Source organism: Alnus glutinosa, chromosome 3 (assembly GCF_958979055.1).
Source record: "Alnus glutinosa chromosome 3, dhAlnGlut1.1, whole genome shotgun sequence".
Lineage (NCBI taxonomy): Eukaryota > Viridiplantae > Streptophyta > Magnoliopsida > Fagales > Betulaceae > Alnus > Alnus glutinosa.
Genome location: NC_084888.1, coordinates 32,177,361 through 32,238,308, shown reverse-complemented (window position 1 = coordinate 32,238,308; position 60,948 = coordinate 32,177,361). Strand labels below are relative to the sequence as shown.

The 60,948-nt window shown below is 35.1% G+C and overlaps 6 protein-coding genes across 13 annotated transcripts; 2 read left to right on the top strand and 4 right to left on the bottom strand.

Moving 5' to 3' along the window:
• The first annotated feature begins 1,898 nt into the window (after positions 1–1,898).
• On the top strand, positions 1,899–5,674 carry LOC133863832 (serine/threonine-protein kinase PCRK1-like). Of its 3 annotated transcripts, none has more exons than XM_062299945.1 (6): positions 1,899–2,135; positions 2,930–3,334; positions 3,752–4,012; positions 4,156–4,278; positions 4,699–5,199; positions 5,345–5,674. In XM_062299945.1, exons 2-6 carry the CDS (start codon positions 2,954–2,956, stop codon positions 5,348–5,350), a joined length of 1,272 nt encoding a protein of 423 aa, XP_062155929.1. In that variant the 5' UTR covers positions 1,899–2,135; positions 2,930–2,953; the 3' UTR covers positions 5,351–5,674. The 3 variants fall into 3 exon arrangements, with proteins under 3 accessions (XP_062155929.1, XP_062155928.1, XP_062155927.1); XM_062299944.1 differs by having other exon boundaries at positions 1,900–2,135; positions 4,699–5,228; XM_062299943.1 differs by having other exon boundaries at positions 1,901–2,135; positions 4,699–5,674.
• A 1,484-nt stretch (positions 5,675–7,158) lies between these two features.
• Positions 7,159–16,156, top strand: LOC133864623 (OVARIAN TUMOR DOMAIN-containing deubiquitinating enzyme 9). 2 transcript variants are annotated; one of them, XM_062301011.1, is made up of 11 exons: positions 7,159–7,400; positions 8,270–8,679; positions 8,774–9,039; positions 10,292–10,365; positions 11,351–11,405; positions 12,750–12,824; positions 12,912–12,985; positions 13,087–13,135; positions 13,845–13,929; positions 14,765–14,821; positions 15,870–16,156. In XM_062301011.1, exons 2-11 carry the CDS (start codon positions 8,352–8,354, stop codon positions 15,935–15,937), a joined length of 1,131 nt encoding a protein of 376 aa, XP_062156995.1. In that variant the 5' UTR covers positions 7,159–7,400; positions 8,270–8,351; the 3' UTR covers positions 15,938–16,156. The 2 variants fall into 2 exon arrangements, with proteins under 2 accessions (XP_062156995.1, XP_062156996.1); XM_062301012.1 differs by lacking the exon at positions 7,159–7,400 and adding an exon at positions 7,634–7,712.
• Positions 16,157–18,860: 2,704 nt separating this feature from the next.
• LOC133863925 (uncharacterized) lies at positions 18,861–20,064 on the bottom strand. Its single transcript, XM_062300075.1, has one exon. It carries the CDS (start codon positions 19,839–19,841, stop codon positions 19,314–19,316), a length of 528 nt encoding a protein of 175 aa, XP_062156059.1. The 5' UTR covers positions 19,842–20,064; the 3' UTR covers positions 18,861–19,313.
• A 3,823-nt stretch (positions 20,065–23,887) lies between these two features.
• On the bottom strand, positions 23,888–30,942 carry LOC133863466 (pumilio homolog 4). 2 transcript variants are annotated; one of them, XM_062299401.1, is made up of 11 exons: positions 30,728–30,942; positions 29,281–29,965; positions 28,191–29,052; positions 27,502–28,084; positions 27,269–27,410; positions 27,073–27,180; positions 26,358–26,570; positions 26,161–26,271; positions 25,151–25,345; positions 24,481–24,655; positions 23,888–24,375 (listed from the first exon to the last, which is right to left on the bottom strand). In XM_062299401.1, exons 2-11 carry the CDS (start codon positions 29,944–29,946, stop codon positions 24,338–24,340), a joined length of 3,093 nt encoding a protein of 1,030 aa, XP_062155385.1. In that variant the 5' UTR covers positions 29,947–29,965; positions 30,728–30,942; the 3' UTR covers positions 23,888–24,337. The 2 variants fall into 2 exon arrangements, with proteins under 2 accessions (XP_062155385.1, XP_062155384.1); XM_062299400.1 differs by having other exon boundaries at positions 30,753–30,942.
• A 2,192-nt stretch (positions 30,943–33,134) lies between these two features.
• LOC133862257 (thioredoxin-like 3-2, chloroplastic) lies at positions 33,135–36,865 on the bottom strand. Of its 2 annotated transcripts, none has more exons than XM_062298030.1 (5): positions 36,325–36,865; positions 35,581–35,655; positions 34,134–34,200; positions 33,505–33,519; positions 33,135–33,420 (listed from the first exon to the last, which is right to left on the bottom strand). In XM_062298030.1, the coding sequence occupies exons 1-5, from the start codon at positions 36,660–36,662 to the stop codon at positions 33,316–33,318; spliced, it is 600 nt and encodes a 199-aa protein (XP_062154014.1). In that variant the 5' UTR covers positions 36,663–36,865; the 3' UTR covers positions 33,135–33,315. The 2 variants fall into 2 exon arrangements, with proteins under 2 accessions (XP_062154014.1, XP_062154013.1); XM_062298029.1 differs by having other exon boundaries at positions 33,505–33,522; positions 36,325–36,862.
• A 1,115-nt stretch (positions 36,866–37,980) lies between these two features.
• Positions 37,981–47,557, bottom strand: LOC133863001 (amino acid transporter AVT1C-like). 3 transcript variants are annotated; one of them, XM_062298965.1, is made up of 13 exons: positions 47,540–47,557; positions 46,513–46,735; positions 45,302–45,612; positions 42,995–43,209; positions 42,780–42,803; positions 41,142–41,322; positions 40,807–41,026; positions 40,578–40,713; positions 39,718–39,737; positions 38,892–39,037; positions 38,565–38,608; positions 38,373–38,435; positions 37,981–38,266 (listed from the first exon to the last, which is right to left on the bottom strand). In XM_062298965.1, the coding sequence occupies exons 2-13, from the start codon at positions 46,704–46,706 to the stop codon at positions 38,168–38,170; spliced, it is 1,653 nt and encodes a 550-aa protein (XP_062154949.1). In that variant the 5' UTR covers positions 46,707–46,735; positions 47,540–47,557; the 3' UTR covers positions 37,981–38,167. The 3 variants fall into 3 exon arrangements, with proteins under 3 accessions (XP_062154949.1, XP_062154948.1, XP_062154947.1); XM_062298964.1 differs by lacking the exon at positions 47,540–47,557 and adding an exon at positions 47,345–47,533; XM_062298963.1 differs by lacking the exon at positions 47,540–47,557 and adding an exon at positions 47,379–47,533.
• Positions 47,558–60,948: the final 13,391 nt, after the last annotated feature.

Sequence of the window (60,948 nt, the reverse complement as noted above, 5' to 3'; positions counted from 1 at the left end):
AAGCTATTTCATACAGAACTGGATAAGCTTCCTTGAGGGACATTTCCCCACACCATACATCATCCAAAAAACGGATCCTGAACCCATTACCCAAGATAAGTCTGGTAAAGCTACAAAACAAGCTTCACCCTTTCCTAATGTTCTTCCAGATCCCCACACCGTGAGACCCAGGGGGTCTAAGGAACACCAACCAACCCTAGTAGAACCATACTTTGCATCCACCATAGATTTCCACAAAGCCTCTCTCTCAAGAGACAATTTACACTCCGTAAGTTTAAAACCTGAGCTAATTCCGTGGGTTTTTAATACTTATATAAAAAAATATGAAAAATATTATGAATTTAATCATTTAATTAATATTTTAATATTTTTAACGTGTACATTGAAATCTTTTTTAATATATAAAATATTTAATTAAAATAAATAAATTATAAAATTATGATTTAAATTCAGGTTCTTGACTTTTATTCCACAAAAAATGATTATTTATCTCTTTTTATATAGCCACCTAAATTGAACCCTGTTGTGTGTTGATTGATGCCTCTTGTTAGACAGACCCCACAAATTAATGTATGAATAAAACTCCTGAAGAGTCAAACGCTCGTTTAAAAAGCAAAATTAGTTAAACATAAGGCAATTTCTTGGTGACTTTGTCTTCTTCTAGACCTACCTTGGATTTAACCAAATTTATTCCATGTCTCGTACTTAGTCAAGGTAGTACTTATGCTCACGGGTTTGAGGGCCAATACGCAATAATAATATTAAGGATTTTTTTTTTTTTAAAAAAAGTTAATATAATTTTTAAAATCGCCAATAAATTTGATATAGATCACTATAAAATTTTAATTTAATGATAATTTTAAAAGTCATTAACTTTAAAAGAATTTAAAACAAAAATAGAAGATAAAAAGATGATCCATAAGATTAATCTAAGATTAATTTGCAAGCAATGTAATCCTTATTTTTATTACATTAGATTATGTCTATTATAATTGTTCCAATTTTTCATCCTGGACAGCAATTCCTAACATGGTGTTTGGTTGGTAAAATCTAACATTTTCTTAACATTCTTGAGAATGTGATGTCTGAAATCTGAATTTTCAGAAATATAACTAAGCCCACGTTTGGAAATGATTGAAAATTTGATTAGATTCTCAAGAATATGAAATTCTCGTGCTTGATTTATCATCAGATAAGAATAATTTATTCTTCCAGAATATATTTTTTATCTTTGTCTCTCCAATTGCAATTGGGTTGTACTTGTACACAATCTTTCTTGCCAGTAGTTCTTTTTGTTTCAAAGGGGACCCGGCAAGGTGTCCTTGCGGACACGACAAGTACTTCATGCAGCATCGAGATCTCGGGGTTGTTTGTTAAGGGACAGTACAGTACCGAATAGTGGAGGTACTGTGTATATAATTATTTTTTTACTTTTTTATATTTTTTAATACCAATCGATATCAAAACATTCCTACTTTTTCACTTTTTATATCACATCAATAATTTTTTATTCACTACAATCCAAAACTTTTTCACTTTTCTATAAATTTTTTTAAACTTTTATATCTCATCATCACTTTTTACTAATTCCAAAATTAACAACCCACTATTCTGTTATGTTCTGTTCTGTACAGGTCTTTGTCAAACAAGCCCCTCTTTACCGAATGAGACAACCTTGCCAGTGGTTTTCAACTTCCAACCGCCTTTTAAAAATCACCGGTCCGAAAAATACATATGATAACTCGGTCTCCGTCGCATACAATATTGTGTCTGCTTTTCTTTTGGTGAAAGCCATCGATATTCTCACTCGGATTTCGCTTTCCACTGTAAATCCCTTTCACACCACATCACCACTTTGTGATCACAGTTCACACGCTCTCTTCCTTTTGTTTTTTTCTTTATTCTTTTTGGGAGTTTACTATTTCTTTTTTAATCTAATGGGGTTCTTAGTTGGTAAGCTGAATTCCAGCTGCCTCCTGTTGACTTCCCACAGATCATGGAGAGCTCGTCCTGTCCTTGGACACACACAAACCTCTTTCCCCGGTTCTGGGTTTCTCTTAAGAATTCCGGAAATGAAGTTCTGTGAGTGTTATCAAATTGGTCATTCAGTTCTATCTATTGGACTTATATGAGAGGTACGTCTTCTTCTTCTTCTTCTTCTTCTTGTTATAAGTTTACTTTTGTGTTTTCTGTGTAAATTTCTTAAATTGAACCTTTTTTTTTTTTTTTTTTTTATCGTTGAATTTCACGGATTGTGAGAATTCAAGGGAGTTCAATGGAAATGGAATTTTGGGTTTTCAAAATCTTGATTGTTCCCCCAGATAATTTCCTCTTACTTTTTATGTGTTCTTGCACCTCAAGTATTCTGCATAATTGATCAAAGTTGGAACATGGGTTCCGTAAAATCACCACTGGAAGGAAGTTCTAGAGTATAGCATATGAAATATGAAGTTGTTAGTTGTTCTAGGAATCCAATTTGAATATTTGGCCGTTTTGATAAGGTTGGAGTTTGCAATAGAAATGGGGGATCATTTTTCTAAGCTCAGCCCTGATCCTACGTGAAAAGATTTTCTCGAGGAACGGGAAATTCAAAAGAGAGAGCTATATATGCAAAGTGTTTTACAAAATCTCATAATTATTCATGCTCTTTGGGAAGAGAGTTAGGACCTGTATGGCAGGTTTGACTTCTTAATTTGTTTTCATCAAAAGATGATAGCTTTCCTGGGAACATTTAAGCCAAATATATAACCATCATCTAACTGAGTATATCAAAGGGAAATTTCATACATACAGTTTTGAATTTCACAAACATACTTCGGCTTTATGAATCCAAGTCAAATTCAGAGTAGTGGTGTCAATAAACTAATCAGTACCTTCGCTCTTGGGTTGGCCTTGTTTTCCCACCATAATACAGTTGTTGGATGTGCAGTGAAGCAATCAATTTTGAGGGGCTATGAAGTGTTTTCTTTTGTCCAACAAAGCGAAAAATGAGGAACCGGGGACTATAAAGTCCATTTCTGTTCGGTCCACTTCCACAACCATGTCGATGGACCAGGATCCAAGGAGATCTGGATCTGAGTTTAATTCTCAGAATGTCTCAGAATTCAGCACAGCATCCTCTGCTAAGTCATTTGCAATCTTGTCTCAAAGACAAAGTAATCTCAGAGAATTCACATTCTCAGAGTTGAAGACGGCCACTAAGAATTTCAGCCGCTCCCTCATGCTTGGAGAGGGTGGGTTTGGTGGTGTATATAGGGCTGTTATCAAAAGCACAGACGATCCGCACAAAAAGATAGATGTTGCCGTTAAACAACTAAGTAGAAGAGGGTTGCAGGCAAGTTTTCTCCATCTTCTTTCTGTATTTGAGTGGAAATGTACTTCTTTCAAATCTGATTATGCAATAATCACTAGTAGAATGTTGGCTGCAGAAAAATTAGAAAATTTTCATACATATATTTGTATGTTTGTCATGGTAATGAAATAAACTTTTGTGTGAACATGTAAGCTTTATGTAGGGAGTGCCAAAAACGCAACAGATATGCTTTTGTCATGTATCATCTCACCCTCTTATTGGATGCTTTTGTCATGTATCATCTCACCCTCTTATTGGTGAAGTTTAAAAAGAAAAAGTAAGAGGAAAACTTCTTGCTATTGTTTTCTTCTTTTATATGTCTGTCTTTGTAGCATTTAAAAATGCTCGACTGCCTCTTTTAGAGATATTATTTTGTTGATGTCATATCTTGTCTGACAGGGACATAAAGAGTGGGTGACAGAAGTAAATGTTTTAGGGGTTGTTGAACATCCAAATCTTGTTAAATTATTGGGCTACTGTGCTGAGGATGATGAAAGAGGGATCCAGAGGCTGCTGATATATGAATACATGCCCAACAGGAGTGTGCAGGATCACTTATCAAGCCGGTTTCGGGCACCTCTTCCGTGGACCACAAGAATGAGAATAGCCCAGGATGCTGCTCGTGGCTTAGCATACCTCCACGAAGGAATGGATTTTCAGGTCTTTTATGTTCTTTTGAGTCTGGATATGAGATTTTCTGAAATTTAGGAGAACTATTTAGAAAAATATAAGTTATTATACATTGAAGCTTCTGGATTTTAAAAAAAAAATATTGTTCTTATATAAAAAATTTGTTGGCACAGATTATTTTTAGGGATTTCAAGTCTTCAAACATACTTTTGGATGAGCAATGGAATGCAAAGTTGTCAGACTTTGGATTGGCTAGGCTGGGGCCTTCAGATGGATTAAGTCATGTCTCGACTGCGGTATATCTACCACACTTGCACAAGTTTGTTCTCACATGTCTTACAAATTATTCTTGAATTAGCATTAATTAGTGATGCAGGCCATATGCAGAAGATGGTTCATTTCTGATCACATTTATTCAAGTTTGCAAGTAAATATCCTAGCATTTGTAATTATAATGATCTTTTCATTAAAAGTATCTAGCTTCTCTCTAACTTTGAAAATCCCTGCTGTTTTGATCATCTCACTAAATGCACTTCAAAGGATAATCTATTGTTGCATGTGTTAGATTGTTGACTTTCTATTTACACTTTTTTCTGCATATCTTATTCTTTGTGTTGCTGGAACCATTATGGAAATAAACCACGATTCATACACTCTCTGTACGTTGATGTTAGTTCACTGAAATAGAGGAACCAATTTTCCTAATTTTTATATAGGTTGTAGGAACAATTGGATATGCGGCTCCTGAATACATTCAAACTGGGCATCTTACATCAAAAAGTGATATCTGGAGCTATGGAGTTTTCCTTTATGAACTCATCACTGGCAGGCGCCCTTTTGATCGGAACCGTCCCAAAAATGAGCAAAATATGTTGGAATGGGTCAAGCCGCACCTCTCGAACGCGAGGAAGTTTGAGCTGATTTTGGACCCGAGGCTAGAAGGAAAGTATTCGCTCAAGTCGGCCCAAAAGTTAGCTGCTGTAGCCAACCGGTGCTTGGTGCGGCAGCTTAAATCACGTGCCAAAATGAGTGAAGTCTTGGAGATGGTGAATCAAATTATGGAGACAGCAGATGTTGGAAGCCCCCAACCCCCCATGAGGAGTTTTGCTTCAGAAGATGATTCCATAGAATCCAAAAGAGAACGTTTACAGAGATGGGTTTTGGATCCATTTATTGGAGAAAAAAGTTGTTTGCATTGGGGAGCATGGAGACCTAAGGTTGTCAGGACATTTTAAACATAGTTGGGGTAAAATGAAGGAACTGAGAAGTAATTTTGTTAGGCCATAAGGCAACTGGCAAGGCTGCCTTTGGTTTTTTGATTTTGATTTTGAAAATTTACTCTGTTCTCTTTGTATTGTGCAGTATTAGTGTAAATCTCTATCAACATGGACGAGTGCGTGTACAACATTTCACAAGGCTACCTTTTACGGGTTGAGTGAGAATTACTCCCACGATGAATTGTAGAAATGATATCTCTATGTAATTTGTACTACATGGGAGTTATGGGGGCGGATGTAGCCAAGTGGATCAAGGGTGGATTGTGAATCCACCATGGGCGGGTTCAACTCCCCCTGGGTTTCTCTGAATTTGAACGTTATCACTTGGTAGGTTTCCATACCAAGGCTCAATCCAATTAAGTCTGTAGCTTCTATTAATTCCGCCATGAGAAATAATATTTTTACATCTCTTATACATTTTATGTACATCATCGCAAGCTAAACACAACCTAATTTCAGCTCTCAGAATATGCATATTCATGTGTATCGTAGATTCCATCAACAGAAAGGGGATGTTTTAATTGAAAGATGTTGGCCATATAAACCTTGTGGTGGTCGTCATGCAGACAGAATAATGTGTTTATTATCACAGGCAGGAGGCATTATTTGGTGTAGCTCAGGTTAAAGGTCAGGGAATTCCACATAAATCTGTGTTTCAATCTTTGTTGTTTCAAGTTTTTCCTCTAGTGGCTGTACATTATCATGAGTAACTTTTTTCCCTAAAAATGGTAATCAACGAAGAGAAATGTTTGTTTCCATTCTGACGTTCATCTCATGTCTATCTCCGCTGAGTTGGCACGCTTCGTCCACTCTTAATTTTTATTTTTTTTTAAAAAAAAAAACAATAATAGTGGATGGAACATGATAACTCTACAAAAAAACATTTCTCATCACTTAATAATAGAAAATCCTTTAGAATTAATTTATGGGTTCTCAGTAGCTAAAAACATAAATTTGCTTATACTAGATATTTGGAGAGGCATTCTGGGAACTTTTTCATATTTTTCTTTGTTAAATCATCGGTTATCTAAAAAATTGAAAATAATAAAATGGGATGAATTTATTCATTTAATTAATATTCTAACACTCCCTCTCACATATGGGGTCAAGCTCTCCTAACACGTAAAATATTTAATTGAAATTAAAGTTCAATGACAAAAACAATGTTCGAACTCAAAATTTTGTCTCCGATACCATCTTAAATCAACAATTGTCCAAACTAAAATTCAACTAAATATATAAGTTAACATGAAGCTACATCCCATTTCCTTTTTTCTTTTTTCTTGTTTCTTTTTAATAGAAAATATAATTTTTTAATAATTTTTTCGTCTACGTGGCAATAAAAACATGGGTATCACATGTGATACAACGCCACATAGGATTCGAAACAGGTGTCAGAATTTTAAGCGCGGTAACGTGGACTGCCGTTAAAAAATAAAGAGAATTTAGAAGAAAGTATCAACTGAATTTTTTCATTAAAGACAGATACTATCCGGGACACCTTTTAAAACCGAAGCGGCTACTTAATATTGGACGTAACGCATTTGACCTTTATATTATATTAAAACATTTTTTCAAACCAAAATTAAAAATATGCTTTTTTTAAAAAAAGTACCCTTATTTATGGTGCTAGCACGCCACGTAGCCCTTAATAGTTGCGATTTTACACAGGAATAAGTACAAAACAATAAACTATATAGGATTAACGACCTTTTACTATTCTTAAAGTATTAATTTTTAATTAAATATTTTAATATTTTGCATGTAAGTATTTATTACTTTAATAGATATTACATTTATTTTCTCAATATTGTATGTTCAACCTCAATACGATATACTTTAAAACTATATGTGCCACGTCAGCCCGCTAGCTGTGGGATAAGCGCGCACGGCACAGTTGAAAATGTACGAAAAGAAACCGATTTCAAGAAAAGCAGGCCTAAACTGACGGCGATTTTCACCGACTTCGCGGGTATCCGGCCCACCTATATTCTTTCCGTTGCGAGTCCGTATCCATAGCTGCTCGACATTTAACCCCCCCTGGCGCGTGCGTTCCACGCCCACTATGTTTTTCTTTCTGAAAAGGTTTCTTAAACCTCGATCGCCTTCACAAACCACAATCAATCTTTGGGCTCTCGGAGGTACCTTTCTGTTTTTCCAAGCAAAATTTAATTGCTTTGTCGCTTTCTTGTTGTAGGTTTTGGTGTTGTTTGAACTTGAACAGTTGGGAAAAAAAATTGAAACGGTGAAATTTTTAGGCTTAGGGTTTTGCGGTTTGTGCCGTTTAAGGGTGAAATTTGAGTTTTCGTAATTGTTCTGGCTTGGAATGAGTTTCGTTTTTTTTTTTTGTTTGAGATATTGAATTTAGAGGTCATAGAGATGCTTGCGATTTGAATTTGGTGCAGAACAGATTCGATTATTCCTCCTACGATGTGAATCCAATATGTACCAATGTGCTCCTCGTTCTTCTCTAACTTAAAGATATTATTTTTCTTATAGTCTTGCAATTTTGATTAATTAATCTACCAATGTGCTCCTTGTTCTTCTCTTACCTTGTTTTGACTTGGTGTAGAAGTTTTATGAGTTTATATTGCAAAAAAGATCTAAATAGTATGATTGGAAGTTGTCCGCATGTTTTTTTGGCCGTGGTTGAAACATAAAAATTGATTAAAAAAAATATTTTAATATTTAATAAATGGATCAACCTTCGGTGTCTTTCAGGTCGAAGACATGCTTTGTAATTAGGTGTATAAAAAACTTTTGAATTGAACTTGGAAATTTTTTTGGTAGTTATTTGTGCTTTTTCGCCAACTAACACCTCCTCTTATAAGAATGGGGTGGAGGTGAGGTTCTTGGTTCTAGACCGTTGGGTGCAAGTGTAATTTTTCAATAATAAGAAAATTGGAAATTTTATTGGTAGTTATCTGCGATTCTTTTAAGTGAGTTATGCATATATGTTTTTTAGGTGGGATGTTTGGTTTAATGTGACTAATTTACTTGACTTGGCCAGTTACCGAAATCTTTTGGGGAATAGAGATAAAGCAAGCAACATAGTTGTAGGAGTAGACGGCACGCACCTTTTGGGTATTGACATGCGCATGGCAACTTATGATCTAGATCCTGATGTTACTCGGTGGGGTCTCCATCTAATAGATGTTTGCACTCTTACAAATAATGGTTGTTGTAATTCCATTACTCGATATGACCAAGATTTGAGTCAAGTTGAGTATGTCAGCGAAGGTTATTGTGAGAAAGCTATTGTGGAGAATGATGAGGCTGTAGCACGTGCTCTTCAAGAAGAATTTACGCGAATCGATTCTTTAGAAGCTTCTGGATTATCTAATGTTGGGGAAGAGAATACGCAAGCATCCGTTCTTGCACAGGACTGGCTTGGTCCTTCAAAGAGACACTACAGTATTGGTAATGAAACTTTGGCTGCTACCATTGTGATTATTGTCCATTTTGGTGTTATTTCCTGTTTTTCTTATTGCGATAGATTGCCAACAATATGTAGGGATTGACAAAGATAAGAAAGCAGCAAGTAATCCTGGCAGAAATATGGAAGATGCAGATCCCAGCAAAAACATAATGGAGGAGGCTGATGATCATAGCAAAATGGAAAATGATTGGGTGGCTGAAATTGGAATTTTCCATTCATGCTTTAGCCCAGGAGAAAAATCATCATATGTGGAAGACTTTTCAAATACATTGGACATAACAGATGAGTCTGCTCTTGATGGTGAAGTAGGCAAAAGATTGAATCAGATGGTTCCTGTTCCTGTAAGTTTCTTTTTTCCCCTTCCTTGAAAGTATAGTATCTGAAGTTCTTTGGTTGGAAACGTATATTTTTACGTTATTGATTATCATTGTCAACCTCATTATCCTCCTATCATTATATCATTATTTGTGGGTGGATTCTGCAGTATAGTACAGCTCATAGGAGGATTGAAGAGCTAAAGTGGAATTGATTTATATTCGTTATGTGTAGTGGTGTGTTCTTTTGAAAAGTATGAGAGAGAGAGCATTTTCAGCGATATGAAAGTTTTGTATGTAGGACTTTTAGCTGAAGCTCATATCTTCTTGTGACATTGCAAATTTTTTTTTTAGTGAGAATGGCTGTGTACTTATTCTATGATGGGTGTTTTAGGTGCATTTTGATTTCAAACTTCTCCTAAGCATATTGTGATACCTTGCCTGTCAATTTGCACCTAGGTTGAAGATAGTGCCATTGTAAAGCAGATTCCACAGCTGATTTAGGATAACTTTTATTATTGCAAAATCAGGAGACTGACAGGTCTGCTTAAAGTGGAGGAGCAGCATCCTCTACTTTTTTCTAGGGATGCTGTTGGGAATCCTCTACTTTTTTTCAGGGGGCTGTTGGGAATAGAATGGGTATAAACTTATCATAAATCTCTTACGAAGCAAATTATTTAGTTAATACTATAATTGGCCTTTAATTCGTCTGAAACATATTTGAAGAGAGAGGAACATGCGGAATTTTGAGGGTTGTTAATTACCCTTGCTGAAGCTGAAGTTTCTGTTCTTGCATCCTCTCTATGATTGGACGGCGGGTACGAGTTGTTTATCCTTCTCAAATTAGTGGGGCTTTATTGATCTTTTAAACTTGAGAAATTTTGTATATTGCCCAAGTATCCATTTTTCATCCACCAAATCTGATGTAACGTGATTCCCCCAAAGCTTTTGGTGGATGGAAATGGGTTTTTTGGTTGGGGAGACCACGCGACATCAGATTTGGTGGATGAAAGGTGGATACTTGGGGTAGTATATAGCATTTCTCTATAAAATTGAGATATTAGCTTTTCCGTTTGGGTTTCCTCTTGTGTTCTTCCAAGTACTAGGGTTGTGCTTCTTTTTGAGCATTTATTTTTAATGAAATTATCCAAAAAAAATGTCTGAAACAAATATAGCTTATATTTGAGCAGAGAGATGTACTTTCTTAATTTGTTGTCTAGGCTGTGGCTGTTGACAGTTATTATGGACTGCAATTGATACTTCCCTCATTTTTTTGCAGCATGTTCCTAAAACTAATGAGAAAATACCCTCGGCTGATGAGGAAATAACAGATCATCAAAGGCTACTAGAGAGGTCTTGTGTCATTTCCCTTTTTCTATTCCTATGCTTTAGTACATTTGAATAATGAGTGGTCTAGGTTGTTATACGTTTATAATGGTGTTTTTTTAAAAAAGATAAATTACTGAAAATATCAAAACTATTAAAGCAGCCGGTACTTGGTAATTTATCAAGAACATAGGATTGATCCTGGAGCTGCTTGACCGAATGTGTTAGATTTCTTTACCGATAGATATACAAGTGACTGAAATTCTTTGCTTTGCACAGAACTTGAATCATGAACAAAGAGTGTAAATAAGGCACTAGAAGTTGAAATTATTCTATTGGTATTGATATTGTAATGTTAATTTTTAGGTTTATTTCTTGGTATTGATGGGGACAGGATTTTGAAGTTCATGTTGAGATTTTTATGGAGAAAGTGATTATTATATTAACTATATATTAAAGAAAGTGGTTACTATATTTGTTTGACATATGGGGTGGTGTTGGAATTTATAAGAGGGGGAGGGGGGAATGCTTGGAGGGAAAGTATCTGAGTAAAGCTTTTGTTGAATCACTTGGGGTGCTACATTTGAATTCACCTATCAGTTTAACTTAATAAGTAGTAGTTTTTATAGAGCATTAATAATTAAGTGCTCTGATTTATGGTGTCTCCTGTTATCTGCAGCACATTATGAACAATTGATTATGGTAATGTTTACACAATTTAATAATATTTAATGAAAAAGTTTAGATTCATCTATGTTGTCAACAAATTGAAGATCTACATATTATACGTGTTTCATATATGTGGAGACTATCTGCATGGCTATGCGCAAGGGTCTATACCGGCCCTTATGACATTGTAAATGCATTTTGCTTGTCAATTTGTTCTTGCATTTTTATAAGTTATTAAAACTTTAGTGCATTATCTTTCTTTTTACGTAGTTTCTAGAATTAGAAATGTGTTCAAATTACTGTACGTCTGTTGTTAATATATTTGCCTATTTGGTCTTTTCAGGCTGGAGTTATATGGTTTGGTTGAGCTTAAGGTTCAAGGAGATGGTAACTGTCAGGTTGGTTCCACCACTCTTTCTCTTCTCTTCTCTTCTCTTTCTGCGTAGATGCTTGTGCTTGGGAATGTAAATGATAGGTTGTGTGTTGTCTGTAAAGTTGGGGGGGGGACTGGGGGTTGAAGACAAAGAAGTGTAATTGGTAATGCCTGCACATATATTTTTGGTAGCAGTGTGTTCTTGGATGTTAATTGTTGCATATTATGTCTTTTATTCTCTTCTGAGTCCATGATATAAGAAGCAGTGCATTGGAAAAATAAATCAGCTTTATTTTTCGTGAAAATGAGTAGTTCGACTTAAATTTCTTCAATTTTAAAGAAGAAAATAAAAATCCCAAATAACTTGGAACTTAATTTACCTAGTGAATCATGTACATCAGAACACTTGAGTAGTGATTTGCTAATATTCCGGGTCTGCTGATATTGAAATCTCATACTTTATTTAGTGAGTGTTAATTCACCAATTATCTGAAAGACTTAAGTTGATTGAAAATGATAAATTTAATTATTTTAAACTAATTTTAACACTTCCTCACGTGTAAAACTAGACAACACTTGGAGTATTTAATTGAAATAGGAGATGAATTATGGAGTCAAGGTTTGAACTCAGGACTTCGGCATTGATACCATGTTAAATCAACACTTATCCCAAAAGCTTAAGCTGATAGAAAATGATTAATTTCATTATTTTAATTAATATTTCAACAATTGCATCTGATGAAAAGCGACAAACCTTAATTTGGAATCTTCTTCTATAATTTGCAGAAAGGGTAGTCCTGCCCTTTAAATGTTTCATTTGAATATGTGAGGTTCAGAACCAAGAAAGAAAAAAAGACTATACTTTATATGTTATGTTTGGTTACAGTTTGTTTCCAAGTCACTTGCAAATATACTCTATATACATTTATTTTCTTCTAATTGTTATCAACTACAGGTATCAACACATGGTCTTTTGCTATATCTCAATTTTGTGTGAGTTGACAAATGAAGTCATCCAGTCATGCTGATTACTGTTTCTATTATCAACTGACTTCAATGATTTGATAATTAATCTTGGATTTGACAGTCTTTGTTTCTTGTCAAACCCTTGTGTTAAATTCATTATTTATGATATAATTGAAAGGGCCCAGGCTTGCTGATTCTGTTTTCTATAACACAAGTGAAATCGCTTGAAATCATACAAAACTAGTACACTATCACTAGGACTGTTATGCATTAATTTCTGTGATGTTTGTTATTAGATTGGTGTTAGTTGTAAAATTATTTGCTTCTCAATTTTATTGCTAGTAATATTGTGTTGTAAATTATTATGGACTTGAGAGACATCTTATTAGTTCATATTTTCCAGTTTCGTGCTTTATCCGATCAACTGTATCGTTCTCCTGAGCACCACGCTGTTGTAAGAGAACAGATTATCCAACAGGTTGGTTGCATTTGAATGTTTACTTATTTGTGATGCAAATATTTCAATATTAGGAGAGCGATAATTTTTTTGTGTTGATGTCATCAGCTGAAGTCTCACCCGGAAATGTACGAGGGTTATGTACCCATGGCTTACAATGACTATTTGAAGAAAATAAGCAAGTATTGTGCTATTCCCTGTTTTCATGGTATTTCATTCGTTAAAAGCTTTATTAAAATATTTTTCATGCTTATGTGCCTTCTTTGTTGGGTTCATGAAATAGGAATGGCGAATGGGGTGATCATGTGACATTGCAGGCTGCTGCAGATTGGGTAAGGAATTATAGTATTTCTTTTTTCTCCTCCCTTTACTTTCCGCTAACTGTCTTTTGGTGATTTTGAGAACAATATTAAGAGTTAAACGTTGGCCATTGACTTTTCTACCTGATCACCTAAACTTGACTCGAATCAATTTTCCTGTAAAAGGAAGTTTAGCTCTTGAGAGTGTCTGTAATACTGTCTGTCTGAAAATATTTGAAGAATTTGGTGAGCCAAAATTTTAAACTTTATTACATTTTGTACTATAATTGATAAATGGGCCTGCATACAGATTGAAGAAAATTTTGAAATGCTTGGAAGTGACGGGAAACATGAAACAACACTTAATAGGTGCAAATTAGTAAATTATGTCACATTTTTAGCTTATGGTTAAATATGCCAAAGTTTTAAAAATTAACGAGAGTGAGATGTCATTGTGTAGCATACTTTAGAATTCTCTGTCGAAAGGTGGTTAAGCAAACAGCCATTCCTTATAAACCAAATCTGCAATATGGTTATTTCCATAAGTTGCCATGTGTTATTTTCTACCACCCCCACGGTACCACCCAGTTCATGTAATTTGTCCTGAAAGAGTCTTTAGTGCCTGAATTTGTTGACCTCCTACATGGATATAATTGATGCATGTTTTGTGAGTGCCTCTTAAAACTCTTATTCATTAAAAAAAAAAAAAAAAATTGATGCATGTTTTACCATATGTTTGCAGTATGGTGTCAAGATGTTTGTGTTAACTTCATTCAAGGACACATGTTACATTGAGATCCTTCCAGATAGGCAGAAGTCCAAACGAAGTAAGTATAGAATTGTTCATTTTCATTGTGGAAACTTTTGTTTTATATCCAATGCAGATCACGTTTGTAGTTGTTCTGATCTATAATATGTTGAGATGCCAAAATAGAATAATCTGTTCATATTGATACCAATTTCGAATTTAAGATGCGAGTATATTTATGCATGCTGGTTATGTTTGCTGAAGTTGTAAGGAAACTCAAAATGCTTTGCTATAAATTTATTTGACACCAAAAGTAACTTCTTTTTGCAAACGGCACCCACAATTTTGAATATTTAAATCTTGCTGTCATAATAATTCAATCCCTCCTTAAGCATCGTCCAAAATAATGGTAGTGTAAAAGATAACATTAGTGAATTTGAACTTTGCCATCTGATCCACCACTCTCTTGGTTGCAGGTAGGCTTTTAAATAATTCGAACCCTTTGAAACTTTTGTAGATCTTGGGATGGCTTGCTTGACTTTTGTATTTGTTCTATACAGCCATTATGATTTTTCTTATTTGGCTTGATCATCATAACTCTCTGAACGATTTTATACAGTTATAGGCTTGATACAATGCCTATTTTTCATCTTTTTTTTCTTTTTTTTTTCTTGGTTAGATGTTTCTCTTGTATACATTTCCCGTATTCTTGGGTGCACCCTTTAGTTTTAATGAAATTTGATTGCTTAAAAAAAAAAATCTTTAAACCAAATCATGTGTAAGATTAAAACACTCTTACTAACTATGATCATCTGAGTGGATAACCTTTAATGCCCCTTTCTTTAGACTCGTCATATTTTGATTTGTTTGCTAAGATTGAGTGTAAAACACCATTTTTTTTTTGGCTTGTGCAGTTATTTTCCTGAGCTTTTGGGCTGAGGTGCATTACAATTCAATTTATCCAGAAGGAGGTAAACATTTATTTCTTCATAATATACATACTGGAAATCTTGAATATAGATAAATTTTGGATAAGTTAAATGTATTAAATCAGAAACCTCAAAGAATGAAGCCCTTTGTTGCCTAAATTGTTGACAAGTGGCATTTTAGGGTGGTTAAAAATGGCGATAAGTGGCAAGCTCAAGTGGCTAAATTATAAATATTTATGGTATAATAATGCCAGGGATTAAATGATAAAAGAATATCAAATCATTAAAATGATTTAATTTATACCATATACATTGATTATTGCGATTTGAAAATGTGCAATTTGAAAAAATGATTTTTAAAAACGCAATTAGTGTTTGGTAAAATCGTAGTTTGACCTTTAGAATCGCAAGTTAGTCTTTAAAATTCTGTGTTTTTAAAAAAACACCTCTTTGCATTTGCTACCTTTTCAAATTGCAATTTTTTAAAAACGCAATTTCCAAACGATTTATTTTTTACGATTTGGTTTAACATCGCACTTTTTGCTTACAAAATCACAATTTCAAATGCACCTTAATAATCATACAAAAACAATTATAATGAAAATCTTAACATGCCAATAGTATAATTAGTTAAAATAATACGCATGCGATAATTATATATTATTCAAAAAAATAATTTGTATTTGAATGTTAACATAGCTCTTTTATAAAGGCATAGGCTAAAGTAAGCAGTATTCTGATAATAATATTTTATTATTATAGTTAATCATAATAATCATACAAAAACAATTATAATAAAAATATTAAGATTAAATGATAAATATGTAATGCTAGTTTTTCTATTAAGCAAGCGTTCAATCTCTTATCATTACTATACTGATAGTGATAGGAGTATGATACAATTCCTCTTAACAGTGTTTTAACTCTCTGAGTCCTTTTGAATTTCTAATTATCCAGAGAGCTATTGAAAAAGGTTTTCAGTGATTTTTAACATTTTTGAAGATACAACATAGCTTAGTTAAGGTTCTACATCTCAAATTATTGTTTGCATTAAAGATGATTTTAATTACATTTCTCCTTTCATCTCTAGATATGCCTGCATCCGACACAAAGAAAAAGAAGAAATGGTGGAATTTTTCAGGCTTGATTGGCACATGATATGATGGTTTGGTTTGCAGTAATTTTAGAAGCTTTAGATATATATGGTGGATCGGAATGTGTACATGGTTCCTTTTGGGTGACGACTGCTGCTGCTGCTGATTCTTTTGTACATATATATAGTATTTATATTCTTTTGACTTTAAAGGTCATTTTAGCTCATCATGTAAATATGTTTTCCATCATTTTTTTATATTTGATTTTCTATCCGTTTACTAATTATAATTATAATTATTGTAATTATTGAGATGACGACAAAGATTAAATTAAGAGAATACCTTTAATAAGGATGGGCTGTAAAACATTACTTTTACGGCCTTCAATAAAAATTGAACGCGTCATTTAAAACACAATAAATACAGTAGAGCTTAATATACCGGATCATCTTTTTTTCTTATTTCCTTCTCACCGTAGTGAAGACAAAAGAACATGCAAACCACCCCACCTCTCCCATCCTAGCGCCGCCGTTGGGAACCACGGAGTCACCGCTGGAAAATGCTGAAGTCAACAGCCGTCCTCCCACTACCACAGTCCGGTCGCCCGTCAAATCTCGTTGACCGTGACAGGTGCTGTTTTGTGCTGCTCGTTGATTTGGCCGTGTGGTGTGCGATTGGTGGTTTTCGGTATTTTTCCGGTGGTTTGCTATGAACGGGTATTTTGGTGAGTTCGGCAGTGATCAGATCTGGTCTGGGGCCTTGAAAATATTCTGGGATTTTTTTCTTGTGCAGGTTTGGAGATTTTGGTGATTGTCGGCAATTTTCGAGTTGTGATTTTTCCGGTGGTCTGGTATGATTGGGTGATTTTGGTGAGTCCTCAGTGATCAGATCTGGTCTAATGCCTTGAAAAGATTCTGGGATTTTTTTTTTTGTGCAGGTCTGGAGATTTTGGTGATTGTCGGCAATTTTCGGGTGGTGATTTTTCCGGTGGTTTGGTATGATTGGGTAATTTTTTCGGTGGTATTTTTTGTTTTCGGTGCTTTGGTGTTGGTTGTGTTATTCTTTCCGATGATTTGGTATTGTCGGCATTCTGGTTCAACCGGAGATGGTTAAGGGCGAGGTGGTTGGGGTTGGGGTCAGGTCTGCTTCGTGGTGGCGCGGCTTCCACCGGCGCAGATCTGGCAGCTCCAGGTTCCGGCGCAGATTTGTTGGTGGTTGTTGGCAGAATCCGGCGGCAGCGTGAGGCTAAGGAGGTGGTGGACCTGGTGGTTTTTTTAAGACCAGTTGAGCTCTTGAAAGGATAAACATTCCGTGTTTTCATGCTTAACGTATTTTACTCTTTTAGATGATATGTCATCTTTTTGTTGGAAGTTGTAAAACATTACTTTTACAGCCTATCCTTATAGAAGGGGTTTTCTTAAATTAAACTATATGATGGGGGTTGGGGTTGGTGGTAAATTTGTATCATTTAAATAGACCATCTATGCGCTTTTAGTATAGATTATTTATTGCTTAAATAACCTCAAATGATATCTGATTAAGTATGGATTATCCTTTCCTCCCCACAAAATATTTTAGTAAGGTCTTATCAACATAAGTCAAAAGTGCACCAATTCAATTATAATTCTAAATCTCTAGATGCCTTTACTAAATGTCAACGACATCATCCTTTTAATTAATCCTATAAAAAATGGTGTAAGAAAATAATCATCTTCTACAGTCTCTTTTAATGGATTGTTCCTTTAATCCATTCACATCTCTTTTATGACGCGGTGTTGTGTGTGTATATATATATTGGCATTTTCAGCATTTTATAGGATATAGGATGCATTTTTCTAAATCAATATATTTTGACATGACGGAACGAAAAAACTAAGGGACAAATTGGAGTAACTCAAAATTTGTGAATATGTTGACTATAAATTGTTCTTCTAGGGTGTAAAATTTGATTCTTATGCTCCGTTTGTTTCGACGTAAAATGATTTTAGGGAAGTTATTTTTTTGAAAAATATTTTGATGTTGTCGCCAGATTCCGGCGACATTAACTGATGTTGTCGGATTCTGATACCGGCAATATTTTGATAGTGGTTGGCTGCTTGAACGTGAAGATCGACTGTGTCGTTTAAAATAGATCGACCGCGTCTGGTGTTTTCGGAAAACGATTTACGCTTTTAAAAAGCGTAAATCATTTTCTAAAATTTACTAAGCATTTTTAGTCAAACATAAATCATTTTCCGGTTTGACTATTATTTTCGCCCCTACCAAACACCGAAAAATGCCGAAATCATTTTCTAAAAATCATTTTACGCCAAAACAAATAAAGCATTAATTTTCATAACTAGTAAGGGTTTAGAAAGACGATTGCATAGCAATAACTTCATAGCATGAAGAACTTTGTTCTCTATTGAATATAAACAGCTAACATTTATTGTTTATTTTTAGCACTAAACACTTGCAATATAGTGTACGGAATTTAATATTCTAATGTAAACAAATGAAACAAAGAAAAAGAAAGAACATTTGTACGAAGGAGTAGACACGGTACCGAATGAGAAAACTAAGGGGATATATGATATATATCAAGTCTGCTTTGCAGTTGGGGGATATATGTCATTCTGTCCATATTGCCAAAACATTTAGCTGAGAAGAGATTAAGGGTCCATTGAAGTTTACGATTTCAAAACGTACAATTTTAAAAGTACTGATTTCAAAACGTGCGATTTTTTAAAACACGGTTAAGTGTTTTGCACATCTTTGCTTGCAATTTGAAAGCGTAAATTTTTCCGCCGTTGTTTTTTCTAAACACATTACCAAACAAGACACTTTTCATGATTTTGCTTTTTGGCGTACGAAATCACATGGCCAAATGGCCTCTAACATAGAAATGAAAACCTGAAAAGCAACTGTACTATAACACACTTGCAACCACATTATATGGTTCAATTTTGTAATTCTTTCATTGTTATAAGCCTACCACAACCCAAATATAATGTGATCTACTGCATTGCCTTGTTTGATAATTGAATATTCAAATTACAACTTGCAGACAGCAGCACATTGCAAGAATGAGCAATGAAAAACAATGGCAAGTTTTAAAATGGGTGACAACTTATGTACGAGATGAACTTCATAAAACCATAATAAAGTTACATTTTAGGATCTTACATATGAGGTTACAAAAGAGTGACATGAATCAAAACCTTCCATCAAGACATAAACTCGCATTGATCCTGGCCTTACACCCCCCCCCATTTTCTCCATTGGTTTTTGGACCAAGAACACAAGAACATTTTAGATGATTTGCTTGTTGATAGTACAACAAGGTTATGCTAATTCCTATTGAAACCAATTAACATATCCCACAATTTTCTCATAATTAAATAAGGCCCCCGGAACTAAAACAAACAACCTTTATAACCATGGGATGACAGTAATTTCTCTCAAATAAAACCCTCAGTTAAAGTTGGCTTCTTTTTTTTACCTTCTTTCTCATCATCCTCGCCGCCATCATTCTGCGCCTCCTCTCCAATCTCCAAACCCTGCAATCCTTGCACACAAGCTCTCCCACCGTCTCTCACATCCGTTCCCACCACCACATCATCCCCTCTGTCCTTCGCGTCAGCCTCGCCACCGACGACGACGTCATCGATACCAACCCCGGGCACTCCGCTTCCCTTCTCGGCGGCACAGGGTCCCGGATCGTCGTGCTCCGGATACGATCCGGCCACCGCGTCCGAGGCCCCCTTGGCGGTGGGCCACGGGTCCTGGACGCACTCGCCTTCGGTTTCTTCGTCATCGGAGGCGGTGAATATGGAGGCGGCGCGTGACTTCACGGCCGTGGCGGCCTTGAGGAATGCCTCCTTGATGGAGTCCGGCGGGAGGGCACAGTCCTCGAGGCCGGCGTCTTCGAGGCGCGGAGGGAGGATCTGGTGAAGCAGTCCGGCTTCTCCTTCCTTGAAGGTTTCCATGAGTGAGGCTTCAGATTGAAAACCCTAACCCTCGTCCCAATTCTAGAAGAAGAAGAATAGCGATTAGCGAGAGGCGGTTAAACGATACCGTCGTATTTTCCAGTCAAGGATCCAGAAAGTTGGAGCGCTATGGGACCATAAGCAGGCATTTTAGTTAGTCTTGTTTCCCACTTTAGCCCTGTTAATAATGATGTTGTTTAAAGAAAGTTGGGCTGGTTTCTGAGGGACAGGACTGTCCAAAGCGTTGAGGAGAAAGAGGGAAATACAAGTACCTAAATAGTAAATACCATTGTCCATTACATTACAAGTACCTAAATTCTAATTTTATACTTTGTTAATGGAAATTGAATTTAAGAACTTTTTTTTTTTTTTATTCAAAGATCCCTTACAATATATATAAAAAGAGACCAAAGCGGTCTAATGTTCAAGGGTATAAAAATTTCCTAATAAACTAAGTTAGAGGAACATGAGATAGAGTTTCCTCCACTAAGGTAAAGTCAGACTCAGACCATAACAGGCTACAGCTGCTACAAAATAATCTAGACAACAGAAGATGTCTTTACGTTACATGAACCTCTACGTTACATGAATCTCTACTAGATCTAGGAAAGGGCACACATTCTGCTCTATACAATAGCTTTTACAAACCAAATTTGATTTAAAAAACAGAGCTGACTGAATTAGAAAGACTACTAAAATACAAAGAAACAGGAAAAAAGTTCAACTTCTCCGGCCTATCCATACAAACTCGGATGTAATTGGTATTCATCCAGCCTTTTGATAGCAAGCCAACAAAGTGGTGGCACATTTTACAGACGTAACTGATCCTGCTTGAGCACATCTCCTTTTTCCAAGCTGGATATTCTGCCCGTAGTTTGAAACGGCTTCTATCCTTGGCCACGTTTCCTGCAGTTACCGTGATGTGCCGGATTCGCCTACCGCCTTCACTGCATACCGAGAAAGCCCATCTGGATTTGCAAAACGTCCATGATCCCTGCATATACGCCTTGGATTTTTTGCTGCAGATCGATGCTAAGGACGGTACAAAAACCTGGTGAACCACCTAGAAATCGAGCAAGCCCAAATGGATTTGCAAACTGTCCACTAGCGCCAACGCCTTGGACACCAGATCGACTATCCTTCCCGGCTTGGCTACCAGCAAACTACTCCACTACCTTAATGGTACGCTCGAGTCTAGACGACTCCGTACGTGGATTTTAAATTTATAAATTTTACCACTTCGCAATAATACGAATCAATTGTACTATAGTAAGGGTTATCGAACCACAGAGATTTGAAGTTGTTTTGCGTAACGGAATATTTAAAAAGCGTATTTAACTTAACTTAACAATAAAAACAAACTAAATGTTGTATAATTGAAGCTACAACGAGGAAGTAGGAAAAACGGAAAATGAAACAAACTTAAAGAAACTTAGGGAATTGATCTTATCAAATTCTCAACCAATAAAATGCTTAAAGTCTATATGGATTTTCCTAACATGCATGATATGATCGCGTAATGAGCGTCAACCATTACGGCGACCTTGACATGAAAACACTTTCGTTAAGACGTAATCATGGAACACCTACTTTCACACTTAAACAACTCCACGTAAAGATTAATCTATAATTGAAAACGTTTACACTACAAAAGATATGAGTTGATTAATGCTCCCTAGCTTATTGCCCTATAAAACATCATAATAAGCATACACAATACATGAAAACCCTAATTAAATCACAATGATAAGGTATCTAGTTTCACACCAATCACTTCACGTAAATGTGTGAAATGACCAGTGTTCCCTAACATACCTTATAAGGTGACTCTAATAGGTAAACATACATCATGTTAAATAAAACCATTGCACAAGACATCATTCTCTTTCAAAAATGTTGGTTTTATTCATGAATCTAAGAAAACTCATAAACAAGCATAACTTTTTTTCATGAATAATTATATTGGAATCTTAAAGACAAAACCTGTTAACATGGGTTTTGCAATCCTCTAGCCTTCACAATCATCAAACACATCTAGAAAACCATAAGAACATTAAGAACACTTCATGGTTTTGGAAAATATTTTGATCAAAACCCTAAGGAAGAGTTTAGCTAGACATAATCAAACTAATCTAAGCATGAAATTTAAGGAAAACAGTAAAGAAACAAAAAGAAAATGAATAAAAAACAACTATATTAAACTAAGGAAATTCGAACTACAAAGAAAATAAAAACCAAGAACAAACCTAAGCTACACTAGAAATTTAAAGAAGAAATGCAAATGAAACAAGCTCTTTGGAATTAAACCTAGGAAATGTGCATCAAAGTAAACTAAAACACAATAAATTAAAGTGATATGCCTGAGAAAATTCGAAACCCCCAAAAGGTGCATAATCTAACCCTAAACCCTCATCTCATATATATAGAGATTTAGATTTACAAAAGACTCATCAAGGATAAATTCTAGCTGCACAAACAGAGCTGGTCGCCGTCCATATATGTCTATAGAACTCAACTTTTGATTTGGATCACACAAAGATTTGGAAATATCTGGACCTTCTGGAAGATACGAAGTCGATTGATCGAATATATGTCGATCAATCGAATTATTGGTTGTACAAATAATCGATCGATCGAAATGCTTTGGACGATTTCTCATCTTTTCAGGATCGACCTGGAACTCTAAAAATGACCAAATTGTCCTTGATGTATTTTCAGGTCTAATTAAAGTGTTTTGAATTAAATTTCAACTAAAACCTGAAAAAAGAAAAAAAAAGAAAAAAAAAAAAGACATAACACAAAACTACAACAAAATGTTATCTATACAACACAAACTAGGTCTAACAAATACAAATTAAGGGGTCTTGAATCGAATAATTCAAGACTTATCACTTAACCACAAGCGATCTAACGAGAAAAAACTCCAAAAGAGAAAAAACCACAACAAAACATAAAACTATTTCTCAATCCCAAAAAAGGACAAGACAAAACAACAACCCTCTCCACTAAAGGAAACATGTCCTACAACACTACCCTGGAACATAAACAAATTTCACACAGGATCACGATGAATACATTAGTCCCAGATATGGTGACAACCCCCGGAGAAGAGCCACAAAAGAAACAGAAAAAACTACAACTCCATCCCCAAAAAAGGAAGAGATAAAACTACCAAAAACTAAAAATAAAAACACAAATCACCATGGGAGAAGGAAAGCATAAAGCTTCCCTCCTCCTCAAACAAAGCTAATTTCGTTGCTCTCTCTCCTAGAAATAACTGCTGCAGAGCTTTTTAGAAGGAAGCATAACTAGGGATAATTTTTTTTTTTTTTTACAAGTGAATGTAAGAACTATTGAATTGAATGGAATTAATAATATGAATATCCAAAACAGTAAAGATGATAAAGAAACTACAAACAATAATATAAGAGAAAATTACAATTTACCCTCCCAAAATACTGCTAATGCTTGGACTTTGGCCTACCAAATTATCAAAAAGTTTTTAAAATGCATATTTTGTCAAAATATACCTATAATACCCCTGCCATGTGTCATTTTTCAATTAAAAATAATAAAAATAAAAATATTTATTATTTAATTTTTTTTTTAAAAAAATTTAATTAAAAAATGACACATGACAAGATATTATAGGCATTTTCGATAAAATTGACATTTTAAAAACTTTTTGATAATTTCGGAGGCCAGAATCCAAGTGTTGACAGTTTGTGAGACTACTTGCAAAATGACTAACAGTTTAGGGAGCTAAATTGTAATTTTTTCATAATATAAAGTTTGTCAAAATAAATTCCTCTAACCTAGTCTATTAAACTGACATATCCATGTAATTCTAACATGCATTTTGACCACATGTCAATTTAATAATCTGGGTTAAATTTTTTTTTTTTTTTTGACTTGGTTTAGAGAGAAACTTTGTCCATAGAGCTTTATAATAAAATATCAACTAGGAACTAGAAGTTAAAATGATCTTATCAATTATGAATTATGATAACAAGAAACAACATCACAGCCAAAAGAGAGCAAAAATATTTATCTCAAGAAAATTGCAATTTATTGACATGTATGTATATCAAAGACTCAAACCTAATATTGGAACAAGTATCCTTTCTCTTTTAACATTGCGATTTACCATTTACAGCTAATTTTGCTTTACAAACTATGAACCTTATACAAGTAATCTCGAAAAGGCTAGGCAACTTATATTGTGCCGTCTCTTTGATCTCGGCTTCCTAAGATGGCCTCTCATCGGAGTTTGGAGTCTTTGCAGTCAATACTGTCGGAAAATTTTCTTATTCCAGCTGGCCGGCTATTTTTAGTGTTTACTTACAACTACTACTACTACTACTACTACTACTATAGTCTCCTAGAATATAACGACTCCAGATAATAGCTTGATCAAATCCATCCATGTTAGCTGTACAAATTGTGTCTTTGGTGGTGGCGGAGGAAAAACACGGCTTGTTCTAAATTGTTATACCTCAAGAAGAGAACGAGACCGAGAACCCTATGCGCCTTTCTGCGAACGAAAAGGTTAAAACTTTATTAAGAGTCTTGATATTTACTAAACTGGCTGACAGAAGAAATCTGAGATTTCACGAAGGAAAAGGTTAAGGTTCCTCACCTCCAGCTGTGATGAGCTTCTCAACTCGAGAAACTATATGTTTACCGTATGTATACTTCTTCAAGGCATTCAAATGAACCTTGATGCGAGAAAGAATCAACTCGAGGCTCTGGTCATCGCAGGTCTCAAGAACCTTTTGTACAACATAGTTTCCAAATGGATCCTTCATCATTGCCTGCAGTTTTGCATTTGATCACTCAATCAGTAGGGTGTATAAAAGCAATACAGAAACGGAAACTTTGTATTAGACCCTTTATTCACCCTGAAAGAAGCAGGAGCCAATTCCAATTTACTCGCTTTTGCTTTATACAAGAAAGTATAGAGATCACAAACAAAGGAATTTATGCAGTAAGTTTGTTATTTTTATGATTCTCCAAAATAAGGACATCTTGAGCTTCAATGTCATCATATATATACCTGAAGAGCAGAAAATTCCAAGTTTTGTACAACTACAGAAATAGTATAAACAATGCAAGTATTCATGCTTAAAAACATGGCTTGGGGCTGTTTCAGAGCTATAAATACAGTGCAAACAGGCTGTTGTTCAACTTAATTGTTTATCCTGTTCCTAACATCCTTGATTCTTTATTATCCAAGCATATATATGTATGTTGAACCATATTGGCTTGCATGTATTTGACCACTTTAGAAATGGAAGGGGCACAAAGACCTGTAAGGGTTCATTTTCATCAGTGGAACCAAGCATCTCATTCACCAAAAGTTGACGCTCCTCAGGACCACCAAAAGTTAAGCACTTCTCCACCACATTAGAAGCAAACTTCTGCTGACTCATCTTTACAATCTGTCCTGCAAGCTTGCTAATAATAGCAGCCCGTTCATGTGGTTTACCATGTTCAAGGACGTGCTATCAAAACAAAATTATCAATATCAGGGGCACATGACTAATGGATAATGGTGTACTATTGTAGCAAAGAATCTAATGATAAAACAAGTCACAGCACTCAAATGAGCAAAAGCCAGATAAGAAACCAAATATCCAAAAAAAAAAAAAGTTAAAAATTAAGCATGATTTCTTCCATAAAGATGAATTAAAAATATACATTCATGCACTCTAGAAGCCAATGTCTTACAAATATGCCAGAATAATCCAAAACAAAAGGCAACCCCAAACAATTATCAGCACATAAAAATATCCATGGTAGCAATTCAAAAGATTAAATTATTCATGTTTAATAAAAGCTTAGAATTTCTTGGGAAACAAAATACTCCTTGAAGATAATGTTTTAAAAAGTCACGAATCATCAAGATAATGATTGCATTCCTTGAAGAGAAAAGTGATAGAGCATGAAATAAGCTTACTCAAACCTAGATGCTCCTTGAGTATATTAAATTCCAAAATTGTGGTTGAAAAAAGCGAAACTATATACCCTATGTCAACTTAAGCTAGATAAAATTTGTGGCAGTGGGAACAAAATCGCTTTTTCTTACACATTTTCCATTTCGAAAGATAAAATTCGAGAACATTACCAATTATATTACAACATAATGGTTGAAAACCACAAACAATAAACCTTTGGTTCAAGAAAAAGAACGAATTTGACAAAGTACTAGCAAGGAATAGCCAAACCACATAAAGTTTTTTTCTTGATAGAGAACAGGGACCTCACTCTAATAAAAAAAAAAAATGATGGAACCAGATCTAAAATGAAAACTGAATACCTGAATAACATAATTCCCATATTGATCTTGTGCCAGAATACAAACAGACTGCATGATTTCATCCATAATAATTTGTTGAGTATTGGCATCATCACAATGTTCCAGGACCCTCTGTCAGCATCAAAAGAAATAAATCAACAAGTGTCACATATCAACGTCGCAGAAATTAAACATAAATTTCTATAAAATTTTCTAACCTGAATAACACGGCAGCCATAAGGGTGGGTGGAAAGTGCCACAACTTGCCCATAGAAGGCTGAGATAATAAACTGAATTCGATCTTGAGGGACACACTCTATGCATTTCTGAATAACATGATTACCATTTTGATCACGAACACATTTCATGACTGAACAATCAAGCTCTGCCACCATTTGAGTTTGCTGATCCACCTCAACCACCTCCAAGGCCTGCCATAAAGGCATATAGAGTGTTAAGGAATTTTCATAATAATTGATACATCAGGATTCATTTTGGACCATGCCAAACAATTCTTAAAGCCATGATGATTGATACTTTTTATTTTTTGATCTCATAAATTGAAGAACTGCATGCATAAGCACAGGGTTTAAATACACTTGTGATATTCATTTATGTCCTTATGTCATAAGAATGTAAATGGAAGCAAAACATGCATCAAAAAGAGCAAAAGCACTAGGCACAAACAGTTGATCAATTGCGTCAAATAGGTAACTTGCACATTGCAATAGAGCATTTAAGGTGGCAAGAATCATAAGAGAAAACATGTCATTATTAAAAATGGATAAATAAAATAAGGCAGAAACAGATAAGTTCATATCAAAATTGTGAAAACTTCAAGCAGATAAAGAAATGAAGCAAGAAACCCTGAAAGGATGTGCTGTACATGTATAAATATGGAAGAAAATCAAGATGTAAGGTACACAAAAGTACCTTCTGAATCACTCTACAACCATACATTTGGAGACTTAGGGGCAAAACATGGCCAGTCAGTTGACTGGCTAGCTCCTTTCTTTGGCTTTCTGTACCATGCTCAAAAAACTGAAAATTCAAGAACCACTATTTGATTAAGAACTTTGAAGAGTAGAATAAGTCATTATTGAGTATTATGGATAGACAAAGCATATACTTTCTGTATGACATAATTCCCAAAGACATCAGTCATCAAGATACGAGCATGAGGCATGATCTCAGGAAAAATTTTGTTCTTTTCTTCCACTGTGGCAGTTTCTAATTTCTGCTGAATAAAGCGACTTCCATACTGATCCGTACTGTATTGTGGACAGGAGACAATCAACTCAGTGATTCAGATGAGGCTATATGAGTAAAATAAACACCCAAAAAAACATATTACATGCCTACCTGAATTCAACCACATTACCAACAATGTCTGAAAGTTCAAAAGACCTGGTCCTGTTGTTCTTGAACTCATCTAATAATGTTGATGCAAATCCTCCTTCCATATTACTGCTAATATCTGAGTGCCATGACCCAATGGATCCTCCCATTGAGCTTCTCATCATAGAAGTAAGGTGCGAGATTCGCTCATTATGAAACACTGGAGTTCCAGATCCAATAGAAGGAAGCACAGAATCTGCCATTGGGTTTCCTGGATATGGCATGCCAAAACCATACGATGGATTCCCATAGTACCCATGATTAAAACCACCAGATTTACCTAGATGGGGCAGCTCATATTGTTGCTTCTTTTGAGCAAGCAATGCCTCAAGGTATGCTTTGTGAACTCCCTCCAAGTCTCCATGTGAAGTGCCAAAATAATCCCTACCCTGAGAAGGACTTGGCCTAGCCCCAGCATGGGTTGCATAATCAGAACTTCTACGGAAGTACTGAATAACACGGGGGTCCATAGATAGAGAATGAAGGTCAGGCCCTGCTTGATTTCCCACTCTGTTCAGAACTTGTCCGCCACCAGGAGCTGTCAAAGCTGAAATATAAGAAAATTAAACTGTCAATGCTAACTAAGGTAATGAAAGTTTGGGTGCTAGAAAATGTTGCATGAAAAACTTCAAGAAGAAACAAGAGAAATGGACCTGCATCAAGATGGTTAGTCATCGCTGGATTGAACTTTTCATTTCCAGGATAAGCACCAGTGACGTGGCTAGAAAAGTCCATACTTGGAATATTTGTACTTTGATGAAAATTTGATCCTTCCGAACTTCCAAATCCTGAAGAATTAACTTCTGAGTAAAGACTGGCAGAAGAAGAAGTTCTTTTGGGAAAGTTAACTTGCCCATTGGAACTTATCTTGGAAGCATTAAGGTTTGTTACAATCCCATTTTTCCTTGCCAAATCAATGTAGTTGGTAGTCATAGAAAGATTTCCAGCATTGGACTTGTCAGTGAGTTTCTGCTGCAGACTCTGCTTATGACCATTTGGCATGTTGAACACAAAATCAGGTTGATTATCAATATCAAGCTGAAGCAGAGACTGCAAATGACTATCTCCATCTGCATGTTTAGCTGTTGACAGGTTTAAGCCAGATAAATTAGCTGTAATATCAGCAAGTTCAGTCACACCAAAAGAGTGACCATTTTGAACAGCCGAGCCAACAACATTCTTCTTCTCAATAGATGAAACTCTGCTGCTCCCTACTGGGGGAAGACCAGAACCAGCTGCCCTACCAACTAGCTGTGGTTCAGGGGTTGTGCTCCTTGACAGAGATGAACCCACAGCAGATGCAAAAGTATGAGAAACTGAGGTACTATTCTGAACTCCAAACAGGCTCAGGGGAGCAGCTCCAGAATGCAAGCCCTCTATGGACTCCACTCCATTCCATAACCCTGATGCATGGAGATCAGGCACGGATTTAGCATCCACGGTATCACCAAAAGTATTATGACTTCCTGGATGTGACAGGTTGCTAGATAAGGAATTAGGTTGATCCATTCCTTCCTGCAGACATACTAATTTCAGTTACCATCAAAACAAAACGTTGGCATAGAAGAACAAGAAACATGACAGCCAGCGTTTCACCATACTAACACATGCTCTATTCGACCAAATTGCTTTGATCAGGAAAAGCCAGAGTGTTTCGAAGATATATCAAACAGTGTGCATAATTAAAGCCACAGGATCGAAAACCTAAAGAAACAAAATACTGTTAGGATAATTGTCAATTACCTGAACAATGTCAGCAAAACTCTTCCTCCTTGCACCAAGCCCAGTGCTCGACAATCCAATCAAACCATCCGAGCCTCTATCAAGCCACTGAGATGAAGTCTGTCGAGAGAGATTCCTTCCACTGGCATTCCTCAATTCCATCAAATCATTCTCAGCCTGTTGCACAGAAAGCCCCGGCTGCATTGAAAACAATGATGAACTATCACCATCATTGACCAACTTCTTCCTCCAGTCCCCGATTCCCCCCAACGAAGATCCACCAATCTGAAACCTTTGAGCAACCCGCCAATCCTCTTTTGACATCAACGGTGGGGGTAGTCTTGGATTAACATTCTCATGAGAATAATAATACGAAAGATAAGCAGGATGCAAGCGAATCTCATCCTCTGACAAACCCCCATTGATATTACTAATACCATCAATCTCTATAAAATCAGGGTTCCTAAAAAGACTACCAACAGCACTCACCGATCCCTCAACTGTTGGCGGAGCACTGCCACTCCTATATATATTCAGATCTCTTTCTCGCTTGATAAAGTGCTGATTGCGCTGTTCATGCAGAATCAATTCAAGCTCACTCTGGAAACTATCTTCTAAATTCCCGTCAGTTCCTTGCAGCCCATCATCTAGGCTTGATAGCATATCTATGTTACTCCGAGTTGCCATCCCTAAAACTCTAATTTACCTATATAAAAAAAAATTAAAACTAATTAAAACTAACAAAATTCAGCAAAGTGCAAAATTATGGAATAGTAAGCTTTCAAAATCTAATTCTTACCCTAACCCTAACCCTATTTAATTTCTGAAAAAAATTTGGGTTGCTATCTATAGTCTCCAAAAATTGAAATTCCACCAATCAGCCAAATTCTTATTTACGCAAAATTTGAGTGTTTACTTTTGTGGGTTTGCTTGTTCCAAAGTGAAACAACATATGAAATTAAGAGCAAAATATTTATATAAAAAAAAAAAAAAAAATTAACAGCAAAATTACATTCTTTTCCTGTCCTTTCTCAGCAACCAAACAGAGCATAGTTAATCATCAAAATTCAATTACCCAAAAAACAGGGAAAAATAAATAAATAAACAAAATAATTCCACACCTTAACCCGAACCTTCGCATCAATACGAAGAAGCCCAGAATCGATCCTACTGAAAGTAAATCCCCAAACCCCCCCCCCCCCCCCCCCAAAAAAAAAAAAAAAAAAAAAAACCCCACACAATTCATAGCAAATATAGGCATGGGAGTCCAAACAATTTAGATTATCTAGGTATACAACTTTTACAAATAGAATTCTAATCATGCGAAAAACCCACAAAGAATCAAACGGTGACCCACTCCTGCACTTAGGAGTGGGAATTGAAAATCATTAACGCGTGGCTCTTTTTTTTGTTATTTGTTTTATAAAGGAAAGGAATTGTTAAAGGCCAATGGAGAGGCTGAGCTTACAATCGAAAATCTGCGGAGAACTTACAACAATTGCACGGAGATACAACATTCGAGATATCAATGTGGTCGCGTGGGCCTGAGATTCTCCAAAGAGGTCGGTCTTTTCAGAGAGAGAAAAGTTAGAGCGAGAGATGATTGTGGGGCGTCTGATTGGGAATCGACGGTGATGTACGTGCATGGGCGGCACAGCAAATTTTGTTAAGACTCTTTCAGTTTGGGATTGTGTTTTTGGGAGGTTTGGTGTTGGGGAAAACTGATTTTTTTTTTTTTTTTTTTTTAAATTATTTTTCTATTTTTGTATCTTTACTTTATCAATTTTTAAAAAATAAAATGTAAAAAAAAAAAAAGAAAAAAGTTTGCTAAATATTGGAAATTATATCTTATAATTATATAAATTATCCCTGAATTAATCTACTAAATACTATTACTTTTAAGGGAAATTGAATTTTAAAAAACTTAAAATGCGAGAAAATTAGTGGATATCCCAATTTTTTAATGCTATCATTAGCAATAAAGAAAATATAGATAAAATGTTGTTGTGATTAACACCAACTTGCCCAGCATAAATGAAAGGGCACATCAACAGCAATAACAGTTTGCTAAGAACAATTCTCCTTGGTAGTTTCTTTTAAGAGAAAGGTTAGCAACCTCGTTTTTATCTAATTTTTATCCTATTTTGTTGACGTGCAATTTTTAACGAGCATTTTTAAAAATAAAAATAAAAATTAAGGGCTAATTGGTAGTGACACACCGTTAAAATAAGATAAAAATGTGGTGTATAATATTACTCTTATTTTTAAGAATAATATTACTCTTATTTTTAAGAATAATATTATACACAACACTTTTATCTGACTTTTCTGATGTGGCATTTCCAAACAACCCTTATATATATATAAACAAAGACTGATTTAAAGGCTTATTGAAAAAGTGTTACATTAGCAAGGTGGGATAAAAGTTGAATAAAAATGTGACAGATAGCATTTATCTTATTACCCGAACAAAAGAAGTTAACCCCGTAGACAAAATATGATTGAAGAAGCAAGGGTTTGTAGGAGTGTTGCTTTTTTGTTTTTTTTTTTCATTTTATAAAAGATCTTACTCCATAAAATTTTTGTTTCAGACAAAATTTTCTTTCAAATTAAGTTAGATGAATTTCCTCAAACTCGGTTTATCAAAGGGACATGTATCAAAAAAAAAAAAAAGAAAAAAAAAAAAAAGAAGCATTTTTGAACACAGCTTCAACAACAAACAATAGTGATAGCTTCGGCAGTGGCAGTAGTTACAACTTCAGCAATAATAGTAGTCTTTGGCAACTAATTATGAACCATTAGAGTTGGTGTAAACGAAACCCTTTTTCCATAGGTGGCAGAGTTTATCCTACCTAATCTAACTCCCACCTAAATTTAATACTAAGTCAACTCTTGAACTTGTCATTGAAGATTAGCATTCTTCTAAATATGGTTAGTTTTTTCAACTAAATTCAACCATTAGTCTAAGGATGTGAACGCAGCAGCATTTAGATCCTTTCTAATTGAGAAGAACTTGTCATTTATATACATGAACATTTTTGTAATTTCACATAATGTAAAATTACAAAAATGCCCATGTGTATAAAAAACCGACTCCTCTCCAGTTAATTTTTAACTAGAGAGGATCCTAATGCATCAACCTTAAACTCCAGCCTAAACAGAAAGGAGATGCATGGCCAAACAGGGTTTCTTTTGTTTTGTGCTGAGCATTCTGTGTAGCAGCTTCACATGTTTTCTTATAAATTAGATAAAACCAGTTTGCTGTTCCCTTTCACTCTTTCTCCCAGCCACCAGTTGAAGAGATTGTTTGGAATTGCGTTGAAAAATAAAATTTTTGTCTATAAAAAAGGCCTGAAAGAACTTTTTAGAAGAAGCCCAGAACTGGCATTGGCATCAGAGTGATGGCAAAAATACTGTCTAGTTTTGAAAAGGTCAATGATAAGAAATGAGCATCTTGGTGTTCTTGTATTGAGTAGATACCCGCAGCAAATATCAGCCACCACCAGTTTAATAGATACCAAGAGCCAGGGTAATTCTTGACCCCCTCAAGACTCAAAAGAGTAATGGTTTCAGTTCAATAGTTTATGTTCCTAACAATTAAATTGTGACATTTTACAGTATTTGGCTTCATGAAATGTTTTAAGTACCTTATAAGCGAGCATCGTAGCAGAAAGAAGGAAGTAATAATTGGCTCTGTTGCAGAATAATCAATTCAACTTGCAGATAACCCCTCCATTGTGGTAAGACCAAAAAGAAAGAAATAAAATGCTTTTCTTTTTTTGTTTTGTTGCTGGGATCATTTTCAGGGAAAATCTACAGATTGTGTAGCATCAAAAACACCTCTTGTTGCATACACTTTACATAGAGCAAAGCAATGGCAAGCACAAGACTCAATTTTATTTCAATATATTTTTTCCCCAAAAGAAATTTTGAGAGAAAGAACATTTATTAAAAAAAGAAAAAAGATTACAAATTTGATCTCCCTCTATATGATATTGTAGAATGGGAATGAAGGGGGGGGGAAGAAAAAAGATGTTTCTGCTGTACTACCATGACTTACATGGCATCCTCATTTTCAATCATTTGACGGACTTCGTTGACTACCAAATATGCTTTGTGGCTACCAATGATCTCAGCTTGTTTCTTGCTATCCTTCCACAGCTGTAACATAATCATTCTTCATCACTACGAAAGAAATAACATACCAAGTTCCTTAAAGACATTCGATTGCAATGGAACTTTTACCTGTATAGTAGGCATCTTCTACACATATTTCGGATCCCACCACACACATGCATGGAAAAGGAAATATAATTAAGTCAACAGTCTGCATGCATGTATGGCAGAAGCAATATAGAACAATGGGATTGATAAAATTGATAAGTGCCTCAATTTAGACACAGAAAGGAAGAAGAAAAGAAGAAAGAGCAAGGGCCAAGCATATTCATATTTCATCCAAGTTGCCAATTCTTAAGTAAGATAATAACAAAGTTTTGGCATGTTTGCTTTAAAGTTGGATAGTGCGACCCGAGGGGAGAGCTGACAGAATTCAAAAGCCACCGGTCCTTGACACATTTTCCACAATCCTTGATGCTCCCTACCCTAAAAAAATTTCAGAAAAGAAAAGAAAAGAAAACTCTACTTCTCTGTTTCTGTCTCCATACACTATATACTCATCAAAACTACACCTACTGCTATAAAACTAGGTGACACCGTAAATATAGGAATAATGTAGATTACTCAAATGATGAAAGAACCATGTATCACTCAGGTAGATAATCCCTGTCAGGCAATCCTTTGAAGCTTATACAGTTATGCAGCAATCAAACTCCATGCCAAAAACCCAAAAATTTGGAGCATCATGAGAAACTTACAGTGACTCCTGCACGAGCGACAAGCTTGTGTGGAACTGTATTAACATCAATGCGGTAGAACCGCAATCTGCAACAAATCAGTTCTCAAAATTAATTCTTACTAATGGAGTATCTAAGCCACTCTATATGATACTATACGCTTCAATTCTCACTTATAAAGACAGAAACACACTCGGGAAAATATGCATCCAGTGCTTGACTGGTTTCACTTTGAAAATGTTTTCCCTGATTACCATTGTTATCATTAATATTATTTTCTAGTACACAACTATGAATGTGTCATGTGATGTTTCTCAATTTGTTATTCATGTCTATTCATATGATTATGTACACAGGTCCAATTCAGCATGCGGCCCAACAGATGATATTTGTAGAACACTATGCATAAGCATAATGAGAACAAGAAACAATATTGGGAATGCGACTGGGAAGATTATCTAATTCAAAAAAAAAAAAAGGACATGGATTCTGAAGGATAATAGTCTGCATTAAAGATCCAAACATTCAATATAAGCCCTTTCACATTTTCAGCCAGCTCTAGCTCATGCCTTTTATGGAGAAAATAGATCTTGTTTTCCAACTGAAAGCTGTCCCACTCTCATTCCTTTATGAAGGAATATGACTGAAGATATTTTGGATAAAGAAGATAAAAGTGCTTTCCACTTTCATTCCAGCTTTGGCTCATCTTATCTGGGAAAAAGAAACAAGGATCTTAAATTCCTATGGAGGTTATTTCTCATTTAAGTTGAAACAGCCCTACATCTCTGGAATCTGGATTCTGGAAACAAATTCTCAAAATTGGCCAAAGAGTGATACAATAATAGACTTGATTTCCAAATGTTTTTGGTCTAGTTACGGAAAAGAACAGTTTCACAGTTATGATATTGAAGATCCAAGCAAGGGGGCATTACACAAAAATGCCCCATACCCTAATCATGCAATAGAAGAGTTACTGTGAATTAGGTTATTTAGTCAGCTGTTCCTATTTTCAATGTCACTTTTGCAGGACATGTTTGAAATCATGATGAAATAAGATGCAACCGAACCACCCAAATTTGAATAACAAGTTTGATGGTTCCAGCAAACAAAGGACAGAAAAAACTTTAATGGCTGAGGATATCCTCAAGGAAAGCCTCTTTTAGAGTTTGGAGCTTCGTTGGAAGGGCTAAGAAGGTTGTGGATTTTAAAGCTTTCATGAATGGGTTGTATTAGTTCAGCAAAATGAAACTGTTATGATGCAACTTGAAATTGATGCAAAATAATTAATGAAGCTAGTGGTGAAGCTACTATGCATACACTGTGCCAACTCAAACCAAATAACAACTCCTTTTTTTTTTTTCTTTTTTTTTTTTCTTTTTTTTTTCTGTTTTTTGTTTTTATGTTTTCGTTCTCCCATTGTCACATGTCAACTAAATTGTGTTAGATATTCAGAAAAAGTCAACCTAACCTTGGATAGTAATCTGCAGCCAACTTTTCCAGTTTGGGTTTCAAATATATACATTTTCTGCACCAGCCTGCCATCCTACAAGTTCATATACCCTCACTTTAAAAACCCATTTCAATGAAATGATTCCGATGTATTTTCACATATGTGATGCTAAAAATCAGTTATTTAAGTTAATAAGTAAAGTAGATAGTTGTAATACAATACCAATTTTTTTTAACAAACAAAACCGAGAAAAACAAGATGAGTGGTATTAGCCTCATATTCCACAAAATTAATCCCTTCATCTCAAAGCCATTATAACAAATAACTCTAATCTTTTCCCATAGCTGCTCAGAAGTACAAAACATTCTTAAGAAGAGAAATGGCAAACCTGCTAATTGCAACAAAATAGACTTCTAATTCGAATCCTAATAGCCAATTTGGTTACTTAGAAACTGTTCAAAATAACATGAAACAAACATTCAAATCTTTTGTATCCAGAAAATGACAAACAAACCTGAAACAGATCCAAACTTCATGTTTCATTCTTTTTCTTTTTTTTTGGATGAATAACTTCATGTTTCATTCACCTTCCCAACATCATCTTAGCAATCAAATTGAGCATTTAAACAAAAAAACACCACAAGATTAAAACTTGACACATTCCTTTTCCTCCTCTCACATTTTTTCTCCGCAACCAAACAACCCAATACAGGAAACCCACCGGAACGAAATAAAAAGTTTCACAAAATCAAAACCCCATACCAAACGAAGATGACCGGTTCCTCGAGCTGCTGAGCCTCCGCGAGCACCCGATCGAACTGGGTCTCGCTGCAAACGGGGTGGAGCTCCACGGACACAGGCGAGTCATCGAGCTCCTGCAACGACCCCTCTTGGGTCCAAGCGCTTAGCTTCGATGAAGACCTCCCTCCGACTACACGAATTTTCCCGGGAAAAACCAGGGCTTTTCTGGACAGAGAAAACGCTCTGGCGCCTGAGCCTGAAACTAAGAGATTTCCAAGAGTCGGTCTCCGGAAGTCTCGGGAGATCCCTGCTCTCAGGGTTCTGGGACTGGGTCGTAGCCGTACAAGAACGTCGGACATGTCGGAGTCGGAAACAGTGAGAGAGAGAGAGAGAGTCCTAGAGAGACAAAAAGCTGTTTGGAAAGTAAAAAGAAACAACGTTAAGGAAGAGTGGCGGGTCCCAAATGCTGATTAGTCTCACGGCGTTTGCGGCCACCGGAATGGAATTGCGTTTCATTGACGTTGAATCTTTTTTTGCCTTCAAATGCTTATTATTCTCTTTCTTTCTTTGCTTTTGTGTTTTTCTTTATCTTTTCCCACGTTTTAACTTTTCAGATCAACGACCATGCCATGGATTTTAACGTACTAGTATAATAGTGTATTCTATTTCTATTGGGTAAAATTTTGATACATGTAACATGCATCTTTACTATTTTTATTAAGTTAATATTCATAATATCAATATTTATTTTTTTTATAATATTTTTAAAATGATAAATATTAATATGATAAATCTTCAATTATTTTTTAAATTAATAATTAAGAGTTTGGCACCAGAGATTTTATGTATAAGAATAAACGGTAAAAAGTATCTCCAGTAAAAAAATAATTGAAATTCTCTCTCAGTCTTGTAATTTCTATCATTTATTTTTGCACAAGAGAACTCCAATACTTTTTTCACTAAAAGCAAGCAAAATTCAATTTTTTATTTTTTTTTATTTTTTATTGTTCCTTGTTGCAATTCTTAATTGGTATGGGTATGTATGTCAACTTTGAGCAAGAAATGGTGATGGTCAAGATTGAGTAAATTTATATGGCCTTGCTTGTTGTGCATTTGGTTGGGGTAGCTTGCTATCTAAAATTTAGATAAAAGCTCTCCAAAAGGCTTCCATCCGACTACCCATCCACTTTCTAAAATGGAGTTGAGCTGGAAATGCAAATTGTAAGGCCTCTCCAAAATGTGCTATTGTAGCTCAATCTATAAGTTTTTTTTTTTTTTCCTCTCTCTCTCACGATTGGCGTGATGGAAGGAGGAGAGAAAGGACCATAAGGTAGAGAGGGTGAGCTTGGAGTGGTGGAGGGACGAGAGTAAGGCGAGAAGGTCATCGTGGCAGGAGAGCACCTTGTGACAAAGTTAAGAGCCGAGAAGACGAATAGCCGTATGAAGCTTCTCAACAATGGAGACAAGTGAGCCGAGTAGAGAGTAGCCAAGGAGAAGTAGGTCATTGAGAAGGATGCGGGGAGAAATCCTGAGAAGATGGAGTATGAGGCAATGGACGTCAAAGCTGATCGATGTGGCATAAGAATCATAACATAATTATGCTCAATTTATTTTTCTTTATTTTTAGTTGTTTTTGTTGTGGTTTTTTATTTGCTCACACGTGGGACATAAGAATCGTAACATAATTATGCTCAATTTATTTTTCAGTAGCAATACAAAAAAAATCATTGAAAAATATAGGAACACCAAAGGGAAGCTATAGAGTGATACAGAACCCAAAATTGGAAATGGAGCATGGATGAGATCATATAAATCTAGAGTACGTAATCAAACTGTCTCCAACATTTGAGATGTCCCATAAACTTCAATGACTCAAATTCTCAACAATTTTCGCGAGGGCCGAATATGTTCCAAAGGCAGATGATATGACACCTACAGTAATAATTATACTGCAAAGTGCTGCCTGAAATGGAAGAAAGAAAAAAGAAAAAGAAAAAAGAGTAAGAAGAAGAAAAACATAATAACTAAATATATAGTAGTAAGAAGTAAATATAATAAGCAAGATGTACCTGAAAACGGGTAATTTTCCCCCTCAAAATGCTCAGGAAACAAGCACAAGGAAGTATCAAGGTCTGCCACAGAAACAAGTTTTAACATAATTAACACATTTACTGCTTCGAAATTATATACATCTTTGAGCCAAATGCAATGTCACTAGTACTAGAAGGGGCAGAGACATTAATTGGCAGAAGAAAACTTACTACAAGCATTGTGAGCAAAGATCCAATCAATGACATTACCAGACCTGAAATAAGATGAAAATATAATGATAATGTAACACTGGGCAATTATGCAGAATGTTTAGCAGTAGAACCAGTATGTTTCATATAATCCAACAGCAAATGAATCTACACTAAAACTGCAAAACTCTGGGTTTCTTCTAATGACAGTTTCGCTTAAAGAAAGATATTTGAGAATTTAGTAGGCCAATAACTTGCTTATTTACTTGTTTCTTCATTTCTGTGAGGCCATAACAGTTCTCTTGGAGTGGAAACGAATAGATAAAGAAATTTTAGAGAGAGACTTACCGAAGAAGGGGATGGCGAGACCCACAATCAAGGTAGACACCACCAGTGCTGTTCTAATGAAGACACAATATATAAAAGACTTGCTGTGGTTTGCTGGTATAAACTCCTCCAAACTCATCGCAACTGGAGACATGGTTAATGCATATGTGGTTCTAATTAAGGAGAAACCATTCTTTCTTTATCTTGAGTAATATAGACGCTAAAGTATTTCATATAATTAGGCTCCATGTTGCCTTACTCGAAGTTGTTATTTGTAAACAGAAGCAAGTAAAGAAGATAAAAGAGTGCCACTTTGGAATTATAGTTCTTTCACAGCCCTCATTCTGAAAATATAATGGGTCACTCAATTTTGATGGACATCTAACAAATCTTTAAGAGCTGAAATTAATGTCATTTCTGTAGTTTGTAACTGGAAAGGAAAATGAGGCTTAGGGCATATGTCTACACACAGTTTTCTGAATTTTTCAGCTGGAAAAGAGAGGCATAATGCTCATAAAGAAACACACTAGTCCATTATGCTTAGAGAGAAAATGGTGCCCTCAATACATGCTTGCGATGCATATAGTATCGGTGAATTAAAGATTTGGACGCCAGCAGGACTTTCATCTTTACCCAATATTTTCCCTTCCCTCCTATTTTTTCACCATAGTGAAAGAATATCAAACTAAAAGTTTCTTGAAACTCTTGTTCCAAACAGATTGTTGACAAAGAGAAAAGGGCTACCCTGTTTTCTAAGAAGAGTTTTAAGGATATGCTAGACTACTTACCAACAAAAACACATGCTAGACTGTTTGAGCATTACCAACATGTATCACAAAAAGGATATTTGGTTAAAGGGTTAACTACCTGCAAAAGAACAACAAAAATGATTTTAGCCTCTAGTTTGTATGTTAAATGGTTGAAGACAAGAATCATAACACGCAGAAATTACTCTGTACACTAAAAGTTTGAAGTGGGCAAGGACAAACAATTAAGCCCAAAAACAACCTGGCTAATGTGTAATTATGGTACCCTGGAACCTTGTACAAACAAAGATATAAGCCTATATCGTAGTGAACTAAAAGGTTGGCTAACCAAGAAGAACAATGCGACTTGCCAGTTGAAAGAAGTTTAACAATGATTCTCCTAGGTCTACAGTAGCACCGGAAACATTTTATAAGAGCTTAGATGGCTCTGTGGGACAATGCTGCTAAAGTGACGTTTTGTTGTACTAAATGATGTGTACTTAATAAAAAGGGATAACTACATTTACCCCTCTCTATCTATCATCATTTTTGCAATGTCCCCTCCAATGTTTTAATTTTTGCATTGTCTCTTTCAATTTACCATTTGAGTTGCAATGTTTCCCTTCTGTGACCTAAAAGCTAAAATAACAGAAATACCCTCCTTAAAAAATGACTTACTTTTTCTGATTTTCTTTTTTTATGTTATGGAGGGTATTTTTGTCATTTTATGTCGAGGAAGGAGGACATTGTAACCCCAATGGTAGATTGGGGGGACGTTGCACAAAAAGTTGTAGTTAGAGGGGGTAAATATAGTTTCCCCTAATAAAAACAATAAAAAAGACACCCCTGGTACCACTCAAAAAATACTAGCTGGGTGATGAAACCTGATGTACGCATGCTAAAAAGAAACAAAGCAAACTCATTAAGAATATATTTCATAATGAAAATTTAATGAGCATACCGTAGTCCACACTGCTATCTTGGTGGCAACCAAATCCTGGGGCATGTTAAGAGTGAACTGCGACAGTGTTGATTCTCCAAACATTTTGTACCCCATAACAGCAACCCCAGTAAACATCAAAGTACAAACACCAAAACTGCATAGACAACAGAATCAGTTGTGGACAAAACTAGGGATAGAAAACTTTTGAGTCTTCGGGGTAGAATGGTAGAGCATCTTGAGTTTTTACCATGTTAAGAGGACTGCAGGGTATTGGCTTGGTCTTGCCATTGAAGTATAGATATTCGGGAAAACTGCATGTCCTGAGTAGCAGTAACCATAGAGACCAATAGCAACCGGAAGAGTTGCAAGGTTCAGTGTTGTCTCTTTGCTTTGGAAGCCGACTTCATCGACCAGACCAGCCCAAAATAAGCATAGGACTACCAGGACTGATGCAATGACTCCACCAGCTGGAAGGAGAGGCCAAGAATAACTAAACAAATTACAACTTGGTTTACAAAATGATGAAAATGATACACTAAGTAGTTATACCTGACTTGCAAAAAGCATAAATTACCTACATACCGGATATATAACTAAGAACACTGAGGTCTCTAAGCCAAACAGTAGGAAGAACAGCAACGGTTGTCATCAATGCGAACAGAATGTGTGAATTTAAGTTGAATGAACCCAAACTTAGGTGCGCATTTGGAAATAGTGAAGACAAGTTGTCGCTCTCCAAAATTATATATTCAATGCAACAAGCCTGCATGGGAGAAATTTTCAGTGTGTAGCCTCAGTGAAATAGATGTACAGGAGTAGAGAATAAGAAGAATATTAACCCATGATTCAAGAAAAAGTTAATGTATTCTTAAATGTTCTTCCCACCTGATCCTGATTTGAGATCGTGTCAATGTTTTACGTTAGTTTAAGCAGTTCTGGTACTGGAAGTGAAAACATTGAAAAGATAAACCAGAAAGATTAATTCAGTACTCAATGCAGTGTAAAGAGTTTAAGACCAAAAATTCAACGTCAATAACCTATCATGGACAAATCTGTCATTGGCTAAGCAATCAGCTGTTTTGCACATGGAAGGGGTTAATTATGGTCAAACAGGATGATTTCCAGAAAAATATTTGATGGTGACTCTTGATGTATTTTATGCTAAAACTGATGTGGTTTGGAATCTTCTTCTCCTCTACTTTGCACTAAAATTCCAAGATGTTAGCATGACAGAATTAGGATTGATATCTACTCCTTTCTCTTGTGTCCAAAAATAAAAAATTTCAAACGAACTTAGCACAAAAACGATCAAATTAAGCTAACTTCTTATACAAATGCTGTAGCAACAGTAGTGATGCTGATATCCACCAAACGTTAAGTTCCATTAGCTGTTTTTTAGCTACCTTATAGGACTCAGCAGAGTGAAGAGAGTGCTATAAGATAGTCTATGAAGGTACTGGGATGTAAAATCAAATGGAGATATGTTATTTGCATATCACCTTGGTGTACATCAAATGTACACTAAGACAAATTGAGTGTGAAACCCATACATGTAGGTCCTATATATATCTTGGTGTACTCTTGATGTAGGACCTACACCCATGCATGTGAGTCCCGCATATATCTTGGTATACACTATATGTCTTGATATACACAAAGGTGATGTACAACAATCATTAGCCTTTTGGGACCAATATTAGCAGCCACCAATAATGTGCAGCATGTAGACAAATGGGAGCTGTGGTAATCAGGTATCACAAGAAAGAAGTCAAATGTTGTTTTGTCTTTGCTCATTTCACTCATTGACTTGGTCAGAAACACAAGGGCTCAGCCAATAATTTCCAAAATGTGGACCCAGTATACAGTGGGTCTCAATCAATTATATTTGGATGTGAGGCTCAAGGATATTTAGTCGCTCCCCCTGTAATCTAGTTTACTGTTTCCTTTTACCATTCTATCTAAACAATTATGGGTGGAACAATTGGAAGATGATATGTTATTAGGCTGCTCGAATTTCACAGAGTGGGGTCCTTGGAAATGTAGGATGCGGGGCCCACCTGTTCAGGCAAGTGGGCTTCGCAACCTCTCTTTCTTAAACTGTTCCCTAATAACAGAGATCCAAATCTAGAACAATTACACACCCAAAAGCAAAAAAACAAAACAAAAGACAAAAAAGAAAAAGAAAAGAAAAACTCACTCAATCAAGCCAGCAATACTTACATATAGTTCCGCGTATAATATTACCTGCACCCACCAAAAAGAAATTGCATGAAGGACAGAAATAAAATTAGTGAAACTTCCATTGAATGGAAAATATTACGAGTGTCTAGCTATTTCATGAAACCTTTGCAACTTTATTTACACTTTCCGTTATTTGACTGGGAGAATTAACTTTAGAAAAAGAGGAAAAAAGAAAGATAGTCAACTAGACGTACCGAGACGGCAATTCGGCCAGCTTTACCAAATGCAGCTTGGCCAATGTCTGGATATGTCTCAAGCCCAGGTTCGCTATCCAAGCAGTAGCGCAGGAGGATTCCCGTATAGAAAGAAAGCACTGCAAATACAAACAAAATGGAGAGCCCAGCCCATCCTCCTTCTTTGACAGCATAAGGAGTTGAAAGGATTCCAACTCCACAGAGAACATTTATACCTGCATAACTGGGATTGATCAGAATTTTTTTACAAAGCTTGGGTAAAACTTTAAAACGCATATGAATACTCTGTTTTTACAAAAAGGTTTACGTGCAGTTAATGAGCGTGTAAGTTTACAGGCTTATTGTCTTGTTTGTTAGTTGATCTTCCATGTGCACCATGTGCACCATATGCAATAGGGATTGAACTGACACGTCATAGCTCATGTGAAATATAGTCAGGTTTGTTGGAAAGTGGATAAGTGATAATAATTGCTACAGATAAAGGCAAAGAGGCAGATCAGTATACAATATATATATATATATATATATATATATATATATATATATAGACGTCAAGCAATGTCTGTCATGTTTGAAGGCAGGTTTTGGTTTTTTATGCATACTGCAACATGTAGGCCGCATTAGCTGAAATAAGACGTACGTGTCTATATACATCTCATAGGTGTAAGAAGAAAGTCACATATTCTGTTTATTGATATAATGGCGATAATAAGAAGATGTACTGATAGACAGCTTGAACTCTATTTTGAGCCATGTGATCAGGCAGTGAAGGTGACCAAGTGATACTGCATGATTGGCATAAGTGGTCCCTGAGGGTGAAAGGCCGACTTAGGATCAATGCTCTTTCGTTGTACTTGTACCAATCTTTTTAAAACAGTACTAAAATACGGAAAAATTGCCTAAACTAAAAACCTCTATTCTCTCTCCTGATAAGCTCTCTGCACCAAAAGTCATGGGAGGAGGGGAGCTCAAAGCTTCTCTCCCTCTTCTCCTTCTTCCTTTTTTCTCCTCTATCCCTCCCTTTCCCCGCTACTAACACCTCCTTTGAGGCCCCTATTCTGCTAGAGTTTTCTCTATCTTTATTTACCTTTTTGGAAGCTTTGTTTATCTTTTTCTTACTACCATCACCAGTTATCTCCCTCCTTCACCGGCTCTAGCCGGATTTGTCAAGGATTTTGGATCAAATTTTTTGAAGTTAGATCTACTTTCCTCCGCCAGATCTTACTTGACACGCATGCCATCACTGTGTTCCCCGTCGTTTTTTTTTTTTTTCAGGCTGTTAAAGCTATCTTCACCTTAGGCTTTGTTTTAACCTTCATCAGTGTCTTCTCTACTGTGGTGGTTCACCTTTGGGTATGCTACTGTAGTTGTTTCTTTGCTAGGCTACAGTTTGGGTTTTTGGACCTTTTGAGGTTTGGGGCTGTTCTTACGCCTCTTGGCTGTGTCATTCATGGTGTACCTTACAAAATCGTCTTTAGTGGCGAACATTTTTCTTAATCTTTGTACCAAGGATATATAGGGCCACATCATTTATTTGTTGCATTTCCTTTTATTTTTTGTTTACCTACATTGATGTGGTTATTTCAGAGTTCTTTGTTGGGTTGCCCAGCTCTATATTTTTCTTTGTTGTAATTTTTGTTGAAGTACTTATATAAAAATAAAAATAATAATAAAAAATAAATTGGCAACACAAACGGATTGGATAACTGATAAGGATAATGTACTAACTCAAACAGGTCACAGATGGCTGCTCTTCATTGGCTTAGGTTCTGCCTATTTGGCACTTAATGTGTTTTGTTTCTTCCGTATAGAGACATAATGCAACTAGTTCTGTTGAAGACTTGAAGTGATGTTATAATCTTATCATATAGTAGGTGGTGGGTACAATTTGAAAATCTAACAACTGATTCATTTCAGTATAGTGCTACATGATGATAGATTTGCAAGTAAAACACGTTTTGATGTCTCAATTTACATTTAAAGGCAATCTGATTATATTTTCATGTAAATGCAGTCAACTCAGCCAACCATGGAGGTGGATGCCTATATAGAAAGGGAGGGACCTTAGGAATGGGTAATCTCTAGAAAATGCTTAAGGTTAACATAAATACTGCGGAAAGAGAATTTACTGTTAACTGAAGAGCAGTTTTTAGAAGTTCTAGTGGATAGAACAACAGGATTAAAGACTTGTGTCATGCCTTAATGTCTCTATCACAGATTCAGTCCAAGAAAAACGCCCATACACACACTCACAATATGTGATTCAAACCTAACCATGTCACTGATAAATAGAAAGGATGAGCATACCATTTAGCAAAGATTGTCCATATGAGCATTGGTGAGAGTTTGGGAGTTCATGTGAAACCTTTGATGGTTTCTCACCCTTCTTTATAGAAGATCTTCTTGATGGAATAGGAGGAAGCAGAGAATGCGAACTACGTCTCTGTTGCTGCTGTTGCTCATCTAACAACGGTTTTGTCACAGTTGGTAATGTTTCTGGAGTGTGTCTTCTTGTGAGTGACGAGGAAAGAAATGAACTGCCAAATCTTGACAGTGTAGGCGTGCCCAGAAACCCAATGCTTGGAGATGGTACACTACTATATAAATCAATAGACTGCCTGAAACATTGATCAAATGGCAATGAGTATAGTATACATGATAAATCAATGTACAAGCTAGCAATCTGCAATTACTTTTGAAGAAGGTTGGAAAATCTGGTGAAATATCATCATAACATAGAAATTTATGAAGCCTGACTAGATTGAACTCAGAAAATTGGATGATCGAACTAATAACCATATAAACTAGTTAATCCAAAACTCAAGTTTGTAAACAGACTAATCAATCTGAATGTTCAATTTGCAGGTCCCATGTAAGAGATATGCCACCAGAATCAATCACAACATTATCCAACAGTCAGAAAAGGATATATATAAAGCCAAGTTCATGCAGAAGCATATTGATTGATGTTATGTTTGAGAGTAAATCCAACCATTCAATTACCAAACTACTCAACTTTTGCCTTTTTGCCCAACAATCACGGTCAGGGAGACCAGTGAGAACGTCAGAGCACTTCTACAGTACTCCCTTTCCTTTTCTGGAAAACTGATTACCACAACAAGACAGTCCAGGATTTTTACCACCAAGAAAAAACCAAACAAAAGACATCATAATCGTATATCCAAGCCTGGAAAAATTACTCTCACTCTTTGCCACCTATGTAGGTCGAAGACAAGGGATCCGGATCTCCTATTAATTTCTACTCTAAGCCCGTGCAGAGGGCCCAGGGGTGAGAGAAAACAGCAAATCTAATCGAAGCTCAGTAATTTGTTCTAATCAAAAGCATATTTTCAACAGTGAAAAGATACTCCTACCAAAGCTAATCGAAGACACATAAGAACCCATATATTGAGTGAAATAAACCAAAGAAAATAATTAAACAGCAAAGAAATCAGTGAAGCTAAACAGAGTGGGAGCAGAACATAAACAGAGGAAGAAAGAGGGATTAGGGAGAAAACCTGTAACTTTGAGGCCAAGAGGTGTTGTAAGAACTGGGTTTGTTCTGCTGCGGGTTGTCGTCGGCCGAAGAATCGGAGTAATCCGAAACATTGCCATCGTTGTTGTTGCCTTCGCCTTTGTCGAATTCCTTCTGGGCGTCCTCTTCTTCATCACTCTCAATGTAAAAGCTGTGATCCGAGACCGAGTTGTTCATCTTCCTCTCTTAATTCTTTCAATCGCCCCCTGTAAAAGTCGCAAACTTCACTAACCTTTGAGGCCAAATCAATTTCAAGAATAATGAGATTTTTGGGTTTCTAAATTGGAGCTTAGCCCAGTTGAATTATATAAGGAAAACAATTCAAAATATGTTAAGAGCCTGAGGATTCGAATCCATATATTGCATGTATTGCAATTCGCTTTTTTTGAATTCTCGGGCAGTGTCTTTGAACGGAATTACCTAAAATGAACGTTGAAAATCTACAGGTTACGCGAATCCGGCGCTAGAAACTAACATAACGCGTAAATTGGCAAAAACTAAATAGGAGTGTGTATATATATATATATATATTCCGCAAATTTTGAAGTTGAAGTTGGAGCCTTCAGCCTTGCGTTTATGCTCTGTTTGGCTGCCGAGAAAGTACGGGAAACGAAAACATACTAGAGTCTCAGGCTTCGAGTGATTTCACGTTGATCAAGCCCGGACAAGACACACGATTGCTTAGAGTTAATAGAGAAAATGATTTCATCGCATGGAATTCTCTTGTCTAATTGTCAGTTTTCTCCGCACCCAAACAGAACGAAATAACAAAGTCCGACTCACACAACACAAAACACACACACACACACCCACACCCACAGAGTTGTGGCAGCTTTGGGAGTTTCATACCAAAAGTGGAAGTAAAACTCTTTTGCGATGTCTTTTTCTCGGATTCAAGATCCGAGGAAACTCGTGAAGAAGAAGAAGAAGAAAAAGCTCGCTCTGCTTTCAGAATCAGAGAGAAACAGAGAGAAGATTATGTGTACAGTGTATTCTCTCACTCTACTCACACTGCGCGCTCTTCTCTGCTCTGCAATTTATACACCTCTCTCTCTCTGGCCTCTGTACGTGAATGTTGACGATGACTGGTTGGAACTCCGTACCGTGAAAAACATGCGGATGTGCGCGTACGTAGTTAATTCAGGCTTGGATTTAACCTACGTCTCAGCCGTTGGATTAAGACGGTGGCAGACAATTGTCAATGGTGAGGATCTCTTCTGGATTTTTAATTGCATGGTAAGACCAATCATTCTTTTTTCCCTCTTGATGACTTGGCAAAATGGATAGTCAGGCAATTGACAGCTGTTATGATTATAGTTAACTTCTATTGTTAAAATAGAGATTAATAAGTTCAGATATCGTTACTTTAACTAAAATTTGAAAATAATTTAGCCTAATAGCCGATAATGATGCAGATCCGCAATACGTCTTTGAAATTGAAATAAATAAAGGATTAAAAGTCTTTTCTTTTAGGAATCCTTATTCATTCAGAATATATATATATATATATATATATATATATATATATATATATATATATATATATATATGGATAATGATTCAATGCCACCTAAATATACAATTTTTCACCACCTTGCCTATGTGGCAAGGTGGTCTCTCACTACTTTTTGAGTTTTTTTATTTTTTAAAAATAAATTAAAGTGGGGGACCACCTTGCCAATAGGTAAGGTGGTGAAAAATTGTATATTTAGGTGGTAGTGAATCATTACTCTCTATATATATATATATATATATGATTAATTTATTGGTACAGTTTTCGGATAGCGTGAGCTGACGATCACCGATATTCTTCACGTCTCAGGAATACTTGTTCCACTGTAAAAAGAACCAACACCATCAAAAGAACACATCAGGATATCCTGCAGATCTCACTCCGTTGTCTAAGTAAGTTTTTGAGAGAAAATAATATTTAAGCACGATAATTTAGTCTTAAGTTTATATCTGGTGTAAAGGCCTATTTATGGGCTGTGTTGAAGGCTCAATTGCATTAGGATTCTGTGCTCCTCTCTTGACTTAGGAGTGCGGTCAGAGTTTGGCCTGAACTCAAAATCCTCTACTTTCACAAACTATGATTCTTTCCTCACAGCAGGATTCTAGGCGGCAAATTCGAGATTAATTTTAATCTTGAATTTCCAAGAAGTGTAATCTCGAATTTTTTAGGACTGTATATCGTCGCCTTTGGTTAGTTATGTCGGTTCCCGAGGCTCTAGGATATCTAAATTCGTACTTGCAAACTCATATCTGATGGACTACGAGTCCGCAATGAGTCAATGTGAACTCAAAGACTTGTAATCTTTCAAATAGGCCTAGCCGAGTGAAATTATTCTCAACATACACCTTTTTAGGTTGGGACAAAACAAAAAGAATAATGATAGTTGTACACCAAGTGTACAACAATCATACAACACTCCTTCACAAGGGGTGGGTCCCACAGTGTATGGGGCCCACCCATTATGAAGGGGTGTTGTATGATTGTTGTATCACTCCCCAAACAAAAAATATTCATACCAAGGGAAAACTATAAAAGTACTTCTTTTGATGGGAGAAATTTTAAAATTTTGGGGAGTTGTACTATGACAGAGCTAGAGGGAGCTAGCGTGGGTCACGACCCCTCAAAAAAAAAAAAAAAAAAAAAAAAAAAAAAAAAAAAAAAGGTGGGGAAGGGCTCAAAAAGTTATTTTTAAGCTTTCTAATTTGTAAAAAGAAACATTTTAAGTCTTTAATTTTTATTTATTTTTTTATTAGGATTCATTGATAGTTAAGAATTATGAGTTCTTATTTAATTCCATTAGGATTTTATACTAACCTTAGGATTAGGAGTTGGCATTTTTTTTAGTAATCTTAACTCTTAAGCCTATTTTAAGGTTATGCTTTGTTTTGTTTATTGTGTTTTAGTGAATATAATTTCTAGAGAGGTTTTGATGCCTTTATTCCTAGCATGTGTACTGATTGAATCAATAGGTTTAAAGAAATGTTTTGTTTTCGGTATTTATGCACAAATCAATAAATTTAAGAACATTAATATTTATTTTTATAAATTTTAATTTTTCTACGCACACTCCGCATTAAATAAGTAGTGAACAACTACTATTTTTCTTTTTTTCTTTTTTCCTATAACTATGAACGGTCCAAATCTCTCGAGAACACGATGATAAATTTATACATTCTTCTTTAGCAAATAAAAAGACTGGATGATTAAATTTAAAAAGAAAAAAAGAAAAGAAGACCGAGTTTTCCCTTTAGCAAATATGAAGATCCTTTATCTATAAATATTTATATCATTTTTTTTTTTTAAATGATCGAGTCATATGAGTTGCTGGCATGACATTAACTACCAATTAAAAGTGTATAAACAACCGCGGTTGCTGTTGCGGTTATTTTATTAATTTTAATGGAAACCACAACATGTTTAGGCATTTATTCATTTTTAAATAACCGTCACCGCAACTAACAGTTATACGGTTATTGAAGGCCAGTTATTAATCGGTAACTATTTTTCATAAAAATTCGAAACACCTTTTCTTAACCAAAAATTGTTGCACTATTTCAAATTTTTTTTTTTAAATAACCGCATATTAAAATAAATATAAATTCACATAAAATCAAACAAGCCTTGGTTACAACAATTTATCATCATGAAGCTCAATGAACTCACAATCAAATCCGTGCTTACTGCTTAGGGGTTGTTAATCCTCCACTTTCGGGAATGAAGCTCACAATAAGAAGTGAAGACTATTCTTATATCTTTATTTATCATTTGGATCTCTCGTAGCAACAGAGATGAAAAAAAACTGAATTACAATTTGGAAAGTAAAACGAATTGTGAGATAATGGGGATAAGCTTTTTTAAAAAAAATAAAAGAAGAAAAAAAGAAAAAAAAAAAAGGACAACTTCATCACTTAAGGGTACCAAATTATATATCACATTTTTTGACTTAAGGGTACTGAATTTCAAAATGTCTCAAATTAGGGTATTCAATTTTCAAAACGTCTCAATAACAAGTATTTCTTTAAGATTTGCAATTAAATCTTGCAAATTTTTTTAAAATACCCTTCATTTTTTTTAGAAAAAAAAATGGTAGGATTTAGGTGTTGGTCAGAATTTAACGAAAACTTCAAAATACTCATGCCTGAATCTTTGAAACTTTTTATAATTTTTTTTAAAAAATAAACACATGGGTATTTTGAAAATTTTGGTATGATTTAACAACAAATCCTAACGTAGTGCCTATTATTGAGATGTTTTGAAAATTGGATACCTTTAAATAAAGTTCTCAAAAAAAAAAAAAAAAAAAAACCCATCTCTATGATACTATTATTGTCATCTTAAGATGCGTGTGATACACTCCCTTGTATTGCTTATATAGAGCCAAAGAGGTTGTGGAGGATGATAAGAGATGATTTTTGCCATTTTTAACTAGCAAGCAAATCTTCAACATCTTTACATTAATTGTACAACTGGTAATTAAAAAACCTTAATTTATCATGTCCTTTACTGGCTAGCTAGTAAATCCTCAACTTCTGTACATTAATTGTGTATTTATACTCCGTTTGTTTCGACGTAAAATGATTTCTGTAGTAAAATACTTTCAACGAAATTATTTTCGATTTTCTCAAAAATATTTTCCAGGAATATTTGGTACGCACGAAAAAATTACGAAAGGCAAAAATGCAATTGCCGCCGGAATCTGGCAATGTCCAGTCCCCATTGCCGGATTCTGGCTAGCATGTTTGGCCGAATCTGGCTGGACTCCTCCGGATCCGGCCGGATCCCTGCCATTTTGGCTAGATCCGGCTGGCTTCTAACCATGGCCGGAATCTGGTATGGCCGGATGTTGCCGAATTCCAGCGCTACCTGGATTCCGACGACCGACCATTGCTGGATTCCAGCAATCGGATATCAAATATGCGTGCAAGGAACAAAAGTTTAATTGCGAAAAACGATTTACAGTTTTTAAAACCGTAAATCGTTTTTCAAAAATTAAAAAAGTTTTTACGGTCAAACCGAAAATGATTTTTGTTGACCATTATTTTCGCCCTTACCAACCACCGTAAAATGCCGAAATCATTTTACGCCGAAACAAACAGAGCATTAGTAATTGAAGAAAAAAATGGCGTGAATTTGAATAAGTTTCATTATTGTGACTGCTAGCATACTGAATATGTAACGAAATATCAGTAACACATTTTTTTTATCAGGGTATTTTAAAAATTTTGGTTGAAATTTAATTCCACCACAGCTAGGTGCTTCGAAATGATTATTTCATTCCATCCAGCTTCTTGTATTTCAAGTAATACTCGTTCGTATTCCGAGACAACCATTATTACAGTTTACCAAATGTAACCTAAACCCATACCTCTTCATTGCCAGAATCAAATGGGAAGTCAGATCGAGGCTTATGGGGAAGGGAACATACCGGAGGACTGCTGATAATGTTAGACTTATGCAGATTTGAAATCTATAGAATTTATCTTGAAGTAGTTGGCTGTACGTGTTTGTTGTTTTTGCAGTGTTTTTGTAATAGGTGTGCTTTAGTGTAAGGAAGTAGTATCCTCTCTAGTTGAGAAGAACTGGAGAGGAACCGGTCCTTTATACTCATAGGTATTTTTGTAATTTCACACCATATAAAATTACAAAAAAGTCTCTGTGTATAAAAGACCGACTCCTCTCCAGTTAATTTGCCTGGGCTGTTGTTTTTCTTGTTTCTTTTTCGTTGTTGTATGCCCTTTCGGGTGAATGGTTCCAATTTTTTGGAGCGTTGTAGTTGTGTTTGGTTTATAAAACTCTTATTCATCCAAATAATAATAATAATAAAAAAACTAAACCCAATGAGCTAAATACCTGTCTTTGAGTAACAGAACTCGAAATTTTACGATTAACTATTATTGTATAATATTAGAAAGAAGATTAATGTATTTCTTGTATCCTCTTAAAATTAATATTACTGTTAAAATCGCAATATAAGAAAATCACGTCGGACCAAAATTTAACGTTACCGTTAGCATAGGAGATGGAGCCCTCAACAGTTGACATTGTCGACGCAGATCAGACCAGCAATATCTTCTCAAAATTTTAGTAAGATGATAAGATCAGTGTCCCGATCCATGTTCATATATTATTATTACAACATGCTCTGGTTTTAGGTTTAGCTTTATTCTATGGGCTACACCTGCCGGTCTCAATTATTGTCTCCTTCATCACCGCATGTGTACGTTGGAGATTTTGAATTCGACTCCGATTCTCCACAGTTTTCATCATTAATAAGGAAAGTGATTCGAATTATTATTATTATTATTATTATTATTTTTTCATATGTGAGCATATATAGAATGAAAAAAAATGCTTCATGTGGGCAACAAATATATAGTCTTAATTATAATTAATTAATTTATATACTTCCAAAGTAGCAGCATTTACAATTGTGCATTAATTATAAACCCATTCTCCATTTGATGACAAGTTCATGCACATGGGTTGCTTCTAGGTTTAGGCATCTAGGATGTTGGATAAGATGCTGTGCTGTCCACCTTCGATCTGAAAACATCAAATTTAACATTATAACTTTTAAGACAAATCCATCTTGTCACAAGTTTTTTTTTTTTTTTTTTTTAAAAAAAAATATTTGGAGTAATACAACTTTTATTATAATTTTCTTATAAATTCACGTTATTGTTTACATGAGTGTCACGTGACACAACATAAACCAACAAAATTTAATTATTTAACAGCGGAGATGATAAGTATTACGTGATGTGCTATATCAATTTTTAAGGAACTTATAATTAAAATAAGAATAACCCGAGCATCACTATTTTCTTAAAACATCTTTTTATATAGAATTAGCCCAACTTGAATGTTGTTTTGCTGCAAGTTTAGTATTTACTTTCTTAATATCAATATTTTATGGTGATGCAGACTGCCAACATGCATGATATATATCCTCTCTCATTAATCAATGCTTTTTTCTTTTCTTTTTGGGATAAATTCCTAGAGGAAGATCGGAATGTGATATTCATGATCGAGGATATTATGTACGACACCGTTTATTCTACAATATGGCCTTGATGAATGTTGACAGTACGTACGTACCCATTGATATTATTTCTTCTATCTCTTCTGGAATCATATTGGAATATCTTGAATCATTATCCCCTTTCCATCATTTCCCATTTGAATAGCACATGTTGGCTGCCAAGCCTGCCAATTGGCATCATGTGATACCATTATTCAATCAAATTCCAATTAATCACCAATTTAAATTACTTATTAATTGATCACCCAAAAAATAAAAAATAAAAAAGAAGCAAAGAGACATGCACCCAAAAAAGCCATACGTACCAGCTGTCCAAGCTGTCTCTTTCTCTCTAAGAGTTTATAATGTGCATGAGTTGGAAATTGTATTTGTCTTACTCATAAGATGATAATTAAGTTTTGTATTTTTGGAATTAAATATTCGGTTATAGAGGATAATTATGTACGTATTGCATGTTGATCTCTTACAAGAGATAAACTATAAATCATCAAGAAGCTTAATCCTCATCTTTAATTAACAGCTCAACTATTGTGTACGTGGGTTGTTGTTATAGCTAGGTTTTATTTGAATCTGATGATGATGTCTTTGTTTGACAACACCTTTTCTTTTTTATTTCTCTTATTAAAACAAAAATATTAACATTTTCTACACTCTTTCAAAAAAGAAAATTCAAAATTTATGGAGGAGCTCATGTTGGCCTATTAATTCTTTTCTCTGTTTTTGCCTCTAGACATATTTTAGATCGGATTCGTGCTATTATTTTTCCTGTATTGATGCTTGTTATTCCTGAATCTGAAGTTAGGAAATTTAAATTGTTTGCTTCTCTCACTTTAGACTTCATCGATCTGGATGGCCAAAAATAAACTCATTCATGATGGAATTCAACCTTCTCAAGAGAAAGCAATCATGCAAATTAAGAAAGCAATCAATTAAGCATATTCCATATACTTTGGGTTTGCATTGTGAGGCTTGGTGTGACCCAGTTTTATCTTCTATATTGACCCCTCCTTTTGCTAGATGTATTAAATGATATTTTGATGTTGCTGTCCAAGGTAATTTTGCTGTTTCTAGCTACAACAGTTATTAGTGATGAGATGGTACTATTATTTTAGCTGCAACTCAAAAACAGACTTCTTGGAGAAGCTTCTACTGCCCTTTTGATTTATCGATTGGCTACATCTTCTGACCGCGGAGATCATGTTTTGGAGGGGGATGCTCTTCTAGTTATTCTTGTTATCAACAATCTTCATCTTTTCTCTTCTTGGTCTTTTACTAATTGTATTTAAGATATTAGTGTAGTTTTATCTTAATTTCAGAGCTGGAATGCTTTGAAAGTGTCTCGTTGTGTCAACTTTCATGCACATTATTCAGTTAAGTTGGCTGCTTACACTCGTGTTTTTGGAAGTATTTCCATAAGATCTCATATCTTCTCTTCCATTCAGATAAGAAGCGGAAAAGATTCTCCCTTGTAGCATTTTTTCATATTCAATTAGAAAAAAGAAAAAGAAAAAAACAAGTCAATTTATCATCGACTCTCTCACTCACGGTTGTCACGTCTTTTAAATAAAATTTTCTCAATTTCAAACGAAATGAATACTCTTAATGTCAATATTATTAAAAAAAATTAAATAATATAACATCATTTTATAAGGTAAGATGAACAAACTTTATTTAAACACTGATGATGAAATAGACACTCAACCAAATAAATAGTATCCTTTGATCAGGATGAAAGTGTTGTGTCGTTATCAATGAAAGCAATATTTGTAATATAAAAATTAAATCACGTGCTTATCACCAATTGATCCATCATGACTAGTTGTCTCTTGGCCCCTCCAATTTTGTAACTATTTTGCACTACACTACTCATTACCACCAAACCCCATCGCTTAATAATTTATTATATTTATTTACAATTATCTTTTGGGTAGTACCCCTCATGCCTGACTCCAATAATTTATTATATTTACAATGCCGTTTTGGTGTTTTAATACTAAAATGATGATGATTTAGATTAGATATAAATTATGTTTACATTAGTTTAGTTAGTTACATTACTTTCTCGTGTAATATTTAGACACAAATGGAAAAATAATGTGAAATTAATATATTTTTAAAAAAGTATGACTTAAAAAAAAAAATTAAAATAAGCGCAAAACACTAAAAATCGGCCTAAATTATTTTTAAAATCGTTTAAAATAGGCTCAAATAGAAATTCAAATAAGCCCAAAAAGGCCATCACCTAATATGCGGATAATAATTGCAACAAACGTGCAGATCAGGTTAGTAAAAATATGTTACGTATATTGCAAATAACCGTATTCGCATGTACATTCTTAAATAACTCAGGAAAAATTTTGGAGCAGTACAATTTTTATTATAATCTTTCTGCAAATTCATGTGGCAATTTACATTAATATAGGACTGGTAACTTTTTGACACGACGTACAAATTCAATATGAACGCAACACGAAATTAGCAGGTTAGGATTAAGGGTTCTGACCCATTTAATTAAATTAGTTAGGTTATGAATGACATATAGTCTTATACTCATGACTCGACACAAGCTTAACCCAACACACGACATTTAGAGTTCACAATTTTTTACACGACTCATGAACCTAACACAAAATTAATAGGCTATGGTTGATGGGTCTGACCCGTTTAATTCGTAGTTTGACCTATAAAATCGTAGGTTCCCTTTTAAAATTTTACGTTTTCAAAAAAGTAACTCTTACTTGCGATTTGAAAAAACACAATTCTCAAGCATTAATTCATTTTTTATAATTTGATTTAAAATCAGAATCCAAACGCACCGTAATTCAATAGAATCAATCATGTTAGCTGGAACATCATATGCCTTGTGCATGCATTCAAAGCGATGTTCGGAAGAAAAGCTGCAAACCAACTCATATGGATGAATCTGGTCAACATTTCGTGTATAATGCATTCCACTACCGACCAAATTGCTCAGTGCTTCGCAGGTTATAAAATCCGGCTAATTACCTTTAATCTGTTTTTTCTTTTTTTATAGATACCTTTATTCTCTTTTAATTATTATTCATTTACACCTTTCCTTAATTTACGAATTGCTACTTGTTATATTTAACTTTTTTCAACTACCAATCATTACATTTTTTTTAAAAAAATAATAATTTTAGGCCCGGACCGACCTTTTACTTACATAATTTTTAAAACATACGTAAAAATTACATGCTCTGATGACAATATGTAACTATTCTACACAATTTAATAGGCGCCTGAATTTGTAAAATTCACCAGATCTTCATTCAAAATTCAGTCATATAAATAAAAGGCGGCGGTCGGGGCTCTGGTGGCTGATCTGTCGGCTGGCGGTTTTCGGGGGAGGCGCGTGTTGTACACGCGCCGGTCTCCGGCGAAGGCAGTGCTCCCCCTGTGATGTTTTTGAATTGTATTTTCTGCTAGTTGTGTTTGTGTATTCTCTTGTTTCTCGGTACAATTGCTTATGTGTGGCTCAAGTTTTACTAGAATTTTCTTTGTTTAGGAGCTAATTGTAATTTTAGTGAAATTTGAGATTCTACATATGTAGTTTTTTAAGTCAGATCCTTCTGACTTAAGAGTATGTGGGGGGACATGTCCCTCATTGCTCATGATGTAGCCTTAGGGCATTCAGATCCTAAATAGCACATGCTATTTGTTCAAAAAAAAATAAAATAAAATAAAATAAAATAAAATAAAATTCAATCATATAAATAAAATATTGTTATTGATGCTCCTTGGACACATCAATCAATAAAAGGTCATTTTCTTGTTTGGGTTTTTGTTTTTACTCTTGACATGGACGGTTCACCCATCAATCCAATTATTAACTAAAGCATGCTTTATTATCAAAAAAATAATAATAATAATAAAAAATAATAAAAAATTATTTTAATCATGAGACCGTCTTTTCATGAGAATTTACGGTGTCTTAATCCCACCCAACTTTTTGTTTTGGAAGGTTGGATTAATGATAGAAAAGAAAAATGTTTATAACACTATAATTAAAATTTAAAGAAGTGATAAATTAATTGGTATGATTATTAAGTTATCTAACCCCATTATTATATGGATTAGCTGTTTAATTGGTGTCTAAAATTATCAAAAATAGATATCAGAAGTTTTATTCTACTACTGTTTCACCGTGCTGAATTGATAGTGTCAATTAATTTTTAAGAATCTTTTTTTAAACGAATACTGATTGACGCTGTCACATCAGTCAAGTACGATAATAATCAAGATAAAAGTATAATTTTTAACGTTACCCGTTAAATATTTTGCATGTTTTAAGTACCCATTAACACCAAAATCTCAAATCTTTAAGGTAATGATAATAAGCATTAGCCCACGTCTCCACGGCAACGTCGTCATCAGCACTATCCCAGCTTTGTGGATGAACATGTTTACCCAACATCTTTTCAGTTGAATATATGCATAAAAGCTCTTGGGGAGTCCAAAGAGATCAAATTATAGTACACCAAGTTTTTTTTTTTTTTTTTTCCCAAACTTTTTGGCAGAGAGAAGGCAATTAACTAAACTATATATAATATAATTTTCGGAAAGCAACAACATAAAATATCATTTTGCAAGGGAAAAAAACAAACAAGAAATAGTAAAAAGCATTATGGAAATGGACACCATGTAATTAGGCAGACATGACATGAGACACCTATGACTATGATGCTATTATTTATTGATAGAATCTAAATATTACCAGATAAATCTCATTGATTGTGATTAATTAATAATTATATATCCTTGGGATCCAGCCTTATCTACATATTGCACTCCACGTGTAAATCACATTCAGCTGTTGTAGGAAAATTTTAATGCGGCTCCCTTTAATTACTAAAGAAATGATCCCTACACTTATTTCTTACAACAGTCCCACAACAAGCTGACGTGGCTGGTAATATTTTATTATTTTTTTGTTTTGTTTTCATTTTTTTTGGTAAAAAATTAATAAAATATTACCAGCCACGTCAGCTTGTTGTGGGGCTGTTGTGAGAAATGAGTGTAGGGATCATTTCTCTAATTACTATCCCCCCTCTTCCCTCTCCCTTTTACTGGGATTTTTTTTTTTTTTTTTTTAAGCGAAAGTAAAAAGTAATTGGTGTGATATAAGTTAGAAATAATTTATATGAAAAATGAAAAAAATTTGTATTGTAGTGAGTTTTTTTTATTTTAATAATAATAAAAAATTGTTGATATGATGTAAAAAGTAAAAAAAAGGTTAAAAATATTTTGAAGTTGATGTTTTTTTGAGAAATGTAAAAATAAGGAGAGGGGAAGAGAGGGGGTAATTAAATGGGGCCACAGTCAAAATTGTGCCCTTTAGAGTTTTAACACTTGGGACTTGGTTGCTCCCATATCAAAGTTTTAATACCATTCACAAACAGTTGGAGCACCAGCAATTATGTATGAAAATCATTAGTTTTTTTTTGGTTTTTCTAAGCAAGTACAGGGAAAATGACCGTTTGTGGTGATTCGGTTTATGACCTATGTCTACGGTATAAAGCTCAAAGGGCTATATTTTGTTTTTTTATTTCTTGATTAGTTTACAATACAAAAATGCTCTATTTATAGAGTTTATATATGAAATATAATCATAATGAAATTCCTTAATTTAAGGTGATTCAATTTCATCAAATTCTTAAATCAAATCATCATCCAATCCTTAATTTTATGGTAATCTAAATATACTTTAACAAGGACCACTTGAAGTGATTGAATCAGTGAAGAGGAATACTGCCTCAGTGTCCAGTGAGAGAGGTACTCCGCAAAGTAGGCTTGGTGGAGACCACATGCATTTGGATCTGCGGCCTCCATAGGCAAAAAGAGTGTATCATTTATATAGATCTAGTGGAACAAGAGAGGGGAAGCTATGAATTTGTTGTGTGAGCAAAAAAGGAGTGGCGGTGGCAACGACGGAGGTGGACGACAGTTGTAGTGGAGGTTGATGAAAGTGAAGGAGAGGCACGTGGGCAGTGGAGGGGGAAGGGAGGTGCAGTAAATCTGACTTTCAAGCTTCAAACAAAAACAGAAAGAAAAGAAAGAAAAAAGAAAGGGAAAGAGAAAAGAAGGGGAGTGGAAGAGGGAGGAGGGTGCGTTCCTCCTTCCTCGCAGGGTTGACACTCATTAGGAAAAGTCAAGACACTCAAAGGGAGTGGAAAGAGACGAGCTCTCTAGAGAGTTCTCTCAATCACTCTAGAGATATCGGACAGAATTTGTTCATTAAAAATAGTAGTTGAGAGGACTTATTTTTTCTTCAAATCTATCATTAGAGCATGCAATTTTAATAAGATTAACAAAGCCATGAGTTTGCAGACGCAGAAAATACATAAAAATAGGTCAAACATAATTGATATGCAGTTGAAATATTAAATATATTATGCAAAAGAAATCATTATGAACGAGAATAAAGATTGATTAAGATGGCATGCAGGGGGAAAAGTCCACATGCTTAGCATGATTCTAATTGAAGATATTAAAGATAGGCTGCTCGAGCTCTGGAAATGGACTCATCCATCCTCATCTTCAGACTTGAGGTTCAGGAGAGCTCTACCCATTTCCATCACAAAAACTTCGATATATACGTAACACCTCCCATCAATAATTATCGTTTTATCTTCTTCATGTTCATCATTCCGTGCTTCTAACATATTATTCAAATGCTCCCCTTCATCCATTGTATTCAACGTTTTAATCCAACTCCAAACCGAACAATTTCTCGGTACCTACAAATAAGTCGCTATTCTTTTGTTTCACATTTATGTCACATCATAATATTTTTTTAAATTAAAAACAAAATATATGTAAAAAAACGCATTAACAAACGCACCCAATTTATATCTCTGGATATAAAATAGACATCCAATTTGTCACTATTTTCTTCACATAGAAACGATTCTGCCTTTGGTCTAGTGGCCAAGGCACAACAATTACTAAAATCCCTCTACCTTAGAGTGTTTTGACACTTTGAAGTTCCAATCCTAAGAAGACACAAGGTTATCGGCAAATTATGGTTCATTGTTAACATACATACATAAATTTCTTACAAACCACATACATGGACATAAGTTTCTTACAAACTGGCTTTACTGGTGTGCCTCCTTTGTCTCCTTTCAAGGGAGAACCAAAATTTTCAGTGTTTGGTACAATAAAACAGAAAAACGCTTGGCGCCGGGTGGGGGGGGGGGGGGTGGGGTAGGAAATTAATTTTTGAGGGTTCGCATATTAAAAAAACACGTGGCTCTCGCACGGTAGAAGAATGTACACTAACAAATTAACAATTTATTAGACTGATTTGTAAGAATTTCCTACGACCTAGTTTGTCCATATCA

Excerpts from the sequence above, each read along its gene's own strand:
- LOC133863832 (XM_062299944.1), top strand. The coding sequence starts at position 2,954 with ATGAAGTGTTTTCTTTTGTCCAACAAAGCGAAAAATGAGGAACCGGGG. Across the intron at positions 4,013-4,155 it reads ACGAAGGAATGGATTTTCAG|ATTATTTTTAGGGATTTCAA; the intron begins GTCTTTTATGTT and ends TTGTTGGCACAG. Across the intron at positions 4,279-4,698 it reads TAAGTCATGTCTCGACTGCG|GTTGTAGGAACAATTGGATA; the intron begins GTATATCTACCA and ends ATTTTTATATAG.
- LOC133864623 (XM_062301011.1), top strand. The coding sequence starts at position 8,352 with ATGCGCATGGCAACTTATGATCTAGATCCTGATGTTACTCGGTGGGGT. Across the intron at positions 10,366-11,350 it reads CATCAAAGGCTACTAGAGAG|GCTGGAGTTATATGGTTTGG; the intron begins GTCTTGTGTCAT and ends TGGTCTTTTCAG. Across the intron at positions 12,825-12,911 it reads GAGAACAGATTATCCAACAG|CTGAAGTCTCACCCGGAAAT; the intron begins GTTGGTTGCATT and ends TGATGTCATCAG.
- LOC133863925 (XM_062300075.1), bottom strand. The coding sequence starts at position 19,841 with ATGGAAACCTTCAAGGAAGGAGAAGCCGGACTGCTTCACCAGATCCTC.
- LOC133863466 (XM_062299401.1), bottom strand. The coding sequence starts at position 29,946 with ATGGCAACTCGGAGTAACATAGATATGCTATCAAGCCTAGATGATGGG. Across the intron at positions 27,411-27,501 it reads GGTAATGTGGTTGAATTCAG|TACGGATCAGTATGGAAGTC; the intron begins GTAGGCATGTAA and ends TCCACAATACAG. Across the intron at positions 27,181-27,268 it reads GGAATTATGTCATACAGAAA|TTTTTTGAGCATGGTACAGA; the intron begins GTATATGCTTTG and ends TTGAATTTTCAG.
- LOC133862257 (XM_062298029.1), bottom strand. The coding sequence starts at position 36,662 with ATGTCCGACGTTCTTGTACGGCTACGACCCAGTCCCAGAACCCTGAGA. Across the intron at positions 35,656-36,324 it reads GAACCGGTCATCTTCGTTTG|GATGGCAGGCTGGTGCAGAA; the intron begins GTATGGGGTTTT and ends ATGAACTTGTAG. Across the intron at positions 34,201-35,580 it reads GCTGCAGATTACTATCCAAG|ATTGCGGTTCTACCGCATTG; the intron begins GTTAGGTTGACT and ends GATTTGTTGCAG.
- LOC133863001 (XM_062298965.1), bottom strand. The coding sequence starts at position 46,706 with ATGAACAACTCGGTCTCGGATCACAGCTTTTACATTGAGAGTGATGAA. Across the intron at positions 43,210-45,301 it reads TGGACAATCTTTGCTAAATG|GTATAAATGTTCTCTGTGGA; the intron begins GTATGCTCATCC and ends CCAGTTATGCAG. Across the intron at positions 42,804-42,994 it reads CTGGCCGAATTGCCGTCTCG|GTAATATTATACGCGGAACT; the intron begins GTACGTCTAGTT and ends TGGTGGGTGCAG.